A 71,391-nucleotide genomic window follows, 5' to 3' on the forward strand; every position below is an offset into this window, starting at 1 on the left:
CTCTTTTACCTTGTCATTAGAGCATTATATCCCTGTTCTACAGCGTAGATGTGTCATGTATTGTCCTATACACACTCTCCTGCAGGGTTTACACAATACATTGCTTCTTCTGTCTAAACACCCTCTGTGGCTTTCAGCCATTTATTTATAGCAGTATTTCCCAAAGCCAGTCCTCAGGGACTTCAACAGTGCAGGTTTTTCAGGTGACAAATGAAGTAATTACTACCATGTGTGGCTCTGTTACAATGTGTGAGCCAGTAATGACTGCACCTGTGCTCCAGCAGGGACAACCTGCACTGTTAGGGGAACAGGAAGAGTGAGTTTGGGAAACACAGATTGATAGTATCAGGCTTGTTTATTTCCATATGAAAGGTCTGATCTGGTGTGTGAGTTGGATATAATTGTATAAAGAGCAGCACATATGCCTAATGATATAAAGATATGGATAAAATTAACGAGGCGGCTAACAAGCAAAACACGTCCCAGTATCTCCGCAGGAAGAGAGGAGCCAGGGCGCAGCCTTGTGCAGCGATACTATAATACCATGTGTAACAATTGGAGGCTAATAATGTTTATAAAAATACTGACATAAACATCTGAAAGCAGAGTCAGACAGAGGCAGCGCGCAGTCAGACAGGGGCAGAGCGCAGTCAGACAGAGGCAGAGCGCAGTCAGACAGAGGCAGAGCGCAGTCAGACAGAGGCAGAGCGCCGTCAGACAGAGGCAGAGCGCAGTCAGACAGAGGCAGAGCGCAGTCAGACAGAGGCAGCGCGCAGTCAGACAGAGGCAGAGCGCAGTCAGACAGAGGCAGAGCGCAGTCAGACAGAGGCAGAGCGCAGTCAGACAGGGGCAGAGCGCAGTCAGACAGGGGCAGAGCGCAGTCAGACAGGGGCAGAGCGCAGTCAGACAGAGGCAGCGCGCAGTCAGACAGAGGCAGCGCGCAGTCAGACAGAGGCAGAGCGCAGTCAGACAGAGGCAGAGCGCAGTCAGACAGAGGCAGCGCGCAGTCAGACAGAGGCAGCGCGCAGTCAGACAGAGGCAGAGCGCAGTCAGACAGAGGCAGCGCGCAGTCAGACAGAGGCAGAGCGCAGTCAGACAGTGGCAGCGCGCAGTCAGACAGTGGCAGCGCGCAGTCAGACAGAGGCAGAGCGCAGACAGAAGCAGCGCGCAGTCAGACAGAGGCAGAGCGCAGTCAGACAGAGGCAGAGCGCAGTCAGACAGAGGCAGAGCGCAGTCAGACAGGGGCAGAGCACAGTCAGACAGAGGCAGCGCGCAGTCAGACAGAGGCAGCGCGCAGTCAGAGGCAGCGCGCAGTCAGAGGCAGCGCGCAGTCAGACAGAGGCAGAGCGCAGTCAGACAGAGGCAGAGCGCAGTCAGACAGAGGCAGCGCGCAGTCAGACAGAGGCAGAGCGCCGTCAGACAGAGGCAGAGCGCCGTCAGACAGAGGCAGAGCGCAGTCAGACAGGGGCAGAGCGCAGTCAGACAGAGGCAGCGCGCAGTCAGACAGAGGCAGCGCGCAGTCAGACAGAGGCAGCGCGCAGTCAGACAGAGGCAGAGCGCAGTCAGACAGAGGCAGAGCGCAGTCAGACAGAGGCAGCGCGCAGTCAGACAGAGGCAGAGCGCAGTCAGACAGAGGCAGCGCGCAGTCAGAGGCAGCGCACAGTCAGACAGACGCAGAGCGCAGTCAGACAGAGGCAGAGCGCAGTCAGACAGAGGCAGCGCGCAGTTAGACAGAGGCAGCGCGCAGTCAGACAGAGGCAGCGCGCAGTCAGACAGAGGCAGAGCGCAGTCAGACAGAGGCAGAGCGCAGTCAGACAGAGGCAGCGCGCAGTCAGAGGCAGCGCGCAGTCAGACAGACGCAGAGCGCAGTCAGACAGAGGCAGAGCGCAGTCAGACAGAGGCAGAGCGCAGTCAGACAGAGGCAGAGCGCAGTCAGACAGAGGCAGCGCGCAGTCAGACAGAGGCAGAGCGCAGTCAGACAGAGGCAGCGCGCAGTCAGACAGAGGCAGAGCGCAGTCAGACAGAGGCAGCGCGCAGTCAGACAGAGGCAGAGCGCAGTCAGACAGAGGCAGAGCGCAGACAGTGGCAGCGCGCAGTCAGACAGAGGCAGAGCGCAGTCAGAGGCAGCGCGCAGTCAGACAGAGGCAGCGCGCAGTCAGACAGAGGCAGAGCGCAGTCAGAGGCAGAGCGCAGTCAGACAGAGGCAGAGCGCAGTCAGACAGAGGCAGCGCGCAGTCAGACAGTGGCAGCGCGCAGTCAGACAGAGGCAGAGCGCAGTCAGAGGCAGAGCGCAGTCAGACAGAGGCAGAGCGCAGTCAGACAGAGGCAGAGCGCAGTCAGACAGAGGCAGAGCGCAGTCAGACAGTGGCAGCGCGCAGTCAGAGGCAGAGCGCAGTCAGACAGAGGCAGAGCGCAGTCAGACAGAGGCAGCGCGCAGTCAGACAGAGGCAGCGCGCAGTCAGACAGAGGCAGAGCGCAGTCAGAGGCAGAGCGCAGTCAGACAGTGGCAGCGCACGCAGTCAGACAGTGGCAGCGCGCAGTCAGACAGAGACAGAGCGCAGTCAGACAGAGGCAGCGTGCAGTCAGACAGAGACAGAGCGCAGTCAGACAGTGGCAGCGCGCAGTCAGACAGGGGCAGCGTGCAGTCAGACAGAGGCAGAGCGCAGTCAGACAGGGGCAGCGCGCAGTCAGACAGAGGCAGAGCGCAGTCAGACAGGTAGTGCTCAGTCAGACAGAGGCAGCGCGCAGACAGAAGCAGCGTGCAGTCAGACAGAGACAGAGCGCAGTCAGACAGGGGCAGAGCGCAGTCAGACAGGGGCAGAGCGCAGTCAGACAGGGGCAGAGCGCAGTCAGACAGAGGCAGCGTGCAGTCAGACAGAGACAGAGCGCAGTCAGACAGGGGCAGAGCGCAGTCAGACAGAGGCAGCGTGCAGTCAGACAGAGCGCAGTCAGACAGAGACAGCGTGCAGTCAGAGACAGAGCGCAGTCAGACAGGGGCAGAGCGCAGTCAGACAGGGGCAGCGCGCAGTCAGACAGAGGCAGAGCGCAGTCAGACAGGTAGTGCTCAGTCAGACAGGGGCAGCGCGCAGTCAGACCCGGGGATCCACTTCCAAATACAGAGTCAGGAAGGATGGTGGCTCATGTGGATCAGTCCAATACAATATATGAAAAGCATTTCAGAATAGCTATCTATAATATATATATATATATACATATACAGTCCCACAGAAAAGCCTTATATATTTTCTCTCAGATACATCTTACAAAAAAACAAAAGAACCACTTAGTTTTTGACCCTGTGAGCAATGGTGTTGTGCACCTCCATGTACTAGGAAGAGATTGTAGAGACCGTGTGGCAGGCTGTGGAGTCTCTATACCACCATCACCAGACATAATGGTGTAACTTATGTTCCCGGAATTTGTTTCCCTACCACATTGTATATACTGGCAGCATATATGTTACACATATTTTCCAACTTTTATTTTCTTTCACCCAATACACAATGTGTCTCTTATGCTTTATATAGCCTCAGTGTGACCTCCTATATAAGACCTTGTGAATCTGGGGTCCAGAACATACAGTAGGTTGTGCTCCATTCCTTGTCGCCCTATCGGGCACTGTGGTCGGCCCCAGGACAACCTGCTCCAGCTCAGTGTCCTTTACCCAAACGTACCAGGTCTGATGGGGTGAGCCGGACACAGACTCCAATACAAGGTGCGGGCTGCTCGTGGCACATTTATATATATGAGGATGTGGCCTCTGGGTTATCTCTGTCCCCTACTGGATACTCCAGCGCTCTGTCTATATGGTATCATGAATCAGGTCCCTATACACAGTAACAGCTCCCTACAGGCTCCTCTTCTGCCGGCTTCCATATTGTGCATGCAAATGAGTGATGCGTAAGTCATCAAACCTCCCTCCCAACCCTCCACTCTTACACACCTTCAGCCAGCGCTCCGCTCCCACTGTACTAACGTGTATGAACACAATCTGAGAAAATATAGGCAGACTTGATACAACTCAGAACCCGAATATAGACTGTTACACCATCTTTGTCCTTCTCACCAGCACATGTTGCAGTTGTTTTGGGTCTTGTTTTTTTTTCTTTACTCGTATAGTGTATAATTTAGATAATCATTGTGAAATGCTAGAAAGCCTTTAGAAAGGTATTTATCAGCAGTTAGTTCCCGTGAGGCTTCCTGTCATAATTATCCATCTTGCTGGTAATGTAGTGTATCTCCCAATGTATCAGAGAGATTCCTTCCTTACATAGCACAGGGTCTGCTATGTAAAGACTGGTCACAGCGCTGTACAGATCACTGGGACATAGAGGTGACTGTGCATCTTGTGGTCCATGCTGAGCAGCTGGAGAGATAAGACATAACAGTGACTATGTGCCTCTACCTAGTGCCCAACAAATAACATTATTATGGACTTCCAGCTCTATCACCGAAGGTTTCCCGATGTCCATAAGTCCGACACCCCGGCTGGGGCCCTGGGGGGAGGATCCAGGTCCCTCGAAGCCATAAACAGCTATATTACGTTTCACCCAGTCTTATTATACAGAGTGACTTCTGCAAATATTGACTCTTTGCATAAACTTAAAGCCTCTGACACTTCTGAAATGCTTGTAACTTTCCTTCAGTATAACAGCAACATCTGACAAAAAGGTCTAAAAACACTGAAGCAGCAAACTGTGTAAGAACCAATACTTGTGTCATTCTCAAAACTTTTGGCCATGACTGTACTAAAGATACACAATTGAATACATTTTCCACTGTCATATTTTTGAAATATCCTCCCATCCTGTTATATTACTTGGGAGGTAACTTGTTGCACTTAACAAGGTCCTGATACTTACATAATTATCATTATACGTGCACCTCCAGAACTAGGACTCTGATGCAGCAATATGACAGGAGAGCGCTTCATACAAAACTCTTCTAAGTAATGATCAGAGAAACGAGGTCGGGGGTTTATTAAAAAGTAAACATTTATATCTTTTAATTTGTGGCAAAGCTAAAATCCCCCCACCCCCATTTTCCAGACTCAGCTATCCGGTGTTGTTTTCATGCGTTTTGCCAGTAACTCTTTGGCCTCCAGCATCACATTGTCCTCGTTGTGATAAGAGTCTCCTTTTATGATTAGGTCACTATTACCCTTCGAGTTCCCCCTCTCAGGGAAGCTGCCCCCCTCCTCTAGGACCTGCCTTACAGTCATATTAATCCGGGAGGTTTGCAGATACGATTTACACACCTCCCAGTCTTCGGGGGTACACGGTTCAGTGACAGGACTGTCACCCACATCCTCACTAGACGGAGGCATGGATAAAGTGGGAGGTAAGATGCCTCCAGCGGGATGGCGGAGAATCCGTGGCACAGCGTGGTACAACAGGCGGCTGGGGCCAGACATAACCATGATGTCACCACTGTTCATCATCATAGGGGTGGGGGCCAAATCCCTGCTCAGCCCCCCAAGCAGGAAGATACTGGACTGTCCAAAGCTGAAAAAAGGGATGTAATTACAGAGAAGAAATACCATCAACAAATAGCACTATAATTGTAGAGTGGGAAGGTCGATAAAGCAGTCAGAATTCTGCTTTTTTTTCTAATATAAGAAATGACACATTTCAAGCACTGAGTGGGTTGAAAACAACTTTCTATTACAAGGTGTAACATGAAAAACTGAACATGACTCAATGCAGCAAGTGGCAATTTCCCTAATCTCCTCCATCTAGACAGCACCCTCTAGTGGCGACAATCATCTGTAACTGACAGAAACCTTATTCAGTGATTGACAGGCTACAGGACAGTGCCTAGCACAGCTAGTAAGAGGACTTATATTGTTATTGTGACCCCAGGAGATAGCATATGACTGGAGATCCTGTCTGTAGGTCGTGGTACTATAGCACTCACCTGAATGAAAGTAGAGGGCTATGGTGGTTCAGCTCAGATTCGTCAACATGGATCCCCAACGACGAGTCCATATGGTAGTAGTTAAGGATAGCAGCCTCCGCTTTGAAGATGGAGAATCCACAGGCCAGAGCCACGCTGCGGGAGAGTTCTGCCAAGTCCAATGGGAAGAGGCTGTGGTTCTCTCCGTGGTATTGCTTCAGGGGGGGGGGGGGGGAGACATTATTATAATGAGAGACCCCCTCCCCAGCGGATGCTGATAACGTGATACATCCACAGCTACATATACATTATATTATACCCATAACTGCTATAGGGTAGCCCCACCAGAGTAGTGGGCGTCTTTTACCAGCATTCTTCACACTCCAAACTCCTGATATGTCAATACAGGATACTGGGGGGTGGGTGCCCCCCACAACAACAGGGCAGAAAACCATCTTCAGCAATAATATTAAATGTATAGGCTATCACACAACACAAGTAATGCATGTACCAAACTCATCAGATTAACCCTTCGCTTACCATCTACCGTACAGAAATGGCAGCAGTGTATGAACAAAACGCCTCTAAGCATTAACTGACATTCACAGAAGTGGTCAGACTCCGTGGCATGTTACGGCGTAAATACAGAACTCCTTCGTTACACAAAGAGGCTTCATGTCCGTTACCTTTGTGTCCCAGTTGTAATGGAAGCCAAGGGTCACCCAGCGGAGTTTTTCGAGCAGACTTTTCTCGCTGCGCTTCTGTGACGATTTTGTTCTGTTTGAACAAATAAAAAAAGCACTGTTGGTTTCTGTGTGCCCCAGAGCCGCTCCGAGCTGTAGGGGCTGTGCAGGGTTTTCTTACCGGAGTTGGCTCTGGCTGCTGGACCACAGGTCGGTTGTATTGTCCAGGCTCATGTGCACGTCAAGGTTGCAAACGTTGGGTTTTCTGGGATACAGCTTCAGACACTGCCGTACCCAGCGGTGCTGCCAGCCGGGAAGGAACGGGTTCACAATGAAGAGGAAACCTAGAAAGGAATCAGCCAGTTTTACCCAGAGGTTGTGACACTAAACGCCCCAGAGTAGGAGAAGAGTCATTTCCTCTCTCCTGTAACTTGTACATGATGAGCACCACAAGTCTCTCTTAGTAATCCTAGAGGTGAAGGCACCTCTACATTAATATGTAACTATTGTTACCATCCTGGCATATTTCTGGCACCAGAATACATAGACACAGTACCTGGTGAGCCCTCCAGCTGATAGGCTTCCCAGCGATGTAATGGCTGCAAACCAACTCTGCATGCGTCCTGATCACTGAGCGCGTTCACCTTCAACTCTGCGCTCTTCACCTAGGAGAGAAAGATGGAAAGAAGGGTCAGCTCCTGGGCTCAGTCAGCTAAAAAAAAAAAAACAACAACTCATCCAGTGAGGGATCTTGGATGGTTCCATATGAACGACCAAACCAGTGCTTCCTCTTGTACTATTCCCAAATGGTGTGACCTCTCCGGAGGGACATAGGGCGTCTGTTTATGGGGTATCCAGCAGACCACCTTATACCAGCCACGATGATACTCAGCTCATGGCCATACTTCTCTTATTTCTATTAATAATCCCGAACCATCACCTGTATGGAGGAGTATGAGGAATAAGCTGCATTGTCCTGGCCAACAGCGGAGCGACTGGAGAGCGCTACAGAATATAATACGTAAGTGGACCAAGGTAACGTAACTAGAAGATGGAGATTATTTACCCCCATATTATAAACATCTTCCCATACACACTGGGGGTTATTTACTAACGCTGCAGATGCTCATACAATGAAGTTGTCCAGATACAGCCATATAGCCACCATCTCCCGATATGACTCACAAATCTGTCCGATAATAATCTGAACGATAAGATTGGCCGACATTAATGTAGATTAGCGATGCCTGGCCAGTCAGACACTATAATGGCAGCTGTGGGTGATGCCACATCTGGGGCAGACACTGACCCTGGGCTCCCCTGGGCGGAACTCGATCACCCCGGACAGGTCACACGGCGGATTCCGTCTTCTGTATAAACGAAAAATCTTCCGAAACGCATCTTCCCCCTGTACGGAGGCCGCCATCTTCCCGACCTCTCCCCGGGCGGCGCCATCTTACTTATATTCCGTACAGCGTGACGTCACTGCGGCTGAGGTCAGACAGGCAAGATGGCGGCGTCCGCTCAGCGATTGTACCAGGTGTTTGTGGCCCGTGTGCCCTGGGCCCTGTCCAACAGTGAGTGACCCCCGCATATAGGGGATGGATGGATAGAGAGAGGGGGCAGATATAGGGGAAGGAGAGAGCGAGAGAGAGGGGGCAGATATAGTGGATGGAGAGAGAGAGGGGGGGCAGATATAGGGGAGAGAGAGAGGAGGGCAGATATAGGGGATGGAGAGAGGGGGGCAGATATAGGGGAGAGAGAGAGAGAGAGAGGGGGGGCAGATATAGGGGAAGGAGAGAGTGAGAGAGAGAGGGCAGATATAGGGGATGGAGAGAGAGGGGGGCAGATATAGGGGATGGAGAGAGAGAGGGGGCAGATATAGGGGATGGAGAGAGAGAGGGGGGGCAGATATAGGGGATGGAGAGAGAGAGGGGGGGCAGATATAGGGGAGAGAGAGAGGAGGGCAGATATAGGGGATGGAGAGAGGGGGGCAGATATAGGGGATGGAGAGAGAGAGGGGGGGCAGATATAGGGGAGAGAGAGAGGGGGGGCAGATATAGGGGATGGAGAGAGGGGGGGCAGGTATAGGGGAAAGAGAAAGCGAGAGAGAGGGGGCAGATATAGTGGATGGAGAGAGAGAGAGAGGGGGCAGATATAGGGGATGGAGAGAGGGGGGGCAGATATAGGGGATGGAGAGAGGGGGGGCAGATATAGGGGATGGATGGATAGAGAGGGGGCAGATATAGGGGAAGGAGAGAGAGAGGGGGCAGATATAGGGGATGGAGAGAGGGGGGCAGATATAGGGGATGGATGGATAGAGAGAGGGGGCAGATATAGGGGAAGGAGAGAGCGAGAGAGAGGGGGGGCAGATATAGGGGATGGAGAGAGAGGGGGGGGGCAGATATAGGGGATGGAGAGAGAGGGGGGGGCAGATATAGGGGAGAGAGAGAGAGAGAGGAGGGCAGATATAGGGGAAGGAGAGAGCGAGAGAGAGGGCAGATATAGGGGATGGAGAGAGGGGGGGCAGATATAGGGGATGGAGAGAGAGAGGGGGGGCAGATATAGGGGATGGAGAGAGGGGGGGGCAGATATAGGGGAGAGAGAGAGAGAGGAGGGCAGATATAGGGGATGGAGAGAGGGGGGCAGATATAGGGGAGAGAGAGAGAGAGGGGGCAGATATAGTGGATGGAGAGAGAGAGAGGGGGCAGATATAGGGGATGGATGGATAGAGAGGGGGCAGATATAGGGGATGGAGAAAGAGAGAGGGGGGGGCAGATATAGGGGATGGAGAAAGAGAGAGGGGGGGGCAGATATAGGGGATGGAGAAAGAGAGAGGGGGCAGATATAGGAGATGGAGAAAGGAGGGCAGATATAGGGGATGGAAAAACAGGGGGGCAGATATAGGGGATGGAGAAAGAGTGGGGGCAGATATAGGGGATGGAGAAAGAGTGGGGGCAGATATAGGGGATGGAGAGAGAGAGTGGGGGCAGATATAGGGGATGGAGAAAGAGTGGGGGCAGATATAGGGGATGGAGAGAGAGAGTGGGGGCAGATATAGGGGATGGAGAGAGAGAGGGGGGGCAGATGTAGGGGATGGAGAGAGAGAGGGGGGGGCAGATGTAGGGGATGGAGAGAGAGAGGGGGGGGCAGATATAGGGGATGGATAGAGAGAGAGAGGGGCAGATATAGGGGATGGAGAGAGAGGGGGGACAGATATAGGGAATTGATACACCAATGGTCCGTGGGTTACCTCCCACACTCCAAAAACATACTAGTAGGTTAATTGTCTGCTATCAAATTGCCCTTAGTCTCTCTCAGTCTGTGTGTATGTTAAAGAATTTAGACTGTAAGCTCCAATGGGGCAGGGACTGATGTCAGTGAGTTCTCTGTACAGCGCTGCGGAATTAGTGGCGCTATATAAATAGCTGATGAGGATGGGATTACCATCATAGGTGATGTTAATATATGGAGTTTCCCTAATATTTCAGATGAAACTTCTTTATAATTCCTTATTTTCATAGGTTGAAGATCTTTGTAAGAGTAAGAAAGGAGTCTCCATATTATTACTTATCATAGTGTATAAATGATTTTTAGGGACAGCAAGTCTTACATGTCGTAGCAGATATTTGAAATGCAAACTCTTTGCCTGTGCAGACACTGCAGTGTATCCAAGTCTAAGACTTGTGCAAGGGAAATTGGTGTAGTATAAGGAATAATGTATTATTGGTAGTCAGCTGGGAGACCTGTGACCTATATACAAGCTTTCTCTTACTGTATACACGCTGTGTGGGTGATGCCGTGTAGAGTTTTGCTGTGTTATAAGACGGATATAACAGGGACAAATAAAGGTTTGTGTTTTCTGCCAACAGAAGAGCTGAAGAACTACTTCACACAGTTTGGAAAAGTTACAAGATGTGAGCTGATATATGTGAGTATATAAGAACGATCTCTTTAATAACACTCATTGTATGGAAGGCTGTGTAATAGAATGATGTCTCTGAGCGATGCCATATTTCTGTGTTAGTCCATCCCTCATCACTGTGTACGTTACCTGATTACTTATGAAGCCTGTACAGGTGCAGACAGTCCGAGTGGACTTAGTACGTATATTGTTCACCGAGGGCTCATTTAAACGTTCGCAGTGTCCTTATAATATTGTGTAATGGACGGCACTGACCCGTGGTAAGAGCTATACACCGGGAGCCATGGTGATGGTTCCTGTTCGGCCCACCGGTGACATCCACCATTACAGGACCCAGAAACCCATATGTTAGAATAACACGCGTGTGCTCAGTCAGACTGGTGCTGCTACATGCACTGTAATACACCGGACAGATCACTGTGTATTTCATGTGTAGAACAAGAAGACTGGCTTCCACAAGGGGTACGGATGGGTGACGTTTTCTTCTGAGGACGGCATACAGAACACGCTGCAAAAAGACCCCCACATCCTGGAAGGAATTAAGGTAATTCTGATCTATCCTGTGTCCTCCGGGGCCTCCGCTTACTGGCGGGAAGTAAAGTGGATAAAGGAGTCAAAAACAATTTTCTTATTGATCTACATATAGATCAGTATTCATAGTAATTATTATAGGGGAGATTACACTACAGTGTCCTTGTGAACAGTCCCATCAGTCCGTTTACTTTATATATACGTATAACTAAAGCTGCCCAGTTATTCTGTGACAGCTGCTGATTGGCTGTCTCTGCACTCGTCCAATCAGAAGTCAGCCGTCCTATCGGATCACTCCCTCCTCCAGCCCAGGCAGCATTACCACAACTGACCAGTAGAGGTCCTCACAGAATCCTACTGGAGAGAAATCCGCAAATTCCCAGTATCCTGCAGGAGAGGACGATATTCCTAGGGGAACTCTGGGGCTAATTTAATTCTCTTTCCTCCCCCCGTGAGCTACATGGAGGGCTTACAAAATAGTGTATTTATTATAGGAAAATGTATTAGAAAAAATCTCAAGCTCTGCTTTTTGGAAATTAAATCTGTTTAGTTCTAATTGTATCATCTCACGTAACCTGCCTAGAAGTCAGTGCACACTCAGTGGGCCCGATTTTGAGTTAGAAGCAAAGAGGAGCAACTTTGCACCTTGACAAACCTTGTTACAACACAAGGGAGGTACAGATTGATCTATTTTCTTGCACATAAGGAAAATACTGGCTGTTTTTTCATCTAGCACACAAATACTTGATAGCTTCATATTTACACTGAAATGAAAGTTGGTCTATGACATGCTGTACCCCAACTATAATTCTGTCGCCACATTTTAAATTTACCTCCAATGCAACATGGTTTTGACAAGATTCAAATCTGCTCCTAACTCAAAATCAGGTCCAATGTGTCAGCGACTTGTGTAACGTCTGCACAGAAACTACCTTAATGTCACAGTCCAGTAAACATATCTGGGATCATTGGAGACGGTGACAGCAGATCCCTAAGCTGTGCTTTATCTTCTGCACACCCTCGTTGTGCTGGGTGTGATCTGGGCACAGGGTCTATAGATGGCCCGTGGGATCTGCTCATACGCCTATAGCTGGGGCTTAGTCCAGGTTTAGTGAAGGATATTATAAATTGCTCTTTTATTGATGCAACCTTGTGTTTTATTTGCAGCTGGATATAAAGCCCATGAGGAACAGGGAATAATACCGGACAACGCAGTGACTGAATATCTTTTTTTTATTATTGTACAGATTAAAAAAAAAAAATTAAATAAACAAAATAAAACATTCCAAATTCATCTTTTCTGAATAAAAGTCTATAGGATGGACGTGGGGTGATAGACAGACAGACACGACCTGAACCAGTGTGTCCTGGTCCCATTATCCCCCCTTCCCCTATATGTATCACACATTCCCTCCCCGGCTACAACGCTCAGACTATATTTACATGACCCAATCCCCAGACTGAGGCCATCACATATATACATTATAGTTTTACTAGTGGAGACGACAGAATAGTCTCCGGGCAGCGAGTCGTCACATCCGCTGACAGATAAAAGGGACCAGTCTACTGAATGTACCAAGCTGCGGTGGGGGCAGCCCTCACTCCTTCCTGCGCTTCTTCCCATCATGGTCGTGCTCTTTGGCGCGGCCACCATCCGATGGCCGCTTCGCACCTCCGTGCTGCTTGGCCTCTTCCAAGAACTTGTCCAAACCGAAAGGATCTTCCTCAAACTGTACCGGCCCCTCGCGCCGCTGCTTGCGGTCCGAGCCGGAGAAATCCTTATCTGGAACAAATCTGTGGGGAAAATGTGTGAGAGAGAAAAGATAATTGTCCCACTAACTGCCCAAACCAGGCTGCTGCCTCCCTCTACTACATCTATACTCTGTATTCTCATGACCTCACATGGCAGCTGTTAAACGTAGAATAAGATGTCTGCACATTGTTACGGACTCTAATGCGGACTAAGCATATATTACACCATCTTCTACATAACATGCTAGCGGTCTATCTGCACATGCCGCCCCCCCCCACAGAGCAACTATTCTCACCTATTGGTTTTCATCAGGGTCTCGATATCTGGACCATACATATCAGATTCTGTGTTCTTGGGCCGGTAAATGTTCTGCGCCAGTTCCTTGTTGCTCCTCCAGGGCTGGTCGTACACGTTGTAAACCTCGTCCTCTCCACCTGCAAAGCCGCTGTCCATACCCTGTAATGAGACAAGATCTCAGCATCGCACACAGACGGCTACTTCCTCCATTTCCAGCCTTGCAGTGCGGAGAACTTACCCTGCTCTGGTTGAACAGTCGCTGATCGTACTGGATCTCGCTGGAGGGTCTCTGGCTGGGGATTCCTAGAGCAATCTGCTCACTAATGTCTCTCTCTTCGTTCCTCTGCAGCTTGGACCTGGCGGACAGCAAGGAATTAATGACACACTAACCGTATAATCAGGATACAGAAATCGCCTGCTTTCATCAGGTTTAAAAACAAACCCCTTACCCCTCAAATTTCATCCGCACCACTGCCCCATACCAAAGTGGGAGTAGATACTCATATTAGACTGGGGGAGATGGGGGACCACTTGCTTATTGTGTACAATGATCAGTCTCATGTTATTGCTTTATCCAAAGATAGAACATAAACAATATTTTCACATTTACTTCCCTGGACTCAGCAAGTAGGGTCCCAGCCCATTGGGAGTAGTACCCTGGTTCTTGTGTCTTTCTAGATAAGACCTCGTCTAGTAAATGTGTTTGCCAAGCACTCGCCCCCACCCCCTCCCCCTCCCCACCAGAGGTAGAACAACACTTGTGTACAAAGGAGGAGGAGGAATTTCAGGCCTCACCGTTTGTCGGGAGCTGCCCTGGACAGGTTCCGCTCATGCTGACGCTCTTTCCGCCTGGTGTCCCGGATTTCATCCCTCTCTCTGGCTTCCCCTTCCTCTGAATAAGACACAATGTGATCAGTCTGAGGATTAGCAAATCTTTATCAGCCCGCCCCCCTCCCCAACACTGACCCAGGATCTCACCCTTCTCCGCATGAGACTTTATTCCTGCTCTGCGCTCTCTGGCAATCTGTGCCAACTCTCGCAGCTTCTCCTCTTTTTTCTCTTTCTCCTTCTGCGCCATCTTCCTCTCCACCTGGGCTCTCATCTCTACGGCTTCACGGGCCTGGAGAAAAACATACCAGAGTCATGTATGACCAGAGAGACACTTTGGTCACAGGTCTAGGTCCTGTGTGGAAGAACTCACCTTTCTGTCGGCAATGTATAACGCTTCAGCCAGTTTGGCAAAGTTCTCATTAATGTGGACGGTCTGGAGACCGCGTCCGTCCGCAGCCAGACGCTTGTCCAGGGGGATCGTATAACCCTGTGGAGAACAGCACAAACTTCAGGACATAGTAACTTGCACTATGGACCAAGTCAAGATCCAGTAACTCCCTGTACCAGTATAATAACAGGTGCACACACACCCTGCAGTTCTGATGGCCAAATAGGCAACATAGCTGTCAATGCCAATCAAGATCTATCAGTCCACATTAATTGTGCCCTAAAGGATCCAGTGTGTGACCACACGTACGTGCAGCTTATGTACTAGAACAGACACAAGCGTATTATCACTGGTGGTGTCTCAGCCCTCTGCACTGACAAATACTCAGTAGTGGTAGAACAAGGAAACTTCACAGCTTCTCACGCACTCAGAGCTGAGCCAGCTGCCCCAGGAGAGGTGGATTCAACAGATAAGATCCCGCATATAAGGAATCCTGCCCCGTACATATCTATCTACTCGCCAAATCCATGTACCAGGGAGTGACAGCAGAGGCGAGGGGCAACAAGGGGTTTTAAGAGGGGAAAGCTCCTTACCCGGCTGTTTCCTGCTCAGCTGCAGAGTCCTATACTGAAATAAATCATTTTCTCTCTTTTGAGCATGTAACCCAATAATGTCACACACGTGTAGGAGCAAACCTTCTCCAACATATAAACAGCAACCAGGAACACATGTGTTTAATTAGCTGCCGGCAATAGGAAATCATTACACATCGAGCCAGTCAGGTGCTGTGTGAGCAGCCTGCAGGTGTCAGTTTATTTCACAGGTCGTTGTTTAACTTAATCATAAAAGCTGAATAAATGCATTTAAATTAATTTATGCAGATATTGTCATGTGTTAAAGGCATCAAACTATGATAAATGGATTTAAAAGACTTTTTACTGGATTGTACTAGATGTTCAGTTAGGAGACGGCCATGATACTTATAAAACGTCACATTGCCGGAGGAAGTGTCACCAATGTCCTCTCGTATGAAGAGCTCAGACATCACCGACGTGGGACCGCATGTCCCCCGCCATTAGACTAGTCTCTATGGTCGTTACCTTGGCGTTCTTCCAGTTGGAGATACAGGGGGGGATTTTCCATTCTTGCTGTTCCTTGACGGTCATCTGTGATGGAAATATAAAGTATGAGAAGAGAGGTTATTACAGGGTCAGTAAGAGGTTGTACTTCACCGGAGGGGCCTCATTCCTATACACTGTTGTATCACTGTGTGTTACATCTACGGTCTGCTAAACAGAACCGTGGCAATGTGATGTCACTATCTCCGAATATTAAAGTAATATTTATCACATGTAACCACAGCAGGCTGGTTTCTACCGAGTCCCCATTTACACTGATAGATCGTTAGTGGGGTTCATTGAATGTCTAACGCCACAATAAGACACCTACCTTCCTACTGGGTGAATGCATAACAGGAGCAGGAGGAGACGGGGGTCCACGGGGAATCTTCTTGTTAATTCTGGTGGAAGGTTAAAAGAAAACATCACATTGGCCCGTGGCTTAGCATGTGACTACATAAACCATTAATACAACATGCAATGTACAAACCGCAAAGACGCAGCAAATACTCACTTGAAGCGCGGGGGTTCCATGGGATCTTTCTGCATTTCCACCATCCGAATAACCCTCTGCTTGGCTCCGGAGTTAAAAGCCACCCCCTGCTGAGATGGTGTGTACCTGGTGAGAGACAGGGGGTACAGTCACTACACTTCATCTCTATATTGTATCTATGATCACACTCCCATAACACACGTACCTGATGTACTGTGCAGGCGCCAGCTTGTCTGCTGCCCGGACTGGCATAGCTGCAGCTATCTTCTGCGACACCGCTTTATCCAGAGCTTGGCGGGTCTTCTCGGTGAGCTGGGGTGGAGGCAGACGTTCAGTTCCCGCATTATTACACACCCGCCACTCCCCTGCCCAGTGCAGCATTTACCTCTTTAACACTCTCTTCATCGGGTCTCTGAAGATCAGGGTCATCTTCATCCATCACCTCCTTAGGTATCAGATCTGTGTATTTGCTGAATACAACCTACAGAACCAACAGTGATATCATCAACTCATATGTCTGACTATTCAACACGTATGTGAGTCATGTCTTCATTATATATATATATATATATATATAATATGTACTTAGAGGACTGGAAGCATTGTTGTATTTAGTATGTGGATTCCTATATCTGGAATATAGTGACTTATCTGTCAAGCAAAATCCAATTTTCTTTTTACAAACTAGTGTCTGACATATGACATACACAGCAGAACACTGACAATCAGCTCTAAGGGAACATGGCATTCAATGTCACTCAATCCACTAAGAATATATTCAGCCAGCAGACATTTCAAGCCGGTTCATACTGAGCTACCTCCAAGCACCTTGCACCCCTTCCACCCAGAACACAACAACTCGCCCTTTCAGCCCAGAACATGCAGCATCCCAAACTTAAATATATATATTAGAAAACAAAAAAACAATACTTGGTACATCATCTAACATGCATAAATCATCAGCTTAGTCCCTAGAAACACCATCTCCACATCTCAGAACCACCATTGTTTGCTAACAATCATTGTTTCAGCATATAATACACAGACCATTAGAGTCCAATTATAATCTGACAAAATATTAATGGTCTGCAGAGGCTGTGAAGTCACTCTCTGAACTGTCAGTCTAATCGCTCAGCTACACTGTCATAGAGGGTTCAAGTTACATGTGAATATTGAGAAAACAGCATTATTGCACATCAGTGAATAAAATTATCAATAAGATAAAAGAACATTATATATATTATGCGTCAAGTTCGCTCACCTTATCCTTGGATTGGCCCTGGCGTGCGATGGCGTCATACTTAATCTTTCCTTCTGCATCAACTTGCACAGCCAGCGCATTCGACGTTCGCTTCTTTCTGCCCATGTCCAGAGGGAACTGGGCCACGTGGATCTCTGGGAATGCCCCACCATCTCCAAAATCCTGCACAGGTCACAAGACAACTATTTAAGCTCCAGAGAGAAGAGACGGCAGGAAAATAATCATTCATCTAGAACCTATGAATGTAATATCCAATCCCAGCAACATCATAAGGATGGACAACTCCAGGACAGAGTTTAAGATCCATCTTAATATATTAATTATAACAGCCAAATAATACATTTTTACCAATTTTCCAATCCCTGCTAAGTCATCTTCTCTATTTACATGTTGGTCGTCAAAAACACTGCTGGCCTAATTGGCTTCTGAGGAAACGGGCCACAGAGTGGGATTATAGACCATAAGCCCCACTGGGGTAAGACCAATGTGAATGATAAACATTCCTTGTGAAATATTGTGTAATATTATACTGCAATATAATACTCATTCTTCTAACAAGGACACGTCCACAGCACAAACCTCCAAAGAGCGGGGCACCCAGCCCTTGCGGTGCCCATACGGGGGCGGCTCTCGCCGTGACGCCACCAACGCTGTCTGACGGGATTTCTGAGCTCTCAGCTTCTCCTCAGCCTCCAGCTGGTCCTGGGACAGCTGGGTGGGGACGGGCAGGAAGCTGGGAGGGAAAACACATTAATTCCAGAGTGAGAAGAAGCAGAAATGGGTCCAGGTCCAACCACCCTCAATGTACCCGACTCTGGGACCTTCTAAGAGCCATTATTACTGATCATCACCTCTCCCAACATTTATACTTTATTACAGGTAATGTTCTTGTATATCCGCATAGAGTGTGATGTATATAACTATATAACACACAGTACAGACTATATCTACCTCACAGAGCACGGGTCACTACCCCCTCTCCTGCCGCCCCTTACACCCAGCCATCCTCCACCCACCCCGGCCTCACAGACCCCGGACCCGTCGCTCTCACCTCACTAGCGCCATTTTGCACTACCGTCCTCCGCACCGGAAGCTTGCCTGTGACATACCGGAAGCTGAAGCAGCCACGTGACTTGTCTACCGCTAGAGAAAGGATATACCTATTACAATCAGAATTCTGTGTGATGCGACGCCATTTTGTCGGAGCTCATCTCACTGTTAATCAGAGGAGGGACACAGGAATAATGGCGTCCTCACCTGGAGACATCGGGCGCTCGAGGTTGAGAGCCGTCTCATTCTCTCCGTGCGCTACACCCCTGTTCCCTGTGTCAGATGGTTTCTCCTGACCCCGCCCCCTGTATGCCGTAGCGCCACATTCTAATGCACAGTGCGAGCTGAGAACCACAACTCCCAGAAGGCACCGCGCAAATTGGACTGTGCCAAGCGCCGTGGTAGGGGGGTTAGTGAGCGGATAGTGCTGGCAGTGCAGCTGAAGGGGGCGGTAAGTTACACAGTGAGAACCCCAGGCCCTCATCTCGGGGTCACAGGTGACAGACCCCCCTTAATATTCATTGCGTCACACATAGTATGGAATAAGCATCTCTGCCTGTATATAACCACCTGGGGGAGGGGTCTCTGCATGTATATAACCACTTAGGGGAGGGGTCTCAGCCTGCGTATAACCACCAGGGGGAGGGGTCTCTGCCTGCGTATAACCACCAGGGGGAGGGGTCTCTGCCTGTATATAACTACCAGGGGGAGGGGTCTCTGCCTGCGTATAACCACCTGGGGGAGGGGTCTCTGCCTGTGTAAAACCACTAAGGGGAGGGGTCTCTGCCTGCGTATAACCACCAGGGGGAGGGGTCTCTGCCTGCGTATAACCACCAGGGGAAGGGGTCTCTGCCTGTATATAACTACCAGGGGGAGGGGTCTCTGCCTGCGTATAACCACCAGGGGGAGGGGTCTCTGCCTGCGTATAACCACCAGGGGAAGGGGTCTCTGCCTGTATATAACCACCAGGGGGAGGGGTCTCTGCCTGCGTATAACCACCAGGGGGAGGGGTCTCTGCCTGCGTATAACCACCAGGGGAAGGGGTCTCTGCCTGCGTATAACCACCAGGGGGGGGTGCTCTATAGCCCTCCTGTTTAATATGCTGTAATTTGCAGTATTTGCCATTAGCCATATACCATATAATATAGCTCATTACATTATATATGGGAGACAGGTGAGCTGTATAGAAACTTTGGTCTACAGACCCATCAGGCGGGAGCTGAGCCCCGTGTACAAGACAGGAACAGCGACAGTCATATTTATCTCACCTGGAAGGCTGATAATCCAGGCCTGACTTCTGGGGGTCGCCGCGATATACATGACATTTGATATATGAAATAAAGAGGTTATACTCTGGCAGTCAGCGTGAACACAACCCTGGGTGTCTCCCTGGCTTTGGGTGGATTGTCTCTGGTAGGCTCCAATGTGCGGGTGTGTGGTAGTGAATTAGATTGTAAGCTCCTCTGGGGCAGGGACGCTGCAGAACATGATGCCGCTATATGACAGAGGATGATTTGTTTCTCCAGGCTGATGGGAATGGGGAGGAGCTCTGTAAGAATCGCATCTCTGATCTGCGCTGCTCTCGGCACCTCGGGGGTCTTGGTGTACGGAACACAGTACTGGGACCCCAATGATTTTGGGGTTGTGCGTATTGGAAGAGCTGTGGTGACGGTGAGTAACGCTCAGGACGTAGAAACGTTGTCTTTAGCGCAGTGTGTACAGTGTCACAATGCTGGAAGGAAACAGAACTTCTTTATCGATCAATGTGACGCCCCAGTACGGCGGAAGTGTTAGAATAACGTAGTATTGCATAATATATTATATATTTAACAGTAATGTCAAGAATACGCTCCCAGCTGCCGTGACTTAGGGGTGTTCGCTGTATGAGGTCACACACGATTCCAGCCCACAGTCTCTTTCTACCTATCACACAGGTTATAGACCTACGGAATCGCCCCCCAACACAGCGCTCTCACACCCCAGGTTTGCCACCACCTATTGAATACGGGCAATAGGACCCCAATACACTGTCCCACACTGGCACGCAGGCTTCTAGCTATTCACAGACTAGCAAGACCCACACCAGCACACGCAGGGTTAACTCTTTACACCTCCAGACTGTTACACAAATGTAAATACAAGCTTGTTAATCAAATATATCAACAAATCACACACTGGCATTCCAAGGGTTAACTTGGTCGAGCAATCTCTTCTAAACAGGCAATGAATTTGTTTAGAGCAATAAGGACAGAACTATTAAATTTTAGATTTAATATACAAAAAGTACAATGCTTACAGATAATAAAAACAATTAGATAAAGATTTAACATACAATTAAAAAATTGCAAACCATTATAAAAAGCAAAAGGGATAACAGTACAGAGCATAAATTACTTATAATCTGTATGCCTGGGGGTAGGCAGAAAAGATGGACAGTCCTTCAATTAGATTGATTCCCCAAGAAACTGACGCTTGCCCCTTCCCAACACAGGTTTTTTAAGCAAAATTAAATGGGATGGTCTTCACAGGGGCAGTGTTTAATGCTAATAGGGGGCAGGGATGTCCCCTGGGTGTCACCTAAGGCCTGTTCAAAACTATTCCTAAGTGTTGACCTGTCTTAGCTTTTTTACAGATATATCCCAGCGACATAACTCCACCTTTAATAAACAGGTCATAATCTCCCGTACATTTCAATACCAAACATGATGGAATTATGACAATGTGACTCACCTTTTCCAAAGATATGTGTTTTAGCTGTTCAAGGATACCACCCGTACTTGTCATTCACAACCCTGATATCTCATCCTCAGTATGTAGTGGCACCCAGATTCCCCAAAATATGAACTATGAAGGAAATTTCATATTTCTATATACCTGTATAGGCTTTCACATGCTGCCTACCAGGATCTCCAGCTGTGCTCAGCCCCACAAAGTCTAGTCAAGTGTCTAAGACTAACAGTAAGAGATCTTTGAAGCTGCTAGAAGTGACATGGTGCCAGCAAACACATTTACATCAGACTCTCTGTCTTTAAATTTTATACTTTAAATTTATCAATGGATTCATTTGATATAACCTATTTACACTGCAGTTATGAATTATCCCTTATAAATTACTGCAAGTTCTCTATGTTCACGACAAGTAATAAGAACATCATCAGGTATAAGACAATCCAACACCAAAACCATCAAAAATAAAATGTTTACATTGTAATTCCTAAGGAGCCAGCCAGGGGGCAGCAGATGCGCTTCAGAGTAAACATTCCTGCGTGGATCATTAAGCTGGGTACACACTGGGTCTGGTTTATAATTGTGCGTATCGTACGCAAAGTCACTGCGCGTGCCCAGAACTGGGAGATAGCTCCGTGAACGCAGCCCTGACCGCACTTACTTCAGCCTACGATATCAGGGAGTGAATGGAGCAGGGAAGGGGCATTTTGCCACTTTATTAATATATACAAATTTATATTCTACATAGGTGTTGGACGCATCATGCAGCGTCTTGTGTAGTAGAGTGCAGTAGACTTGCACCCAAATTCAACAGCGCACGTGTCTTTAGATCCGTGCCTTGATGAATTTATAAGTGCACAAAGACAATGTATGTCCGTATAATCCCAAACGCAGGTTGCACTCAGTATGTGCCTCAATGAATCGGGCCCAACAGGTTTTTCGACTGATTATCGTGTCAGTCACACAATAAACGACTGATAGGTCCAATATCTCATTAGTGTGTACGCTCCCACAATCATATTGTATCGTACCAAAGCACATCGTATTGTTTGATTTGGTTTTGTAAACTTCCTAAATATCACGATGGAACGATGACGGACAGATGTGGCAGTGTGCACGCACTAACGACCAGCAGTGTAGGCAGATATCTGTACAGTGTACAGAGTCAGGATCTTTTCAGCAGATGGTTATGAGAGATGAAGATCACAGATCTGAAGGTAAATCGTGTAGGTGTGTACACAGGAATCTGCATGGTCTTCAGGACTTTCAGTCGTTGGTGAAATAGTTACAGAAATCACATCTGTAGTAATTTCCTGTAGTATGTACCCAGCTGTGCAGTGGTCCGGAGCTCCCTGCACCTTCCCAGATATTATAGTACATGAGAGTCGTGTTATAAGAAGAGACTGACGCTTGGCTTACGATTGGTCTCCCAATGCTGCGCGTTTCACCCTCGTGTCATGAACCTCCTGACAGTTATGTTTCACGTGACATTTGTTGCGCAGTCTCCATCAGAAGGGACACATTGGATGTGCGCTCAGTCTGGTGTAGAATCTATATCACCTACTGACACATCTCATCTGTTACAGACAGCAGCCATTACCTGTGATTACCTCATACACCTCCACAACGTCCCCCCAGCAACACAGGAATATGATGTCATCAAATCACAGGTACAGGAAACAGGGCTCACACAATGTGTGTGTTAGTACTGTGTGTACGTGAGTGTTAGTGTGATGTGTGTGTTAGTGATGTGTGTGTGTGCAGTGTGTCTTAGTGGTGTGTGTTAGTATGTGGTGTGTGTCTGTGTTAGTGCAGTGTGTGTCTGTGTGTTAGTGCAGTGTGTGTTAGTGCGGTGTGTCTGTGTGTTAGTGCAGTGTGTGTCTGTGTGTTAGTGCGGTGTGTGTCTGTGTGTTAGTGCAGTGTGTGTATCTGTGTCAGTGCAGTGTGTGTCTGTGTGTTAGTGCGGTGTGTGTCTGTGTGTTAGTGCAGTGTGTGTATCTGTGTGTCAGTGCAGTGTGTGTCTGTGTGTTAGTGCGGTGTGTGTCTGTGTGTAAGTGCAGTGTGTGTCTGTGTGTTAGTGCGGTGTGTGTCTGTGTGTAAGTGGAGTGTGTGTGTCTGTGTGTTAGTGCGGTGTGTGTTTTAGTGTTTAGTATGTGTGTGGGCTATATATATGTGTGTGTTAGTGCTGTATATGTGTGTGTTAGTGTGCAGTGTGTGTGGTGTGTGTATGTATGTGTAAGTGCGGTGTGTATATGTGTGTATTAGTGCGATGTGTATATGTGTGTGTTAGTGCAATGTGTATGTGTGTGTCTGTGTGTTAGTGAGAGGCGCGTGCAGTCACGTGTCAAACTTCCCACAGGTTCACACTCGCTCTGCGCAACGGCTGTTGGACCTCTGCTGCGCCAATCGGGGCACATTCATCAAGGTGGGGCAGCACCTGGGCGCACTGGAATATCTGCTGCCCCTGGAATATACCCGTACCCTGAGTGTGTTACACAGCCGGGCGCCATCCTCGCCCCTCGCCGACGTCCTGCGTGTCGTCCGAGAGGAGCTGGGCGCAGAGGTGACAACGTGTCTCATATTAATCACCGGGGGGGGAGGGGGGGGGGCACTGACTGATCCTATCGTCTTATTATGAGACATAATTAATCAGCCGCCCGCAGATCTGATGGGGGCATCAGGATGGGGTCACAGTGTGGTAATAACTCCCCCTCCCCTAATAACAACGCATCAGCCGAGATTTATGGCTTCTGTTATTGCAGTCTGGAGAGATGAGCTCAGTGTGGAGGAATCTCCTCAGCTGCTGGAGACGCCGAGGGTGGGAGACCAGCGAAACCAGGAGGCATTAGTTATATGGAGGGGGTATTTGTTATATAGAGGGTATTAGTTATTCCTGGGAGCATTAGTTATCTAGAGTGTATTAGTTATATAGAGGGGTATTATACAGAGGAACTATTAGATATACAGAGGGGGTATTAGTTATACGGAGGGGGTATAAGGTATACGGAGAGGGTATTAGTTATATGGAGGGGGTATTGGGTATACAGAGGGGGTATTAGATATTCCTGGGGGTATTAATTATATAGAGGGGGTATTCGTTATACAGGGGGTATTGGGTATATGGAGGGGGTATTAGTAATACGGAGGAGGTATTAGTTATACAGGGGGTATTAGGTATACGGAGGGGGTATTAGGTATACGGTGGGGGTATTAGGTATACGGAGGGGGTATTAGGTATACGGTGGGGGTATTAGGTATACGGAGGGGGTATTAGGTATACGGTGGGGGTATTAGGTATACGGAGGGGGTATTAGGTATACGGAGGGGGTATTAGGTATACGGTGGGGGTATTAGGTATACGGAGGGGGTATTAGGTATACGTTGGGGGTATTAGGTATACGGAGGGGGTATTAGGTATACGGAGGAGGTATTAGGTATACTGAGGGGGTATTAGTTATACAGGGGGTATTAGGCATACGGAGGGGGTATTAGTAATACGGAGGAGGTATTAGGTATACGGAGGGGGTATTAGGTATACAGATGGGGTATTAGATATATGGAGTGGGTATTAGTAATACGGAGGGGGTATTGGTTATACAGGGGGTATTAGGTATACGGAGGAGGTATTAGGTATACGGAGGGGGTATTAGGTATACGGAGGAGGTATTAGGTATACGGAGGGGGTATTAGGTATACAGGGGGTATTAGATAGACGGAGTGGGTATTAGTAATACAAAGGGGGTATTGGTTATATCGGGTCAGTACTAGGTCACTAATGCTATATATGATGTGTAGGTCCCCAGGGTGACTCGCTGTATAACCCCGGCTCAGTGTATTTAAGCTGCCGTCTTCCCTCAGACGTCTGAAGTGTTCGCTCAGTTTGAGGAGACTCCACTTGGTGCTGCCTCATTAGCCCAGGTCCACCGGGCCGTTCTGAAAGATGGTCGGATGGTGGCTGTGAAGGTTCAGCACCCAAAGGTGCAGACACAGAGTTCCCTGGACATTTGCATCATGGAGGTGAGTGATGTCTATTGGTGGTAGCGCAGCGCTCTGCGCTCTGTAACGCTCTGCGCTCTGTAACGCCCCCCCGCCCGTCTCCTCCAGGTACTCCTGCGCGTGGTGAAGAAAGTCTTCCCGCAGTTTGAGTTCATGTGGCTGGTGGAAGAGGCCAAGAAGAATCTTCCCCGAGAGCTGGACTTCCTGAACGAGGGACGCAACGCTGAGAGAATGGCCGACATGGTCCGCCAATTCCCCTTCCTCAGGGTGAGTCACTGCGGCAGAGATCGGCGCACCTCTATGTCTCGCTGAAATCTCACAAATTACTACATATAGACTGTAATAAGGTTATAACGACACCAAGAGCATAAAGGTATTATCATGAATGGGGCGATCTGCCATGTATACTGCGTCCAGGTGTGTAGTACCTTCTTCTCTCCAGCAGGTGTCACTATAGCAATGTCTGCAGAGCATGAACCAGAGACACATATTGTGATGTACTAATGCTCTTAATCCATCTTTAATCAATAATACAGGTAGATGTTCATATTGTGTATCACACAGAATCATGTAACATCCACGGTGTAGTGTATAATAAATGCTGTATCCAGACGTTTCCTAGATTTTAGACACCACTGTCTTGCTCATACTTTTTCTTTATGCCATTTTCAGATACCCAGAATCCACTGGGACTTGAGCAGGAAGCGGGTTTTAGTGATGGAGTATGTGGACGGAGGACAGGTCAATGACAGACAATACATGGAGCAGAATAATATTGATGTGGATCAGGTATGACTGAGCCCTATACGCTGATCTTTGTTGCTGTGTTTATGGGTTAACACGTCTCTGTTGTGCTTGACAGAAGCGGAGCCTCCTCGTGTCACCAGGACACCCCCCTGCAGCGTCTGTTTCCCTAGAGCTGTAATTAGTACTGTGATATCCTTAATGCATGGTTTTACAAGTGCTGGAACAAAGCTGAGCTGCCCGTCTGACTGGCAGGGAGACTTCCCCTGTTCATTTGTCACTGCAGAGAACTTTAACCATCCCACCGCCGGCTAATTCTTCACATCTCTACCGCCAGGCGTTACATCTTACACAACAACCAATCAGATCTATGTGATTCGCACAAACACCACTCAGTGCTCCTCACACATATGTGGCTTCTAAATTATCAGTAATGTCTGACACATTATAACAGCCCTATACACCACAGGGGATAAGTGGTTTCATCTGGTCCCTACTATGGAGGTAACTCAGGGCAGCGGCCGACTGCCGGTGTATAGTCACGGAGAGCATTGTTCAAACATATTATTATTGTTGTTGGTATTGTGTAGTTTTACTGCTATAAACCATTTTCTAACTTAACCAACACATTTTGATTGGATTCTCAGTGATGTCACTGGATCCTAGTGACTGGATAGGCTGCTCTCTCAGTGATGTCACTGGCTCCTAGTGACTGGATAGGCTGCACACTCAGTGATGTCACAGGTTCCTAGTGACCGGATAGGATGCTCTCTCAGTGATGTCACTGGTTCCTTGTGACTGGATAGGCTGCACTCTCAGTGATGTCACTGGCTCCTAGTGACAGGATAGGCTGCACTCTCAGTGATGTCACTGGTTCCTAGTGACTGGATAGGCTGCATTCTCAGTGATGTCACTGGTTCCTTGTGACTGGATAGGCTGCACTCTCAGTGATGTCACTGGTTTCTAATGACTGGATAGGCTGCATTCTCAGTGATGTCACTGGCTCCTAGTGACTGGATAGGCTGCACTCTGTGATGTCACTGGTTCCTAGTGACTGGATAGGCTGCACTCTCAGTGATGTCACTGGTTCCTAGTGACTGGATAGGCTGCACTCTCAGTGATGTCACTGGTTCCTAGTGACTGGATAGGCTGCATTCTCAGTGATGTCACTGGTTCCTAGTGGCTGGATAGGCTGCATTCTCAGTGATGTCACTGGTTCCTAGTGACTGGATAGGCTGCACTCTCAGTGATGTCACTGGTTCCTAGTGACTGGATAGGCTGCACTCTCAGTGATGTCACTGGTTTCTAGTGACTGGATAGGCTGCATTCTCAGTGATGTCACTGGCTCCTAGTGACTGGATAGGCTGCACAGTAAGGTCATGTTACCACATGATTGAGGTGCGCAGGAGTATGGACGGGATGGTTCTGTGACAGGGTGATGAGTGTAATAACATCCTCTTCTCTCACCATCAGGTTTCCAGAGCTCTGGGGATGTTATATAGTGAGATGATTTTTGTCCACGGATTTGTGCACTGTGATCCCCACCCTGGAAATGTTCTGGTCCGACAGAATTCAGACAATAAAGGACCTGAAATCATCCTTCTGGACCATGGACTGTACCAGGTGCCAGAATATGGAGACATTATGAATAATAACTTTCCCAGTTTTACTGCAACTCCCACAATAATTCTGACTCTTCTGCAGGAACTGAGTGACAGCTTCCGCCTGAATTACTGCCGCCTGTGGCAGGCGCTGCTGGCTGCTGACGTGAACGGGGTGCGCAGATACAGCCAGCGCCTGGGGGCAGGGGAGTTATACCCCCTGTTTGCCTGTATGCTGACTGCCCGCTCCTGGGACTCCGTAAACCGCGGGATTGACCGCAGTCCCGTCAGTAGGGAAGAGGTGAGTGTTACATAGGATCCGAAAGACCCGGTAGGTGAAGGTTGTCTGACTGATTGTCCTGAGCAGGCTGAGGAGAGTCATAGATGCTGGGGTAACATTTGGGGTCACTGAGTGGAATGTGGGGCTGTCCTCCAGGATATTGGAGAGGCCTCTGCTCCGGTCACATCTGAGACGTCTCAGCCACAACACTGCCGACTAAATATGTAACGCTGTGCTAGGAATCATTATAAACATCCTGCTCAGCAGTTATATACATGGAGCGGATCTGCCGAACATGTGTCTGATTACTCCCCAAACGTGAGCTGACACCCGTATTACTGTATCGCAGATGAGTCCACATTAATCCTGGTTGGTACAATATACAACACACTGACACACCCTTTTATATAATATACAACACACTGTCACACCCTTATATATATATCATCATCATCACCATTTATTTATATAGCACCACTGATTCCGCAGCGCTGTACAGAGAACTCATTCACATCAGTCCCTGCCCCATTGGAGCTTACAGTCTAAATTCCCTAATACACACACACACACAGACAGACAGAGAGAGAGACTAGGGTCAATATAGTAGCAGCCAATTAACCTACCAGTATGTTTTTTGGAGTGTGGGAGGAAACCGGAGCACCAGGAGGAAACCCACGCAAACATGGGAAGAACATACAAACTCCACACAGATAAGGCCATGGTCGGGAATTGAACTCATGACCTCAGTGCTGTGAGGCAATATACAACACACTGTCACACCCTTATATATAATATATAACACACTGTCACACCCTTTTATATAATATACAACACACTGTCACACTCATACACACACTCACACTCTCTATGACACGTCCTCTCTCCGCTCTCTGTCACACACGTTGTTGTCTACAGCTGGCTCAGACCAGTCTGCCTGTGATAACATGTAATTAGTTGTGTCTGTAATTAGCGCCTTGTTCTGTGTGGGACATGCGTGTTTAACCAGGAGCTCAGGAAATGTAACCCTTTTATACTCCTAGACTTCCCAAAACATATATATGTGTATGTAAATCTATGTATGTCAGTCTGTATGTGTCATTGTACATGTGTGTATATGTGTATGAAGGCCGAGGACCTGATTCAGAGTTTGATGCAAAATAAACGTAAGTTCTCATTAAATATAAATCGTGTGCAGCTATGTTGTATCTCCAGCCGTATTCAGGGCTGACCGTATCTTAGGACGCAGTCACCTGTAAGTACTGATTGAGACGCACGTAGCGATAGGTACAAATGCACCACTTTTACATAATGACAGTAAAGAACGCACATGAAAATGCTTAATATGGGAAATAATTCTGCTATGCTCTTTATAATTGTCCCGAACAAATAACCAGTTTTCTAATAGTTGAATAAATCAAGATTTTTTTTTTTTAGAAAGTTTGCAAAATTCTATTTATTTTATTCTTATTTTCTATTCTATTTGCGGTGTAATTAGCAAGTAATAGCCAATGGCGGACATTCACTTTGTTTGCAAGCTACACGCATGTGTGTTTCTCTGTACACAACTTAAACCTTGTAATGTTGTCTTGGTCATCACTATCCTCCGGGATTTACACCTTCCCCGTAGCAGGTGCACAAGATACCTATGGAAACAAGTGTCCTTACGTCCAGGTCACCCCGGTTCCCTCTCCCGCTCGTAGGGGGTCGTAAGTGTCAGATGTGTTGAATTGTGCGCAATTGCGTTTTGTGAGCATCAACGTGCAATTTCATGTAAGATATACTGCGCAAACTAGCGTACAACTCTGAATCAGGCCCGAAGTGTATTTATAAACCAGATTTGTAATTCACATCTTCTAGTATCTGCTCTACCCGAGCCTCTTTCCTCTCTCCTCCGCCTGTCCCACAGTATATACTATTTTCCTCTCTCCTCCGCCTGTCGCACAGTATATACTCTTCCTCCCTCCTCCGCCTGTCGCACAGTATATACTCTTCCTCTCTCCTCCGCCTGTCCCACAGTATATACTCTTCCTCCCTCCTCCGCCTGTCCCACAGTATATACTCTTCCTCCCTCCTCCGCCTGTCCCACAGTATATACTCTTCCTCCCTCCTCCGCCTGTCCCACAGTATATACTCTTCCTCCCTCCTCCGCCTGTCCCGCAGTATATACTCTTTTCCTCTCTCCTCCGCCTGTCCCACAGTATATACTCTTTTCCTCTCTCCTCCGCCTGTCCCACAGTATATACTCTTTTCCTCTCTCCTCCGCCTGTCCCACAGTATATACTCTTTTCCTCTCTCCTCCACCTGTCCCACAGTATATACTCTTCCTCCCTCCTCCGCCTGTCCCACAGTATATACTCTTTTCCTCCCTCCTCCGCCTGTCCCACAGTATATACTCTTTTCCTCTCTCCTCCGCCTGTCCCACAGTATATACTCTTTTCCTCTCTCCTCCGCCTGTCCCACAGTATATACTCTTTTCCTCTCTCCTCCGCCTGTCCCGCAGTATATACTCTTTTCCTCTCTCCTCCGCCTGTCCCACAGTATATACTCTTTTCCTCTCTCCTCCGCCTGTCCCGCAGTATATACTCTTTTCCTCTCTCCTCCACCTGTCCCACAGTATATACTCTTCCTCCCTCCTCCGCCTGTCCCACAGTATATACTCTTTTCCTCTCTCCTCCGCCTGTCCCGCAGTATATACTCTTTTCCTCCCTACTCCGCCTGTCCCGCAGTATATACTCTTTTCCTCTCTCCTCCGCCTGTCCCACAGTATATACTCTTTTCCTCTCTCCTCCGCCTGTCCCGCAGTATATACTCTTTTCCTCTCTCCTCCGCCTGTCCCGCAGTATATACTCTTTTCCTCCCTACTCCGCCTGTCCCGCAGTATATACTCTTTTCCTCTCTCCTCCGCCTGTCCCACAGTATATACTCTTTTCCTCTCTCCTCCGCCTGTCCCGCAGTATATACTCTTTTCCTCTCTCCTCCGCCTGTCCCACAGTATATACTCTTTTCCTCTCTCCTCCACCTGTCCCACAGTATATACTCTTCCTCCCTCCTCCGCCTGTCCCACAGTATATACTCTTTTCCTCTCTCCTCCGCCTGTCCCGCAGTATATACTCTTTTCCTCCCTACTCCGCCTGTCCCGCAGTATATACTCTTTTCCTCTCTCCTCCGCCTGTCCCACAGTATATACTCTTTTCCTCTCTCCTCCGCCTGTCCCGCAGTATATACTCTTTTCCTCTCTCCTCCGCCTGTCCCACAGTATATACTCTTTTCCTCTCTCCTCCGCCTGTCCCACAGTATATACTCTTTTCCTCTCTCCTCCGCCTGTCCCGCAGTATATACTCTTTTCCTCCCTACTCCGCCTGTCCCGCAGTATATACTCTTTTCCTCTCTCCTCCGCCTGTCCCACAGTATATACTCTTTTCCTCTCTCCTCCACCTGTCCCGCAGTATATACTCTTTTCCTCTCTCCTCCGCCTGTCCCGCAGTATATACTCTTTTCCTCCCTACTCCGCCTGTCCCGCAGTATATACTCTTTTCCTCTCTCCTCCGCCTGTCCCACAGTATATACTCTTTTCCTCTCTCCTCCGCCTGTCCCACAGTATATACTCTTTTCCTCTCTCCTCCGCCTGTCCCGCAGTATATACTCTTTTCCTCTCTCCTCCACCTGTCCCACAGTATATACTCTTTTCCTCTCTCCTCCGCCTGTCCCACAGTATATACTCTTTTCCTCTCTCCTCCACCTGTCCCGCAGTATATACTCTTTTCCTCTCTCCTCCGCCTGTCCCGCAGTATATACTCTTTTCCTCTCTCCTCCGCCTGTCCCACAGTATATACTCTTTTCCTCTCTCCTCCACCTGTCCCGCAGTATATACTCTTTTCCTCCCTACTCCGCCTGTCCCGCAGTATATACTCTTTTCCTCTCTCCTCCGCCTGTCCCACAGTATATACTCTTTTCCTCTCTCCTCCACCTGTCCCACAGTATATACTCTTTCCCTCTCTCCTCCGCCTGTCCCACAGTATATACTCTTTTCCTCTCTCCTCCGCCTGTCCCACAGTATATACTCTTTTCCTCTCTCCTCCGCCTGTCCCACAGTATATACTCTTTTCCTCTCTCCTCCACCTGTCCCGCAGTATATACTCTTTTCCTCCCTACTCCGCCTGTCCCGCAGTATATACTCTTTTCCTCTCTCCTCCGCCTGTCCCGCAGTATATACTCTTTTCCTCTCTCCTCCGCCTGTCCCACAGTATATACTCTTTCCCTCTCTCCTCCGCCTGTCCCACAGTATATACTCTTTTCCTCTCTCCTCCACCTGTCCCGCAGTATATACTCTTTTCCTCCCTACTCCGCCTGTCCCGCAGTATATACTCTTTTCCTCTCTCCTCCGCCTGTCCCGCAGTATATACTCTTTTCCTCTCTCCTCCACCTGTCCCACAGTATATACTCTTTCCCTCTCTCCTCCGCCTGTCCCACAGTATATACTCTTTTCCTCTCTCCTCCGCCTGTCCCACAGTATATACTCTTTTCCTCTCTCCTCCGCCTGTCCCGCAGTATATACTCTTTCCCTCTCTCCTCCGCCTGTCCCACAGTATATACTCTTTTCCTCTCTCCTCCACCTGTCCCACAGTATATACTCTTTTCCTCTCTCCTCCGCCTGTCCCGCAGTATATACTCTTTTCCTCTCTCCTCCGCCTGTCCCACAGTATATACTCTTTTCCTCTCTCCTCCGCCTGTCCCACAGTATATACTCTTTTCCTCCCTACTCCGCCTGTCCCGCAGTATATACTCTTTTCCTCCCTACTCCGCCTGTCCCGCAGTATATACTCTTTTCCTCCCTCCTCCGCCTGTCCCGCAGTATATACTCTTTTCCTCTCTCCTCCGCCTGTCCCACAGTATATACTCTTTTCCTCCCTCCTCCGCCTGTCCCGCAGTATATACTCTTTTCCTCCCTACTCCGCCTGTCCCACAGTATATACTCTTTTCCTCCCTACTCCGCCTGTCCCGCAGTATATACTCTTTTCCTCCCTCCTCCGCCTGTCCCGCAGTATATACTCTTTTCCTCTCTCCTCCGCCTGTCCCACAGTATATACTCTTTTCCTCCCTCCTCCGCCTGTCCCACAGTATATACTCTTTTCCTCTCTCCTCCGCCTGTCCCACAGTATATACTCTTCCTCTCTCCTCCGCCTGTCCCACAGTATATACTCTTTTCCTCTCTCCTCCGCCTGTCCCACAGTATATACTCTTTTCCTCTCTCCTCCGCCTGTCCCGCAGTATATACTCTTTTCCTCTCTCCTCCGCCTGTCCCACAGTATATACTCTTTTCCTCTCTCCTCCGCCTGTCCCACAGTATATACTCTTCCTCTCTACACCTGTCTCTCAGTTTAATGTCCTTCCCTTATATCTGTTCCATGTTTTGTTTCTTTGGCCATCTCTCCAGGCTCAGGAGATCCGCAGCAACGCAGCCGCATACCTTCCTCAGATCAGCCAGCTTCTCGCCAGTGTCCCACGTCAGATGCTTCTGCTCCTGAAGACCAATGACCTTCTACGTGGTATTGAGACCACTCTCTGCAGTACGGCCAGTGCTAGCTCGTTCCTCTGTATGTCTCGCTGCTGTGTCCGAGCACTCGCCAGGTGAGTATCTGCACCTTACTCCTGTATAACCTTTACAGCCCTCTGATTAGCTCAGTCTTACCCTAGATGTGCTGACCCTCCCAGGCACCTACTAACCCTCCTCTTAAAGGAACACTGTTGATGATATTAGTCAATGTATAGGAGGAATAGCAGCTTTGTGAGATATTGCTTGAATACAATTTATCTGTAATTCAGTAGTTTTATCTGAGCCACCTGTGCTGAAAAGGAGATACGCTGAATCTGGTCTTTCTGGCCACCAAGCCCCGGGGAAGAGAACCAGCGACAGCAGCGGACAATAGAGGTCCTAATCACAGCATGTATTCATTCAGTAATGGCTCAGTCACATGATCAGTAATCACTACATCGTTTGCTAATCTCTGTACCAAGTGCAGGCTGTTTTCTCTTTCTAATTACTGGGTACAGTCTGTATTTCCACTAATCACTCTCTACAGTTTATATTCTAATGAGACTTAGGAAAATATCTCCACCGATAGGCAGTCAGTTCTGAGGTGGCGGCCATTTCCATGGAGACCAGGATTCATTAGGCTGTATGGTTACTCTTACCAAATCCATGATATGATGTGTGCCCTATGGACATGATGCTGCGCTCATCCATTCAGGCAGCCATACTGGACACTGGTTTGCTGCTTTAGAGACAAAACACTAATACAGTCTTATCTCTCTAGCATTTACTGCTGAGAGTTATTCTCTTCTTAATCATTAGCGGCAGTTTGTATTCGCTCAGCGCTCGCTAAGTACAGCGTTTGTCTTGTTAGTAGGTAAGTAATGTCTTCCTTGGTAATTAATACTGTAAGCACAATCTTTATTCACCATGCAATCAGGCCACACGCTGCTCATTTACTAATGTCAGTCTCTTCTGACCTGGATTAGAATAATATGGGTTTCATTCTACTCTTCACAGAGCCTCCTGCACCGGTCATACCGGCGGAGCCCCCTGCCCCGGTCATACCGGCGGAGCCCCCTGCCCCGGTCATACCGGCGGAGCCCCCTGCCCCGGTCATACCGGCGGAGCCCCCTGCCCCGGTCATACCGGCGGAGCCCCCTGCCCCGGTCATACCGGCGGAGCCCCCTGCCCCGGTCATACCGGCGGAGCCCCCTGCCCCGCTTATACCGGCGGAGCCCCCTGCCCCGCTTATACCAGCGGAGCCCCCTGCACTGATTATACCGGCGGAGCCCCCTGCCCCGCTTATACCAGCGGAGCCCTCCTGCCCCGGTTATACCCTCGGAGCCCCCTGCACTGATTATACCGGCAGTGTGTAACATTATCTAACCGACTTGGCACGCGTGCCCTGCGTGCACCTGTATGACCTGTACCCTTAGCGCAGCCATGTCTTCCTCTATAGTTCCCACGTTCTAGTGTATGTGTTGTCAGTACACAATGATGTCATGCGTTAACATCTGCAATTATCGCTTTGAGAATTGTTTTTGTAATTGGCCCAGGATTATGAATTAACCCCTCACTAGTGCCTAGACCTGCGTTCTTCTCCAGTAAGACACCTAATCTCACTCCACAACTATTGGGCCTTAGCTGTGAGGACTTCTCTGCCTGTGGGTACTGTGAGCACAAGCCCTGGAGCATCCGCTGTGTGGGAGAAAGGTTCACCCCGAGTCAACAGTTATTTCTATGTTACATCAAGTCTTCGGCCGGCTGGTCCAATGAGGCCTTAGTGGAAGAAGAAGAAGATATCTGCCCGGCCCTCACACCTTCCCCTATGAAGGAACCGCTCCTGCTAGGAGGAACCGCTCCTGCTAGGAGGAACCGCTCCTGCTAGGAGGAACCGCTCCAGCTAGTAGGAACCGCTCCAGCTAGTAGGAACCGCTCCAGCTAGGAGGAACCGCTCCAGCTAGGAGGAACCGCTCCAGCTAGTAGGAACCGCTCCAGCTAGGAGGAACCGCTCCAGCTAGGAGGAACCGCTCCCACTAGGAGGAACCGCTCCAGCTAGGAGGAACCGCTCCCGCTAGGAGGAACCGCTCCAGCTAGGAGGAACCGCTCCAGCTAGGAGGAACCGCTCCCGCTAGTAGGAACCGCTCCAGCTAGGAGGAACCGCTCCAGCTAGTAGGAACCGCTCCAGCTAGTAGGAACCGCTCCAGCTAGGAGGAACCGCTCCTGCTAGGAGGAACCGCTCCTGCTAGGAGGAACCGCTCCTGCTAGGAGGAACCGCTCCAGCTAGTAGGAACCGCTCCAGCTAGTAGGAACCGCTCCAGCTAGGAGGAACCGCTCCTGCTAGGAGGAACCGCTCCCGCTAGGAGGAACCGCTCCAGCTAGGAGGAACCGCTCCTGCTAGGAGGAACCGCTCCAGCTAGTAGGAACCGCTCCAGCTAGTAGGAACCGCTCCAGCTAGGAGGAACCGCTCCCGCTAGGAGGAACCGCTCCCGCTAGGAGGAACCGCTCCAGCTAGGAGGAACCGCTCCCGCTAGGAGGAACCGCTCCAGCTAGGAGGAACCGCTCCAGCTAGTAGGAACCGCTCCAGCTAGTAGGAACCGCTCCAGCTAGGAGGAACCGCTCCCGCTAGGAGGAACCGCTCCCGCTAGTAGGAACCGCTCCAGCTAGGAGGAACCGCTCCAGCTAGGAGGAACCGCTCCCGCTAGGAGGAACCGCTCCAGCTAGGAGGAACCGCTCCCGCTAGGAGGAACCGCTCCAGCTAGGAGGAACCGCTCCAGCTAGGAGGAACCGCTCCCGCTAGTAGGAACCGCTCCAGCTAGGAGGAACCGCTCCAGCTAGGAGGAACCGCTCCAGCTAGTAGGAACCGCTCCCACTAGGAGGAACCGCTCCAGCTAGGAGGAACCGCTCCAGCTAGGAGGAACCGCTCCCACTAGGAGGAACCGCTCCCGCTAGGAGGAACCGCTCCAGCTAGGAGGAACCGCTCCCGCTAGGAGGAACCGCTCCAGCTAGTAGGAACCGCTCCAGCTAGGAGGAACCGCTCCCGCTAGGAGGAACCGCTCCAGCTAGGAGGAACCGCTCCAGCTAGAAGGAACCGCTCCAGCTAGTAGGAACCGCTCCAGCTAGGAGGAACCGCTCCCGCTAGGAGGAACCGCTCCAGCTAGGAGGAACCGCTCCAGCTAGAAGGAACCGCTCCAGCTAGGAGGAACCGCTCCCACTAGGAGGAACCGCTCCAGCTAGGAGGAACCGCTCCAGCTAGGAGGAACCGCTCCAGCTAGTAGGAACCGCTCCAGCTAGTAGGAACCGCTCCAGCTAGGAGGAACCGCTCCAGCTAGGAGGAACCGCTCCAGCTAGAAGGAACCGCTCCAGCTAGGAGGAACCGCTCCAGCTAGGAGGAACCGCTCCAGCTAGTAGGAACCGCTCCCGCTAGTAGGAACCGCTCCAGCTAGGAGGAACCGCTCCAGCTAGGAGGAACCGCTCCCGCTAGGAGGAACCGCTCCAGCTAGGAGGAACCGCTCCAGCTAGGAGGAACCGCTCCAGCTAGTAGGAACCGCTCCAGCTAGAAGGAACCGCTTCAGCTAGTAGGAACCGCTCCAGCTAGAAGGAACCGCTCCAGCTAGGAGGAACCGCTCCCACTAGGAGGAACCGCTCCAGCTAGGAGGAACCGCTCCAGCTAGGAGGAACCGCTCCAGCTAGTAGGAACCGCTCCAGCTAGGAGGAACCGCTCCAGCTAGGAGGAACCGCTCCAGCTAGAAGGAACCGCTCCAGCTAGGAGGAACCGCTCCAGCTAGTAGGAACCGCTCCCGCTAGTAGGAACCGCTCCAGCTAGGAGGAACCGCTCCAGCTAGGAGGAACCGCTCCAGCTAGGAGGAACCGCTCCAGCTAGTAGGAACCGCTCCAGCTAGAAGGAACCGCTCCAGCTAGGAGGAACCGCTCCAGCTAGTAGGAACCGCTCCCGCTAGTAGGAACCGCTCCAGCTAGGAGGAACCGCTCCAGCTAGGAGGAACCGCTCCAGCTAGTAGGAACCGCTCCCGCTAGTAGGAACCGCTCCAGCTAGTAGGAACCGCTCCAGCTAGTAGGAACCGCTCCAGCTAGGAGGAACGCACCTTTTTAACAAATAAATTGCAAACTCTATCTTTGAGCTTTCTGATGCTGTGGGATAAAGGGCCATCTCATCTAATGTTCACCTGCCCTGTCCCAACGAAGATCTTCCTGTAGGCACCCCATATTATTCTATAGTATGCATAGATCTGGTCTTTGTCTTCTCCTTCCTGTTACCCTGCTGGGGTGTTTCTCCTATCAACACTTTGACCTTTGTGAATTCCGGAGCTGTGGGGAAATATATGGACTTATCTTTCACCACTAAACATAATAATCCTCTATCCTGGTTCCATTGATCACATCTAGAACACGTCCTCTGCAGATGAAAGTAGGAGAACGTCATAAGGAGCTGATGTCCTTTAATGTCAGCGTCTCCATAATGTACCTATGGCCCATTATCAAGGGTCAGATTCTGGAAGAAATATTGCAGAAGATCCCAGACCTGTCACTTCCCGCTTTATTCTCCCTTCTCACTATTTGGCCTACTCTGATCATTTGACAAACAACAAGCAGACATTCTAACACCTCACAGAAATGGAGATATCCCTCCTGTGTCTCTCTCAAGATAGTTCTTCCTGTCAGAGTCTTCTTCTGTGGACGTTGGACCTATTATTCCATAAACCCATATTCTGTTGCTTTGATTCATTCAAATTATGGACACAGATTTCTGAAGTTTAAACTCCTGTTCCATCTGCTTCTGAGGGAAAATGTTTGTTCCTCCATTGTTAATCCCAAAATACTGCAGTGGGCTCATGATGCCAAATTGGCAATTAGACCTTATATAGAAAACTTTCCTGTATCCCAATTTAATAAAACAATGTAAAGGACTTTGTAGCCACTTACAACATTTGTACTAGAAGGATAATACCGTTCCCCTTTTACTGTGGCACATTAAGATGGAGGCTCCCCCTAGTGGTAGGACTATCATCTGTATCCCCACTCTACCAAGCCCTTCACTGGCTCCCCTTCCCCTACAGAATCCTTTTCAAGCTCCTCACTCTGACTTACAAGGCCCTCGGCAACTCCACTGCTCCCTACATCTCTAACCTTATCTCTATTCACACTCCCTCCCGCTCACTGCGATCGTCCAACGATCGTCGCCTCTCTTCCCCTCTGATTACCTCCTCTCACGCACGTATCCAAGACTTCTCCCGCGCCACTCCCCTCCATTGGAACAAGCTCCCCCGCTCCATCAGAACTTCCCCTAATCTGTCCTCTTTCAAACGAACATTAAAAACCCACCTTTTCCTTAAAGCGTTCCAGTCTCATGCCTAAACTCCCACCGGTCGGCTACCTCTCTTTCTCATCCCTTCTTCCCTTCTCCCCCTTCCTCTCGTCTCTCCGTCTCATCCATGTGTCTGTCTGTCTTCCCCTCCCTTTAGATTGTAAGCTCCTTTGAGCAGGGCTCTCCTACCTTCTGTTTCCATCACTTTTAACTGCGCTCTCCAGCTACTCATCTCACCGCCTCTCAGTCCCTCTGCCCTCGGTCTCCTCTCGCTTCTCTCCGCTCCCCTCAGTGACTCTCAACCTGTCATCCGTGCCCACCCTCTTGGGCCATAGTTACCTGCCTGTACTCACTTTTCCCCTCCCTCCCTCTCTTTCATGCTGTGCCTGAGCCCCCAGAGTTATAGTGCTTACTGTTACTTGTACTGTGCTGTTTCACCTTGTACTGTGCCATTGTTTGTCCTTGTACGGCGCTACGGATACTTTGTGGCGCCCTATAAATAAAAATTAATAATAATAATAATAATAATAATCATCCTCCTCGAAATTATTCTCTTTTCATTGGTTGCCGTTGACCATGGTCCTGGGCTTATGACAGAGTTATCGCCCTCACTGACTACTTTCCATTATTGTATCTGATAGAGGCTCCCAATTCGTCTAGAAATAGATACCGGTATCTTAATTTTTCCACCAACAGAACAATGATCTAATAGAGTGGACTATACAAACCCCAGCACAGTTGTTGATGACCCTTTCTTCTTACAACCGGGACAACTAGACATATCTGCTTCTATTTACTGAATGCGGCTAATGAGACGGGAGCCTTCCGGACCTCTCAAAGACAACTGTCTGTTGGGCTCTGTGCTGACAAGAGACACAAGCTGTCTTCAATACGTTCTTCAGGAGCCTGGTCTCTGCCAAGCTACATCCTAAATACATTGTCCCTACTAGGTCCTGGAGACACGATGCCTGGGACACTCCCTCCATCCAGTCTTCATTGTGGTTCTTCATAAGCCACACATTACTGATGAAAGGTGCTCAATGGGCATCATTATAAAGGTTCAACTTGCCCGGGACACCCATTCCTGGCTAAAGGGTAGAAGAATCCAAACCTTGGGCACGTGGGGGCAATCCTGGGAGTTTTCCCACTGGACGGAGGTGCTGGAAACAATTGCAGTTTCCTGGATTCTAGAATCTCTAGGAGAGAACTTCAGCATCTGGTGCACAGGAATGTGATGTCCTAGAAGACGTGTTGAGTTCATCTTCATGTTCCCAAGTTGACAAGAACTCTCCATCACAAAATAATACTCAGCCATCTAGAAGGGTGTAGGGTGATGTAACAATATCTAAATTTCCAGACCCGGATTCTCAGTTTGCCTGGTCACACCCTTTACACATCATTGTTGCTGGTCCCGGCATTATGTTCAAGTGCTCCCATAATGATTATACCACCAGGTATTACCTTCTATATAGTAATTAGTTCTGGTGCTGGGAAACCCCTCCCACTCCAAAAATAGCCCAGCTTAGTGGTTCTCAGGTAGCAATACTGCCCTATGGTATGAGGTCAAGTTGTAATATCGCCTGGTATGTAAACATTAGGGAATTTGCTGGCAATATATAAATAATGTTGATGATGATCAGCCTGTAGTCGCTCGGTAATCGGCGGCTGCAGCCTGTAGTCGCTCAGTAATCGGCAGCTGCAGTCTGTAGTCGCTCAGTAATCGGCAGCTGCAGTCTGTAGTCGCTCAGTAATCGGCAGCTGCAGTCTGTAGTCGCTCAGTAATCGGCGGCTGCAGCCTGTAGTCGCTCAGTAATCGGCGGCTGCAGTCTGTAGTCGCTCAGTAATCGGCAGCTGCAGTCTGTAGTCGCTCAGTAATCGGCGGCTGCAGCCTGTAGTCGCTCAGTAATCGGCGGCTTCAGCCTGTAGTCGCTCAGTAATCGGCGGCTGCAGCCTGTAGTCGCTCAGTAATCAGCAGGTGCAGTCTGTAGTCGCTCAGTAATCGGCGGCTTCAGCCTGTAGTCGCTCAGTAATCAGCAGGTGCAGCCTGTAGTCGCTCAGTAATCGGCAGGTGCAGTCTGTAGTCGCTCAGTAATCGGCGGCTTCAGCCTGTAGTCGCTCAGTAATCAGCAGGTGCAGCCTGTAGTCGCTCAGTAATCGGCAGGTGCAGTCTGTAGTCGCTCAGTAATCGGCGGCTGCAGCCTGTAGTCGCTCAGTAATCGGCGGCTGCAGCCTGTAGTCGCTCAGTAATCAGCAGGTGCAGTCTGTAGTCGCTCAGTAATCGGCGGCTGCAGCCTGTAGTCGCTCAGTAATCGGCGGCTTCAGCCTGTAGTCGCTCAGTAATCAGCAGGTGCAGCCTGTAGTCGCTCAGTAATCGGCAGGTGCAGTCTGTAGTTGCTCAGTAATCGGCGGCTTCAGCCTGTGGTCGCTCAGTAATCAGCAGGTGCAGCCTGTGGTCGCTCAGTAATCAGCAGGTGCAGTCTGTAGTCGCTCGGTAATCGGCAGCTGCAGTCTGTAGTCGCTCGGTAATCGGCAGCTGCAGTCTGTAGTCGCTCGGTAATCGGCAGCTGCAGTCTGTAGTCGCTCGGTAATCGGCAGCTGCAGTCTGTAGTCGCTCGGTAATCGGCAGCTGCAGTCTGTAGTCGCTCGGTAATCGGCAGCTGCAGTCTGTCTATGGTGCATTATGGAAGGGTTGGAATTTGGAGTCATTCAGTAGTGCCCTTGGAATGCATTTGAGGGTTACGTGTTATTAACATTAAAGTGTTATTTCACTGGCATCTTCCAGTTCCACCTTGTGTGTTCATGTGATGTCTCCTCTCTTGTCTCTCCTCTGAAGGCATCGGAAGGAGACGTCCTCTTCAGTCTGGGCCTACGCTCACATCTCTGTCTCAGAGTCCCTACGTCTGGGACAACTTCAGCTCTATGAGATCTTCCTCTGGACTCAGGCTTCCCCTATGGGCCGCTGGCTGCATCGTGTCCTGCACTGGATATCGCAGTATCTCTCGTGACTCCCGGGCCCAGGATAGACACAAAAAGCAGCTGCAATGATTTCACCCCTTAATGGAGGAAACCGTAACGTACAGATTCTGGAGTGTCAGAGACCATATATTTCTCTAGAACCCACCATGTGTATAGAAATTAGAGGAATACACGGGATCTAGAACTGAACATATGTACAGAAAGTAGAGAACACACGTAATATATAGAACCCGTCACATGTACATGTATTAGATATAATGGGATCTGGAACCCACAAAAGACATTAGAAAACATCCATGGTATGTAGATTTCACCACAGAGATGAAAGGAACACATGGGATCTAGATCCCCCACCACATGTACTAAAACAAGAGGATACAGACATTAGAGGTCACACAAGAGTTGTCTGTATTATTTTAGGGTGAGTTGCTGCATTGGTATCAAAACACCATAATAAGTGTAATATAGACTGATGTGGGGGGTTCTATGAAGGCCTTTCTCTTCTTCCAGCTATGGTGGAACTGCAAGTTCCAGCATACCCTGACACTAGAAGGTTGAAAGTACATGCTGGGTCTTACAGTCCTACAACAGCTGGAGAGATGCAGGTTCCAGGTGATATACAGCAAATGAGATGGGACAGAAGTAAATTATATTTATTATAAAGCGCCAGCAGTATTCATAGAGCTGTACAATACGAAGGAACCAGTTGTTTCTAATAACATTAGAATATAATTATTGTTGTTTGTAAGACCGAGATAAAACAGTTAGTGGCTGTAGGTCAGAGTCATTGTTCTGTCATCTCACAAATGTGTTTCATTTCATACTAAGATGTTTCCAGCCTAAAACCTAAAGTTGCCACAAATTTATGGGATGATTACAGAGAACAGAAATTCTGGTAAAAAAAACCATAATCACGACGTCAGTTTGCATTCCTTTTCTGAAGTAAAAACAAGTTGGATGTATGCACTTTTTTTCATATAGACATTAGTTTGACAACATTAATGTGACAGCAGCCTCACATCACTACTCTGTGCTGCTGGAGACCCTGCTCCTTCCACTATATAACTCTCAGTCTGTGGCTTCCTGTATCAGTGTGACAGCAGCCTCACATCACTACTCTGTGCTGCTGGGGACTCTGCTCCTTCCACTATATAACTCTCAGTCTGTGGCTTCCTGTATCAGTGTGACAGCAGCCTCATATCACTACTCTGTGCTGCTGGGGACCCTGCTCCTTTAACTATATAACTCTCAGTCTGTGGCTTCCTGCATCAGTGTGACAGCAGCCTCACATCCCTACTCTGTGCTGCTGGGGACCCTGCTCCATCCACTATATAACTCTCAGTCTGTGGCTTCCTGTATCAGTGTGACAGCAACCTCACATCACTACTCTGTGCTGCTGGGGACCCTGCTCCTTCCACTATGTAACTCACAGTCTGTGACTTCCTGTATCAGTGTGACAGCAGCCTCACATCACTACTCTGTGATGCTGGGGACCCTGCTCCTTCCACTATATAACTCTCAGTCTGTGGCTTCCTGTATCAGTGTGACAGCAGCCTCATATCACTACTCTGTGCTGCTGGGGACCCTGCTCCTTTAACTATATAACTCTCAGTCTGTGGCTTCCTGCATCAGTGTGACAGCAGCCTCACATCCCTACTCTGTGCTGCTGGGGACCCTGCTCCTTCCACTATATAACTCTCAGTCTGTGACTTTCTGTATCAGTGTGACAGCAGCCTCATATCACTACTCTGTGCTGCTGGGGACCCTGCTCCTTCCACTATGTAACTCACAGTCTGTGACTTTCTGTATCAGTGTGACAGCAGCCTCATATCACTACTCTGTGCTGCTGAGGACCCTGCTCCTTCCACTATATAACTCTCAGTCTGTGGCTTCCTGCTGCCTCCATTCCCCTCTTCACATCATGTCACTGCCTCTGTCTTCCCTAACTCTATCACACAGTGCACAGATCACTGCTTATCAAAGAAGAATAAAATGTACTTTCAGGGTTATACAGGGAGGGCCTAAATCATTACTAAACACAAAACAAACGTGTACTTTTTAAAAAACTCGCCTATACTGGGCATACGCAGGTCCGTATCCAACAAGGAGCGGATGTGAAGCTACATCTGTTAATGAAAACGGGTCTAGAACCGCTCTGAATGATTTGGACGTTGTTGTCTTCACTGGCAGGTCTGAGCATGGACAGAGTGATTTTACAATGCAGCAGGTACCAGTGTTTATGCTTCCTTAATTAATCGGGCTCGGAGCGCACAAAGCTCACAGATTTCACTTCATGTGGAGATTGGCTGCAGATATTTTGTTTAACCTGAAGGTGGCGCCAGAAGCACGAGCCCTCGTGGCGATTGTGTTAGTAGAGAGTTTATCTGTATGTAGTTTGGGTGCTATGCCCTCCACTCACATTACACATAGCTAGTAATCCTAACATTCATAGCTTTCACTTGTCCCTGCGGATTGTAAGCTCTTCTGAGTAGAAACTCCTGAGCCGCTTGTTCCAGTTTTGTACAGCGCTGTGGAATATGTATGTGCTACAGAAATGATGCAATGTAATTATAACATCACGCTGTCTAGCATTGGCCTCATCATTCCTGTGTGATTAATAATGTAACACTAGTTGTGTAACTGCATCGCATGATCATATCCGGCTTCTGCTTGTCCTTGTTCCCCAAATGCAATAACTGGCTGAATAACAGGAGATAATTGGAATTAAAGGCTTTCTTTAAGCAGTTGACTAATTGAGCATAGGATGTTACCCTGGGTATCTGGGAAAAGCAGAAAGAGTATTATCACAGTGTGAATATTAACTTGATATGTATGATTTATGTATATTTCATGCACACGTGTAATTCATACCTGGCACATGGTCTTAGTAAAACAGGTAAGACTGAAGCGTGGTCTGTAGAGGACACAATGAGAGCGTGGAATAGATCGCTAACCACGGATAAGGAGAGTTCCAGAGAGTGAGAGGCAGCGCTTCTGGTGTCACCGCTGAGAACTGCTGTATAACTGTCCGTATTTATATGGTACTCTTTTATTCTTCCTGATTGTGCTGCTTTATAACACAGTAATTAAACTATTTGTAAGATGAGGTGTCTGGACAGAGCAGTGTTCATCTGTGGTCATCACAGACCGCAGTTACTGAGCCCATCAAGGTCTTTAAATGTGTTTCCTTTTCTAGTATTTTTATTGTCAAATGTTAAATAATCTGTTTAAATGTGAGAGTGGATTGTGTATATTTCCTGTATATATTCTGCAGGAGTAAGGTATTGCTGTCATAAATGTGTGACTGACTGCTAGCTCTTGGGACAAGAATGATCCTGCCAGAAACTACCTCACTCCAGTACACCGCTCTGTGTGGTGGCTCTTATTGGGTGCTGTGTAATAAACGCTATAATCAGATTGTGTGTTAATGTAACAATTCTTCACTACAGCCAAGGATGAGGTACTGGGGGCTGCGTGATAGTGGGGATAGTGTGGGGTTCCCACTCGTTACTCTGTAGCCAATACTCAGCCAATGGTAGCTGCTGCTAGGCTGCTGGTGGTCAGATAACGAACCTGCAGAACTAATAGGTCTTCACCTATAGCAGCCGCCTTTCCCGTAGCGCTAGACGCGCTCACAGGTACTGAGACGCCCCCAGGACTTAACTCCAAGTAGTGTAGGTTCGTTATACTAAACCGCAGCCACAGACCAGGAGACAGTAGAGATGGTACGGGATGGTCAGACGAAAGCCAAGGTCAGGGGTCACTAGCAGGAAGAGTAGTCAGGAAACACGCCAAAGGTCAAGGTCAGAGGCAGAACAGCAAAATCAGAGGAACAGGCCAAGGGGTCAGGATCACAAGCAGACAGGCAGAGTCCAATAAACAGGCAGAGGGTCACAACAAATAATCAGCAATCCAAGGGTCTAAAAGCAGGTCAGCACAGTACAACAACTGGGACGCTATAACCAGCCCTCCCTGCCCTAAGTACTAAAGGTAGCCAATCAGAGCCTAGCTCTGCAAAGATCCCTAGCCCAGCATAATAATTAATTAATTCAACTATATAGCCCGCAGGCTGGTGTGGAGGCTTGCGCAGGCTTCCTTTCGTTGCCGGGACGCGGCGCTGAACCACAAGCGTCCGACGTTTGCCAAGGCAATGGTCGGGTCACGCCCGGAAGTGACATCACGGGACGCAGGGGAGCAGAGGAAGTGAGTCGCGGCGGTACTCGTAACAGCTACATACTATTGGGCATTCTCTTCAAGCAGAAACCTTGGCCCATTGAATATCCCTGAAATTTCGGGAGAGATTACCTGTTGTAGGGCATGGAGGGTGATACTGAGTGCACTGAATAAAAGAGAGGGAGCAGAGTGAGTAGTATTAAAGAGTAATGGGGCAGAGTGAGTAGTATTAGAGAGTAACGGGGCAGAGTGCGCAGTATTAGAGAGTTAGGGTGAGTAGTATTAAAGAGTAACGGGGCAGAGTGAGCAGTAGTAGAGAGTAACGGGGCAGAGTGAGCAGTAATAGAGAGTAACGGGGCAGAGTGAGTAGTATTAGAGAGTAGCGGGGCAGAATGAGCAGTATTAGAGAGTAACAGGGCAGAGTGAGCAGTAGTAGAGAGTAACGAGGCAGAGTGAGTAGTATTAGAGAGTAACGGGGCAGAGTGAGTAGTATTAGAGAGTAACGGGGCAGGGTGAGTAGAATTACAGAGTAACGGGGCAGTGAGCATTATTAGAGAGTAACGGGGCAGAGTGAGCGGTATTAGAGAGTAACGGGGCAGAGTGAGTAGTATTAGAGAGTAACGGGGCAGAGTGCGCAGTATTAGAGAGTTAGGGTGAGTAGTATTAAAGAGAAACGGGGCAGAGTGAGCAGTAGTAGAGAGTAACGGGGCAGAGTGAGCAGTAATAGAGAGTAAGGGGGCAGAGTGAGTAGTATTAGAGAGTAGCGGGGCAGAATGAGCAGTATTAGAGAGTAACAGGGCAGAGTGAGCAGTAGTAGAGAGTAACGAGGCAGAGTGAGTAGTATTAGAGAGTAACGGGGCAGGGTGAGTAGAATTACAGAGTAACGGGGCAGTGAGCATTATTAGAGAGTAACGGGGCAGAGTGAGCGGTATTAGAGAGTAACGGGGCAGAGTGAGTAGAATTACAGAGTAACGGGGCAGTGAGCATTATTAGAGAGTAACGGGGCAGAGTGAGCAGTATTACAGAGTAACGGGGCAGAGTGAGCAGTATTACAGAGTAACGGGGCATAGTGAGCGGTATTAGAGAGTAACGGGGCAGAGTGAGCATTATTAGAGAGTAACGGGGCAGAGTGAGCAGTATTAGAGAGTAACGGGGCAGAGTGAGCGGTATTAGAGAGTAACGGGGCAGAGTGAGCATTATTAGAGAGTAACGGGGCAGAGTGAGCAGAATTACGGGGCAGAGTGAGCAGAATTACGGGGCAGAGTGAGCAGAATTACAGAGTAACGGGGCAGAGAGTAGAATTACAGAGTAACGGGGCAGAGTGAGTAGAATTACAGAGTAACGGGGCAGAGTGAGCAGTATTAGAGAGTAACGGGGCATAGTTAGCAGTATTAGAGAGTAACGGGGCAGAGTGAGCAGTATTAGAGAGTAACGGGGCAGAGTGAGCAGTATTAGAGAGTAACGGGGCAGAGTGAGCAGTATTACAGAGTAACGGGGCAGAGTGAGCAGTATTACAGAGTAACGGGGCAGAGTGAGCAGTATTACAGAGTAACGGGGCAGAGTGAGCAGTATTACAGAGTAACGGGGCAGAGTAAGTAGGATTACAGAGTAACGGGGCAGAGTGAGTAGTATTAGTGAGTAATGATATGCTGAGAGGGGGATCGCCTGCACTATATTAGATTTTACAAGATAATTGGACAAATTGTTGAGTTGACTTGGGGTGAAAGATTACACAGCAATTAGATCACTTAATAAGCCCTCTGTTTTCCAGTGTAAGTTTAATTTGTCTTGGTGTTCAGTATAATTTAACCCCTGTATCCATTTATTACTACATTATGTTTGGAGAACATCTGCCCAATTGCCCCATGTACCTGTAATGTATATAATGGTGAAGCTCCCGCTATATAGATATTAGTATCACATGTGTCCTATATCAGCTCATGAGCTGTGTCAATGTACAATATCACACCCAGGAAGGGGCACACATGAAACATATCTATATAACGGCACCGCTACATGTGTTCCTTCATGGGACATGTACGTATTGTGATGAATAGTACAATCCCAGGGATTAGAGTTCTGTCCTTGGGAATGGTTCAGTAATTGGTCTCTGTATAGAACAAGTACTTTCGGGTGATGCAGATTTGTTGGCAAAATGGGCGTAAATTACTCTAAAAATAGATCACATACAGCAACATCAGCAGCATCTGCGCCTGGGTTACAAATCTTCATCATCGGCCAACGTCTCACCCTCCAGACACGAGCTGGGGTAAGTGCCAGCATCGCCCAGTCTACGTAGGCGCATATTCTGCACCCACTTTCTGGGTATGCGCAGAGCGATTTCACAGATGCGCAAAATGGCGGATGTGCCGCTCCAGATTCATTGGTGCACGTTTCTGGCTGACACATAAAAAGCTGGAGGAAAAGGGTTTTACAATGAATATAAATCAATACTTATGGGCTGATTATCAGCATACAAATATTTATGATAATATAATATATACACATTATGAAAAACACACTGAAAGCTCAAAATGGGAGGACACGGAAATAAACGTTCCCTTATTCTTATACGGATCTTCCTCCGTCTGGCCCTGGTTCCTGGGGATGTCTCCTGGTGAGCCTGACCTAAATCTGGGGGTCAGTGAGCAGGTTACCCCTGGGGGCCTCTCTTTCTGAGATCTGGAGGAGAAGCGGAGCCTGGGGCACAGAATGGGCAGAAATCTGCTGCGTGTGCAAACATTATTATTAGTAACAAAACAGGAAAACATTTCCTAAAAAACGCGCTGAGGTTTAACAAATAAATATTCGGTGATCTCTCTATTAATTAAAAACCACAACTTGACATTAAAAAAGTACATGAATAAAATGGTCCCTGCGTATTTTCACATTGAAATCAACAATGAGAATCTGTTCCTGGACGTCCCATATATCAGTATTGTCCTATATCACGTCTGCCAGAAAATCAGGATGTAACCAGATGAAACATTAGTTACAGTATTACTATCAGTGGGAGGGGTCAATACACAATCAGCCACTCAGAAGCAACTATTCTCTGGGTCATTATAATACTATGGGGTCTATGCATTAAAGTGCGATGAGCCATTACTACAGCAGATATCACCATAGATTAATACAGGGACTGAAAAGTTCTGCAACACATGAAGCTTTACAATGCGCAGAGAGGTAACGCTATCTCAGGATCTGGGTTATAATAATACTATGTCAGAGTAATAAGACACTCAGGATCAGGGTTATAATAATACTATGTCAGAGTAATAAGACATTCAGGATCAGGGTTATAATAATACTATATCTGAGTAATAAGACACTCAGGATCTGGGTTATAATAATACTATATCTGAGTAATAAGACACTCAGGATCTGGGTTATAATAATACTATGTCAGAGTAATAAGACACTCAGGATCTGGGTTATAATAATACTATATCTTAGTAATAAGACACTCAGGATCTGGTTTATAATAATACTATGTCAGAGTAATAAGACACTCAGGATCAGGGTTATAATAATACTATATCTGAGTAATAAGACACTCAGGATCTGGGTTATAATAATACTATGTCAGAGTAATAAGACACTCAGGATCAGGGTTATAATAATACTATATCTGAGTAATAAGACACTCAGGATCTGGGTTATAATAATACTATGTCAGAGTAATAAGACACTCAGGATCTGGGTTATAATAATACTATATCTGAGTAATAAGACACTCAGGATCTGCGTTATAATAATACTATATTAGAGTAATAAGACACTCAGGATCAGGGTTATAATAATACTATATCTGAGTAATAAGACACTCAGGATCTGCGTTATAATAATACTATGTCAGAGTAATAAGACACTCAGGATCTGCGTTATAATAATACTATATCAGAGTAATAAGACACTCAGGATCAGGGTTATAATAATACTATGTCAGAGTAATAAGACACTCAGGATCTGCGTTATAATAATACTATATCTGAGTAATAAGACACTCAGGATCTGCGTTATAATAATACTATATCTGAGTAATAAGACACTCAGGATCTGGGTTATAATAATACTATGTCAGAGTAATAAGACACTCAGGATCAGGGTTATAATAATACTATATCTGAGTAATAAGACACTCAGGATCTGGGTTATAATAATACTATATCTGAGTAATAAGACACTCAGGATCTGGGTTATAATAATACTATGTCAGAGTAATAAGACACTCAGGATCTGGGTTATAATAATACTATATCTGAGTAATAAGACACTCAGGATCTGGGTTATAATAATATTATGTCAGAGTAATAAGACACTCAGGATCAGGGTTATAATAATACTATATCTGAGTAATAAGACACTCAGGATCTGGGTTATAATAATACTATATCTGAGTAATAAGACACTCAGGATCAGGGTTATAATAATACTATATCTGAGTAATAAGACACTCAGGATCTGGGTTATAATAATACTATGTCAGAGTAATAAGACACTCAGGATCTGCGTTATAATAATACTATGTCAGAGTAATAAGACACTCAGGATCTGCGTTATAATAATACTATATCAGAGTAATAAGACACTCAGGATCAGGGTTATAATAATACTATGTCAGAGTAATAAGACACTCAGGATCTGCGTTATAATAATACTATATCAGAGTAATAAGACACTCAGGATCTGGGTTATAATAATACTATATCTGAGTAAGAAGGCACTCAGGATCTGGGTTATAATAATACTATATCTGAGTAAGAAGGCACTCAGGATCTGGGTTATAATAATACTATATCTGAGTAATAAGACACTCAGGATCTGGGTTATAATAATACTATGTCAGAGTAATAAGACACTCAGGATCAGGGTTATAATAATACTATGTCAGAGTAATAAGACACTCTGGATCTGGGTTATAATAATACTATATCTGAGTAATAAGACACTCAGGATCTGGGTTATAATAATACTATGTCAGAGTAATAAGACACTCAGGATCAGGGTTATAATAATACTATGTCAGAGTAATAAGACACTCTGGATCTGGGTTATAATAATACTATATCTGAGTAATAAGACACTCAGGATCTGGGTTATAATAATACTATATCTGAGTAATAAGACACTCAGGATCTGGGTTATAATAATACTATGTCAGAGTAATAAGACACTCAGGATCAGGGTTATAATAATACTATATCTGAGTAATAAGACACTCAGGATCTGGGTTATAATAATACTATGTCAGAGTAATAAGACACTCAGGATCAGGGTTATAATAATACTATGTCAGAGTAATAAGACACTCTGGATCTGGGTTATAATAATACTATATCTGAGTAATAAGACACTCAGGATCTGGGTTATAATAATACTATATCTGAGTAAGAAGGCACTCAGGATCTGGGTTATAATAATACTATGTCAGAGTAATAAGACACTCAGGATCTGGGTTATAATAATACTATGTCAGAGTAATAAGACACTCAGGATCAGGGTTATAATAATACTATATCTGAGTAATAAGACACTCAGGATCTGGGTTATAATAATACTATATCTGAGTAATAAGACACTCAGGATCTGGGTTATAATAATACTATGTCAGAGTAATAAGACACTCAGGATCTGGGTTATAATAATACTATGTCAGAGTAATAAGACACTCAGGATCAGGGTTATAATAATACTATATCTGAGTAATAAGACACTCAGGATCTGGGTTATAATAATACTATATCTGAGTAATAAGACACTCTGGATCTGGGTTATAATAATACTATATCAGAGTAATAAGACACTCAGGATCTGGGTTATAATAATACTATATCTGAGTAATAAGACACTCAGGATCTGGGTTATAATAATACTATATCTGAGTAATAAGACACTCAGGATCTGGGTTATAATAATACTATTTCAGAGTAATAAGACACTCAGGATCAGGGTTATAATAATACTATATCTGAGTAATAAGACACTCAGGATCTGGGTTATAATAATACTATATCTGAGTAATAAGACACTCTGGATCTGGGTTATAATAATACTATATCAGAGTAATAAGACACTCAGGATCTGGGTTATAATAATACTATATCTGAGTAATAAGACACTCAGGATCTGGGTTATAATAATACTATGTCAGAGTAATAAGACACTCAGGATCAGGGTTATAATAATACTATGTCAGAGTAATAAGACACTCTGGATCTGGGTTATAATAATACTATATCTGAGTAATAAGACACTCAGGATCTGGGTTATAATAATACTATATCTGAGTAAGAAGGCACTCAGGATCTGGGTTATAATAATACTATATCAGAGTAATAAGACACTCAGGATCTGGGTTATAATAATACTATATCTGAGTAATAAGACACTCAGGATCTGGGTTATAATAATACTATATCTGAGTAATAAGACACTCAGGATCTGCGTTATAATAATACTATGTCAGAGTAATAAGACACTCAGGATCTGGGTTATAGTAATACTATGTCAGAGTAATAAGACACTCTGGATCTGGGTTATTATAATACTGTGTCAGAGTAATAAGACACTCTGGATATGGGTTATTATAATACTATGTCAGAGTAATAAGACACTCAGGATCTGGGTTATAATAATACTATGTCAGAGTAATAAGACACTCTGGATCTGGGTTATAATAATACTATATCAGAGTAATAAAACACTCAGGACTTAGGTTATAATAATACTATGTCAGAGTAATAAGACACTCAGGACTTAGGTTATAATAATACTATATCAGAGTCTAATAAGAACAATACCCTATTCACCAATAATCAATTATAATCAATAATCAATTATCGTTTCCCTGACTTGGAATGTAATCCGAATTGTAATTGAATGTCGTGTTGGGTGCAGCAGTTTGTCATAGATCATATTTGCAAGTTTTTGTAGAAATGCAGTGGATGTAATGCCTGATGTACAGATTTAATACATGATAATGGGGGGGGGGTCTGGTGGTGTTTGGACTCTTCATCTACATACATGAATCACTGTTGTGTGGAGAAGGAACGGTGAGGATGGGGTATTTGGGGGCGTTCTCTGGTTAATGCACGAGCACCACAGTACCTGTTACCTGTCCTCGGAGAGGGGTCTATATGTCCTATATGTCCAATGGTTCCTTGTGTATGTCATGTGTTACAGACAGTCCCAACGTTCAGTCCGCTGATGATTATGTCATAACTTAGGTGATGCTCAGCAGTATTATAGTAATGAATGCCCAGTATTACGGGCTTCCACCTGGGTATAAGGTGGGCAGATATCTATAATGACCTTGCTGAGCTCTTGTATGAACCCTGTGTAGATGCTGTCTGAGCATATAGCAGTGAGGAGACCAGACAAGAGAGAAGGGTCTGTCTCTATGGGCTCTGTAGGTGATATCTGATGACCTTCCTCTGTCCCTGTACTCTGGCTGAGGATGACACCGGCTGCTCTCATGTATATTAGTATCAGCCCTGTCCCACCCCCAGTGCCCCAAGAAGGCTTCGTTATCTCCTGCGCTCAGTGCCAGCTTATCCTGCACCCCAAGGTCCTCCATACTCCCATCCTTATCCCTCTGTAATGCAGGGATCATACAGTCCTGCAACACATGTTACCTACAAACTGATTACATTACACACTGCCTTTAGACTGATTACATGTAACATGCTACACACTGCCTGCAGACTGATTACATGTAACATGCTACACACTGCCTGCAGACTGTTCGCATGTGCTACATGCTATTCCTAGAATGATTACATGGAACAAGTAAGGAACACACACATGTGAGATATCTGGAGGAGGTCACTGAGATCACACATAGATTCAGGACCATGGACAGTGGCTAAGCACTATGTAGCTGGTGTCAGACATCTGTTCCCAGTCTGTTCTAGGCAGAGTCCCAGCTCCCAGGGAATTACATGTGCAGTTATGGCCAAAAGTTTTGAGAATGACACAAGTATTTGTTTTCACAAAGTCTGCTGTCTCAGTTTTTATGATGACAATTTGCATATACTCCCGAATGTCATCAAGAGTGATCAGATGAATTGCACTTAATTTCAAAGTTGCCATGACAATGAACATTAGGTCAGTGATTCTTTTGTTAATACAGGTGAGAGTGTTGACGAGGACAAGGCTGGAGATCACTGGAGATCTCTCTGTCATCCTGATTGAGTTAGAATAACAGACTGGAAGCTTTAAAAGGAGGGTGGTGCTTGAAATCATTGTTCTTCTCTGTTAACCATGATTACCTGCAAGTAAACATGTGCAGTCATCATTGCTTTGCACAAAAAGGGCTTCACAGGCAAAGATATTGCTGCTAGTAAGATTGCACCTAAATCAACCATTTATTGGATCATTAAGAACTACAAGGAGAGAGGTTCAATAGTTGTGAAGAAGACTTCAGGATGCCAAAGAATGTCCAGCAAGCACCAGGACCATCTGCAAAAGTTGATTCAGCTGCGGGATCAGGGCACCACCAGTGCAGAGCTTGCTCAGGAATGGCAGCAGTCAGGTGTGAGTACATCTGCACGCACAGTGAGGTGAAGACTTTTGGAGGATGGCCTGGTGTCAAGAAGGCCAGCAAAGAAGCCAGGAAAAAACATTAGGGATAGACTGATATTCTGCAAAAGGTACAGGGATTAGACTGCTGAGGACTGGGGAAATGTCATTTTCTCTGATGAATCCCCTTTCAGATTGTTTAGGGCATCTGCAAAAACATTTGTCCAGAGAAGGAAAGGTGAGTGCTACCATCAGTCCTGTGTCATCCCAATAGTAAAGCATCCTGAGACCATTCATGTGTGGGGCTGCTTCTCAGCCAAGTGAGTGGGCTCACTCACAATTTTGCCTAAGAACACAGCCATGAAGAATGGTACCAAGACATCCTCTAAGAGCAACTTCTCCCAACCATCCAAGAACAGTTTGGTGATGAACAATGCCTTTTCCAGCATGATGGAGCACCTTGCCATAAGGCAAAAGTGATAACTAAGTGGTTTGGGGATCAAAACATCGACATTTTGGGTCCATGGCCAGGAAACTCCCCAGAACTTAATCACATTGAGAACTTGTGGTCAATCCTCAAGAGGCGGGTGGACAAACAAAAACCCACAAATTCTGACACTCTCCAAGCATTGATTAGACAAGAATGGGCGACCATCAGTCAGTATGTGGCCCAGAAGCTGATTGACAGCTGTCAGGGCGAATTGCTGAGGTCTTCAAAAAGGGTCAACACTGCAAATATTGACTCTTTGCATAAACTTAATGTAATTGTTAATAAAAGCCTTTGACACTTATATAATGCTTGTAATTTTCCTTCAGTATAACAGCAATATCTGACAAAAAGGTCTAAAAACACTGAAGCAGCAAACTGTGTGACAACTAATACTTGTGGCCATGACTGTATGTGACATCTGTTATTTCCCCTGTGCGCTCCCTTTTCTCTCTATACATCCCATGACTGCAACTGAGAGACACTAGCGACTTCTCAATCACAGCATATGCACATTCTACAGAGATATATTATATGTAATATACACAGAAAAACATGTTATAACACACAGGAGGATCCTATGACAGGTTTGGGAGCTAGACAAGAGGTGTTTATCCATATAGATATACAGAGAGACGGGGAGAGGTGGAGACAGAGAGTTACTTAGTGATTTTTGGAAATAAATACAATTATATACAACTCATGAAGGTGGGCAGATGATTCACACCCCATCGAACTTCAAAGATCCACTTTTATTAAGCAACCAAAACAATATGCTAAAAACTTTCAGATAATTATTAAGAGTTGATTCTCGTCTTATCTAGGTACCTGCAGAACATTGCTCTGTTCCATCTACCCCCTGACAGATACATAGTGATATATTCTGCAGATTATAACATTACTGACCTCTCTAGAGATCTGCAGAACATTGCTTTGTTCTATCTACCCCCTGACAGATACATAGTGATATATTCTGCAGACTATTACTTACTGATCTCACTAGAGATCTGCAGAACATTGCTCTGTCCCATCTACCTCCTAAAAGATACATAGTGATATATTCTGCAGACTATTATCTTACTGACCTCTCTAGAGACCAGCAGAACATTGCTCTGTTCCATCTACCCCCTGACAGATACATAGTGATATATTCTGCAGTTATTACATTACTGACCTCTCTAGAGATCTGCAGAACATTGCTCTGTGCCATCTACCCCCTGACAGATACATAGTGATATATTCTGCAGATTATTACATTACTGACCTCTATCTGTGAGTATATACTCACCTATATCCCAGAGTCATCTCCTTACCTCTACTCACCTGTATCACAGAGTCATCTCCTTACCTCTACTCACCTATATCACAGAGTCATCTCCTTACTTCTACTCACCTATATCACAGAGTCATCTCCTTACATCTATCTGTGATATAGGTGAGTAGAAGTAAGGAGATGACTCTGTGATATAGGTGAGTAGAAGTAAGGAGATGACTCTGTGATATAGGTGAGTAGAAGTAAGGAAATGACTCTGTGATATAGGTGAGTAGAGGTAAGGAGATGACTCTGTGATACAGGTGAGTAGAGGTAAGGAGATGACTCTGGGATACAGGTGAGTAGAGGTAAGGAGATGACTCTGTGATACAGGTGAGTAGAGGTAAGGAGATGACTCTGGGATATAGGTGAGTAGAGGTAAGGAGATGACTCTGTGATACAGGTGAGTAGAGGTAAGGAGATGACTCTGTGATATAGGTGAGTAGAGGTAAGGAGATGACTCTGTGATATAGGTGAGTAGATGTAAGGAGATGACTCTGTGATACAGGTGAGTAGAGGTAAGGAGATGACTCTGTGATACAGGTGAGTAGAAGTAAGGAGATGACTCTGTGATATAGGTGAGTAGAAGTAAGGAGAAGACTCTGTGATACAGGTGAGTAGAAGTAAGGAGATGACTCTGTGATACAGGTGAGTAGAAGTAAGGAGATAACTCTGTGATACAGGTGAGTAGAAGTAAGGAGATGACTCTGTGATATAGGTGAGTAGAGGTAAGGAGATGACTCTGTGATATAGGTGAGTAGATGTAAGGAGATGACTCTGTGATACAGGTGAGTAGAAGTAAGGAGATGCCTCTGTGATACAGGTGAGTAGAAGTAAGGAGATGACTCTGTGATACAGGTGAGTAGAAGTAAGGAGATGACTCTGTGATACAGGTGAGTAGAGGTAAGGAGATGACTCTGGGATACAGGTGAGTAGAGGTAAGGAGATGACTCTGTGATACAGGTGAGTAGAGGTAAGGAGATGACTCTGTGATATAGGTGAGTAGAGGTAAGGAGATGACTCTGTGATATAGGTGAGTAGATGTAAGGAGATGACTCTGTGATACAGGTGAGTAGAGGTAAGGAGATGACTCTGTGATACAGGTGAGTAGAAGTAAGGAGATGACTCTGTGATATAGGTGAGTAGAAGTAAGGAGATGACTCTGTGATACAGGTGAGTAGAAGTAAGGAGATGACTCTGTGATACAGGTGAGTAGAAGTAAGGAGATGACTCTGTGATACAGGTGAGTAGAAGTAAGGAGATGACTCTGTGATATAGGTGAGTAGAGGTGAGGTAAGGAGATGACTCTGTGATACAGGTGAGTAGAAGTAAGGAGATGACTCTGTGATATAGGTGAGTAGAGGTAAGGAGATGACTCTGTGATACAGGTGAGTAGAGGTAAGGAGATGACTCTGTGATATAGGTGAGTAGAAGTAAGGAGATGACTCTGTGATATAGGTGAGTAGAGGTAAGGAGATGACTCTGTGATACAGGTGGGTAGAGGTAAGGAGATGACTCTGTGATACAGGTGAGTAGAGGTAAGGAGATGACTGTGATACAGGTGAGTAGAGGTAAGGAGATGACTCTGTGATATAGGTGAGTAGAGGTAAGGAGATGACTCTGTGATACAGGTGAGTAGAGGTAAGGAGATGACTCTGTGATATAGGTGAGTAGAGGTAAGGAGATGACTCTGTGATACAGGTGAGTAGAGGTAAGGAGATGACTCTGTGATATAGGTGAGTAGAAGTAAGGAGATGACTCTGTGATATAGGTGAGTAGAGGTAAGGAGATGACTCTGTGATACAGGTGAGTAGAGGTAAGGAGATGACTCTGGGAAATAGGTGAGTAGAGGTAAGGAGATGACTCTGTGATACAGGTGAGTAGAGGTAAGGAGATGACTCTGTGATACAGGTGAGTAGAGGTAAGGAGATAAGGAGATGACTCTGTGATACAGGTGAGTAGAGGTAAGGAGATGACTCTGTGATATAGGTGAGTAGAAGGAGATGACTCTGTGATATAGGTGAGTAGAAGTAAGGAGATGACTCTGTTATATAGGTGAGTAGAAGTAAGGAAATGACTCTGTGATATAGGTGAGTAGAGGTAAGGAGATGACTCTGTGATACAGGTGAGTAGAGGTAAGGAGATGACTCTGGGATACAGGTGAGTAGAGGTAAGGAGATGACTCTGTGATACAGGTGAGTAGAGGTAAGGAGATGACTCTGGGATACAGGTGAGTAGAAGTAAGGAGATAACTCTGTGATACAGGTGAGTAGAAGTAAGGAGATGACTCTGTGATATAGGTGAGTAGAGGTAAGGAGATGACTCTGTGATATAGGTGAGTAGATGTAAGGAGATGACTCTGTGATACAGGTGAGTAGAAGTAAGGAGATGCCTCTGTGATACAGGTGAGTAGAAGTAAGGAGATGACTCTGTGATACAGGTGAGTAGAAGTAAGGAGATGACTCTGTGATACAGGTGAGTAGAGGTAAGGAGATGACTCTGGGATACAGGTGAGTAGAGGTAAGGAGATGACTCTGTGATACAGGTGAGTAGAGGTAAGGAGATGACTCTGTGATATAGGTGAGTAGAGGTAAGGAGATGACTCTGTGATATAGGTGAGTAGATGTAAGGAGATGACTCTGTGATACAGGTGAGTAGAGGTAAGGAGATGACTCTGTGATACAGGTGAGTAGAAGTAAGGAGATGACTCTGTGATATAGGTGAGTAGAAGTAAGGAGATGACTCTGTGATACAGGTGAGTAGAAGTAAGGAGATGACTCTGTGATACAGGTGAGTAGAAGTAAGGAGATGACTCTGTGATACAGGTGAGTAGAAGTAAGGAGATGACTCTGTGATATAGGTGAGTAGAGGTGAGGTAAGGAGATGACTCTGTGATACAGGTGAGTAGAAGTAAGGAGATGACTCTGTGATATAGGTGAGTAGAGGTAAGGAGATGACTCTGTGATACAGGTGAGTAGAGGTAGGGAGATGACTCTGTGATATAGGTGAGTAGAAGTAAGGAGATGACTCTGTGATATAGGTGAGTAGAGGTAAGGAGATGACTCTGTGATACAGGTGGGTAGAGGTAAGGAGATGACTCTGTGATACAGGTGAGTAGAGGTAAGGAGATGACTGTGATACAGGTGAGTAGAGGTAAGGAGATGACTCTGTGATATAGGTGAGTAGAGGTAAGGAGATGACTCTGTGATACAGGTGAGTAGAGGTAAGGAGATGACTCTGTGATATAGGTGAGTAGAGGTAAGGAGATGACTCTGTGATACAGGTGAGTAGAGGTAAGGAGATGACTCTGTGATATAGGTGAGTAGACGTAAGGAGATGACTCTGTGATATAGGTGAGTAGAGGTAAGGAGATGACTCTGTGATACAGGTGAGTAGAGGTAAGGAGATGACTCTGGGAAATAGGTGAGTAGAGGTAAGGAGATGACTCTGTGATACAGGTGAGTAGAGGTAAGGAGATGACTCTGTGATACAGGTGAGTAGAGGTAAGGAGATGACTCTGTGATACAGGTGAGTAGAGGTAAGGAGATGACTCTGTGATATAGGTGAGTAGAAGGAGATGACTCTGTGATATAGGTGAGTAGAAGTAAGGAGATGACTCTGTTATATAGGTGAGTAGAAGTAAGGAAATGACTCTGTGATATAGGTGAGTAGAGGTAAGGAGATGACTCTGTGATACAGGTGAGTAGAGGTAAGGAGATGACTCTGGGATACAGGTGAGTAGAGGTAAGGAGATGACTCTGTGATACAGGTGAGTAGAGGTAAGGAGATGACTCTGGGATATAGGTGAGTAGAGGTAAGGAGATGACTCTGTGATACAGGTGAGTAGAGGTAAGGAGATGACTCTGTGATATAGGTGAGTAGAGGTAAGGAGATGACTCTGTGATATAGGTGAGTAGATGTAAGGAGATGACTCTGTGATACAGGTGAGTAGAGGTAAGGAGATGACTCTGTGATATAGGTGAGTAGAAGTAAGGAGAAGACTCTGTGATACAGGTGAGTAGAAGTAAGGAGATGACTCTGTGATACAGGTGAGTAGAAGTAAGGAGATAACTCTGTGATACAGGTGAGTAGAAGTAAGGAGATGACTCTGTGATATAGGTGAGTGGAGGTAAGGAGATGACTCTGTGATATAGGTGAGTAGATGTAAGGAGATGACTCTGTGATACAGGTGAGTAGAAGTAAGGAGATGACTCTGTGATACAGGTGAGTAGAAGTAAGGAGATGACTCTGTGATACAGGTGAGTAGAAGTAAGGAGATGACTCTGTGATACAGGTGAGTAGAGGTAAGGAGATGACTCTGGGATATAGGTGAGTAGAGGTAAGGAGATGACTCTGTGATACAGGTGAGTAGAGGTAAGGAGATGACTCTGTGATATAGGTGAGTAGAGGTAAGGAGATGACTCTGTGATATAGGTGAGTAGATGTAAGGAGATGACTCTGTGATACAGGTGAGTAGAGGTAAGGAGATGACTCTGTGATACAGGTGAGTAGAAGTAAGGAGATGACTCTGTGATATAGGTGAGTAGAAGTAAGGAGATGACTCTGTGATACAGGTGAGTAGAAGTAAGGAGATGACTCTGTGATACAGGTGAGTAGAAGTAAGGAGATGACTCTGTGATACAGGTGAGTAGAAGTAAGGAGATGACTCTGTGATATAGGTGAGTAGAGGTGAGGTAAGGAGATGACTCTGTGATACAGGTGAGTAGAAGTAAGGAGATGACTCTGTGATATAGGTGAGTAGAGGTAAGGAGATGACTCTGTGATACAGGTGAGTAGAGGTAAGGAGATGACTCTGTGATATAGGTGAGTAGAAGTAAGGAGATGACTCTGTGATATAGGTGAGTAGAGGTAAGGAGATGACTCTGTGATACAGGTGAGTAGAGGTAAGGAGATGACTCTGTGATACAGGTGAGTAGAGGTAAGGAGATGACTGTGATACAGGTGAGTAGAGGTAAGGAGATGACTCTGTGATATAGGTGAGTAGAGGTAAGGAGATGACTCTGTGATACAGGTGAGTAGAGGTAAGGAGATGACTCTGTGATATAGGTGAGTAGAGGTAAGGAGATGACTCTGTGATACAGGTGAGTAGAGGTAAGGAGATGACTCTGTGATACAGGTGAGTAGAGGTAAGGAGATGACTCTGTGATACAGGTGAGTAGAGGTAAGGAGATGACTCTGTGATACAGGTGAGTAGATGTAAGGAGATGACTCTGTGATACAGGTAAGGAGATGACTCTGGGATACAGGTGAGTAGATGACACTGGGATACAGGTAAGCAGAAGTAAGGTGATGACACTGGGATACAGGTGAGTAGAGGTAAGGAAAAGACTGGGATACAGCTAAGGAGATGACTCTGGGATACAGGTGAGTAGAGGTAAGGAGGGGACTCTGGGATACAGGTGAGTAGATGACTCTGGGATACAGGTAAGGAGATGACACTATGATACAGGTGAGGAGATAACACTATGATACAGGTGAGGAGATAACACTATGACACAGGTGAGTAGATAACACTATGATAAAGGTGAGTAGATATGACACAGGTGAGTAGATAACACTGGGATACAGGTGAGTAGATGACACGGGGATACAGGTGAGTAGATAACACTATGACACAGGTGAGTAGATAACACAGGGATACAGGTGAGTAGATGACACTGGGATACAGGTGAGTAGATGACACTGGGATGCAGGTGAGTAGATAACACTATGACACAGGTGAGTAGATAACACTATGACACAGGTGAGTAGATATGACACAGGTGAGTAGATATGACACAGGTGAGTAGATAACACTGGGATACAGGTGAGGAGATAACACTATGATACAGGTGAGTAGATAACACTATGACACAGGTGAGTAGATAACACTATGATAAAGGTGAGTAGATATGACACAGGTGAGTAGATAACACTGGGATACAGGTGAGTAGATAACACTGGGATACAGGTGAGTAGATGACACCAGGATACAGGTGAGTAGATAACACTATGACACAGGTGAGTAGATAACACTATGATACAGGTGAGTAGATAACACTGGGATACAGGTGAGTAGATGACACTGGGATGCAGGTGAGTAGATGACACTGGGATGCAGGTGAGTAGATGACACTGGGATACAGGTGAGGAGATAACACTATGATACAAGTGATTAGATAACACTATGATACAGGTGAGTAGATGATACCAGGACACAGGTGAGTAGATGATACTATGATACAGGTGAGAAGATGACACCAGGACACAGGTGAGTAGATGACACTGGGATACAGGTGAGTAGATGACACCAGGATACAGGTGAGGAGATAACACTATGACGCAGGTGAGTAGATAACACTATGATACAGGTGAGTAGATGACACCAGGACACAGGTGAGGAGATGACACCAGGACACAGGTGAGTAGATGACACCAGGACACAGGTGAGGAGATAACACCAGGACACAGGTGAGGAGATAACACCAGGATACAGGTGAGGAGATAACACTATGACACAGGGACACAGATGAAGAGATAACACTAGGACACGGGTGAGAAGATGACACCAGGACACAGGTGAGGAGATGACACTATGATACAGGTGAGATGACACCAGGATTGTCACGGGCACTAGGAGTTTTACCCAGAATTCACCAGGTGTAGCTACACTTGGGTAGTGTGGTGAATCAGTGGAACCATACAGTAGAATAGAGGAAAGGAATGTTAATAGTATAAATGCTGAGTCTTGGCACCGTGGAACTGTGATAGTACAGCAGTTTAGTAAACAGGATAAAATGAGGAAAGAGTCCAAGTGCCTTAGCACGCAGGTAGCATATAGCAGGCCAGTACTTGATAACTGGATAACGTTAGGCAAAGACCAATCAACAATATAGTAGAAGAGTCAGCGACTTGCAGCTACAATACAGAGGCACTTGTAGACTTTAGTGCAGCTAATAGGTACCATACAGAGTAGTAGCTATATCACAAGGAAACATGAATGGTCTACAGCTGGTAAGTTTCACCACGGATATGTAGAGAAGACTTGTCCAGCGCAGGTGTGTAACAGAATAGCGTGAGTGGTCTGCAATTGGCAAGTTGTACCACTGATGTGAAGGGAGGACTTGTCCAGGCGCAGGCATGGAACGGAGTAACGTGAGTGGTCTGCAATAGGCAAGTTTTACCACTGATGTGTAGAGAAGACTAGTCCAGGCGCAGGCATGTAACGGAGTAACGTGAGTGGTCTGCAATAGGCAAGTTGTACCACTGATGTGAAGGGAAGACTTGTCCAGGAGCAGGCAGGTAACGGAGGTAGCGAGAGTAGTCTGCAGCGGGTAAGTTCTACTACCGATGTGGAGAGAAGACTTGTTCAGAAGCAGGCAGGTAACGGAGGTAGTGAGAGTAGTCTGCAGCGGGTAAGTTCTACTGATGTGGAGAGGAGACTTGTCCAGGTGCAGGCAGGTAACAGAGGTAGTGAGAGTAGTCTGCAGTGGGTAAGTTCTACTACCGATGTGGAGAGGAGACTTGTCCAGGAGCAGGCAGGTAACGGAGGTAGTGAGAGTAGTCTGCAGCGGGTAAGTTCTACTACCGATGTGGAGAGGAGACTTGTCCAGGCGCAGGCAGGTAACGGCGGTAGCGAGAGTAGTCTGCAGCGGGTAAGTTCTACTACCGATGTGGAGAGAAGACTTGTTCAGAAGCAGGCAGGTAACGGAGGTAGTGAGAGTAGTCTGCAGCGGGTAAGTTCTACTGATGTGGAGAGGAGACTTGTCCAGGTGCAGGCAGGTAACAGAGGTAGTGAGAGTAGTCTGCAGCGGGTAAGTTCTACTACCGATGTGGAGAGAAGACTTGTTCAGAAGCAGGCAGGTAACGGAGGTAGTGAGAGTAGTCTGCAGCGGGTAAGTTCTACTGATGTGGAGAGGAGACTTGTCCAGGTGCAGGCAGGTAACGGAGATAGTGAGAGTAGTCTGCAGTGGGTAAGTTCTACTACCGATGTGGAGAGGAGACTTGTCCAGGAGCAGGCAGGTAACGGAGGTAGTGAGAGTAGTCTGCAGCGGGTAAGTTCTACTACCGATGTGGAGAGGAGACTTGTCCAGGAGCAGGCAGGTAACGGAGGTAGTGAGAGTAGTCTGCAGCGGGTAAGTTCTACTACCGATGTGGAGAGGAGACTTGTCCAGGCGCAGGCAGGTAACGGCGGTAGCGAGAGTAGTCTGCAGCGGGTAAGTTCTACTACCGATGTGGAGAGGAGACTTGTCCAGGAGCAGGCAGGTAACGGAGGTAGTGAGAGTAGTCTGCAGCGGGTAAGTTCTACTACCGATGTGGAGAGGAGACTTGTCCAGGAGCAGGCAGGTAACGGAGGTAGTGAGAGTAGTCTGCAGCGGGTAAGTTCTACTACCGATGTGGAGAGGAGACTTGTCCAGGAGCAGGCAGGTAACGGAGGTAGTGAGAGTAGTCTGCAGCGGGTAAGTTCTACTACCGATGTGGAGAGGAGACTTGTCCAGGCGCAGGCAGGTAACGGCGGTAGCGAGAGTAGTCTGCAGCGGGTAAGTTCTACTACCGATGTGGAGAGGAGACTTGTCCAGGAGCAGGCAGGTAACGGAGGTAGTGAGAGTAGTCTGCAGCGGGTAAGTTCTACTACCGATGTGGAGAGGAGACTTGTCCAGGCGCAGGCAGGTAACGGCGGTAGCGAGAGTAGTCTGCAGCGGGTAAGTTCTACTACCGATATGGAGAGAAGACTTGTCCAGAAGCAGGCAGGTAACGGAGGTAGCGAGAGTAGTCTGCAGCGGGTAAGTTCTACTACCGATGTGGAGAGGAGACTTGTCCAGGCGCAGGCAAGTAACGGCGGTAGCGAGAGTAGTCTGCAGCTGGTAAGTTCTACTACCGATGTGGAGAGAAGACTTGTCCAGAAGCAGGCAGGTAACGGAGGTAGCGAGAGTAGTCTGCAGCGGGTAAGTTCTACTACCGATGTGGAGAGAAGACTTGTCCAGAAGCAGGCAGGTAACGGAGGTAGCGAGAGTAGTCTGCAGCGGGTAAGTTCTACTACCAATGTGGAGAAGAGACTTGTCCAGAAGCAGGCAGGTAACGGAGGTAGCGAGAGTAGTCTGCAGCGGGGAAGTTCTACTACCGATGTGGAGAAGAGACTTGTCCAGAAGTAGGCAAGTAACGGAGGTAGTGAGAGTAGTCTGCAGCGGGGAAGTTCTACTACCGATGTGGAGAAGAGACTTGTCCAGGTGCAGGCATGTAACGGAGGTAGCGAGAGTAGTCTGCAGCGGGGAAGTTCTACTACTGATGTGGAGAGGAGACTTGTCCAGGAGCAGACAGGTAACGGAGTAGTGAGAGTAGTCTGCAGCGAGTAAGTTCTACTACCGATGTGGAGAAGAGACTTGTCCAGGAGCAGTCAGGTAACACGAGCAGAAACAGGAAACACCTCAGAGTCTCAAGGAATGAGAACCAAGAACAGGCAAAGGTAATAGGGCTTGGAAGCACTCCTATCCACATTGAAAGGGTAACTCAATAATTACCACTAAATAGTTACGGGCAAAAGCCTTTATTAGTAATAGAAAACATATCCATCTGGATGATGGTATATAACCTCATTGGTAAAAAAGTGAAATATTAAAAAAAAGGATATAGAATATGGTGAAAAGAAAATAGAGCAAAGTGTATTTAAAATTAAGGATAGTGGAGCCAGGTAGTATGATAATACAATAAGACGATCAATTACCAAAACAGTGGTCACCTAAGAGGCCACAAGTAGATACTATATTTATGGGCATGTGAGAGAACTAATTTTGGTATATGTGATGTTGAATTAAATCACATAACTAGGAGCATATATAGCATATATAAATTGATGGGGATAGATGCAAATATTAATAAATCAGAGTGCCAATATAGTGATATTTATTGGTCAAGATCACCAAAACAGAATAGTTTGGATAAAATAATACCCCAAACAATTATGTGCCATAATGTTTCTCTTGATGTCCATATCTGATAGTAGGACAGGGTTAATCGTATGTAATAATCTGGTATAGGCGCCCCAAATGACTGTTGCAAATGCCATAGATTACCTGGCTAAGATATGTATAAAGCGCTCTTGCTAAGGATATCCTAAAATGTCAGCCCAATAATAGGTGATAATTATTAATGGAGATTGGCAAAAGAAGCATAGGTAAAAGAATATCCCAGATCAGTATGTGCCATAATGTTTATATTAGAAGTCCATGACTAGTAACAGCATTGATAGAATGGACATGTATAGTACCATAAATGTAAGTGCACTAAACTGCTATAACATACGCCATTGATTCCCTAGCTAAATATGTATCAAGCGCTTAGTGAATTCTAAAACAATAACCACTCAGTCAGTAGTATCAGAGCGCTAGCGGCACCACCGCTCGCTGGCTCCACTTCCGGGTATGACGTCAATGTTGCTTGGCAACGGGGCGCTCAGGAGGAAACAGTAGCCCGTCCCTGCCCAAGGAGGAGGTGTAGGGACGGCGTCTGACAATGATACAGGTAAGTAGATGACACCAGGACACAGGTGAGGAGATGACACCAGGATACAGGTGAGGAGATGACACCAGGATACAGGTGAGGAGATGACACCAGGATACAGGTGAGGAGATGACACCAGGATACAGGTGAGGAGATGACACCAGGATACAGGTGAGGAGATAACACTATGATACAGGTGAGGAGATAACACTATGATACAGGTGAGTAGATAACACTATGATACAGGTGAGGATATGACACCAGGATACAGGTGAGGAGATGACACCAGGATACAGGTGAGGAGATGACACCAGGACACAGGTGAGGAGATAACACTATGATACAGGTGAGGAGATAACACTATGATACAGGTGAGGAGATAACACTATGATACAGGTGAGTAGATAACACTATGATACAGGTGAGGATATGACACCAGGATACAGGTGAGGAGATGACACCAGGATACAGGTGAGGAGATGACACCAGGACACAGGTGAGGAGATGACACCAGGACACAGGTGAGGAGATGACACCAGGACACAGGTGAGGAGATGACACCAGGACACAGGTGAGTAGATAACACTAAGATACAGGTGAGGAGATGACACTATGATACAGGTGAGGAGATGACACTATGATACAGGTGAGTAGATAACACTATGATACAGGTGAGGAGATAACACTATGATACAGGTGAGGAGATAACACTATGATACAGGTGAGGAGATAACACTATGACACAGGTGAGGAGATGACACTATGATACAGGTGAGGAGATAACACTATGATACAGGTGAGGAGATGACACCAGGACACAGGTGAGGAGATAACACTATGATACAGGTGAGGAGATGACACCAGGACACAGGTGAGGAGATGACACCAGGATACAGGTGAGGAGATGACACCAGGATACAGGTGAGGAGATGACACCAGGATACAGGTGAGGAGATGACACTATGATACAGGTGAGGAGATAACACTATGATACAGGGGAGGAGATAACACTATGATACAGGTGAGGAGATAACACTATGATACAGGTGAGGAGATAACACTATGATACAGGTGAGAAGATGACACTATGATACAGGTGAGGAGATAACACTATGATACAGGTGAGGAGATAACACTATGATACAGGTGAGGAGATGACACTATGACACAGGTAAGTAGATGACACAGGGTTACAGGTAAGTAGATGACACAGGTAAGTAGATGACACAGGGATACAGGACACAGGTAAGTAGATGACACTATGATACAGGTAAGTAGATGACACTATGATACAGGTAAGTAGATGACACAGGGATACAGGACACAGGTAAGTAGATGACACTATGATACAGGTAAGTGGATAACACTATGACACAGGTAAGTAGATGACACAGGGATACAGGACACAGGTGAGGAGATAACACTATGATACAGGTGAGGAGATAACACTATGACACAGGTGAGGAGATAACACTATGATACAGGATACAGGTGAGGAGATAACACCAGGACACAGGTGAGGAGATAACACTATGATATAGGTGAGTAGATAACACTATGATACAGGTGAGAAGATAACACTATGATACAGGTGAGGAGATAACACTAGGACACAGGTAAGTAGATGACACAGGGATACAGGACACAGGTAAGTAGATGACACTATGACACAGGTAAGTAGATGACACTATGACACAGGTAAGTAGATGACACTATGATACAGGTAAGTAGATAACACTATGATACAGGTAAGTAGATGACACAGGGATACAGGACACAGGTAAGTAGATGACACTATGACACAGGTAAGTAGATGACACAGGGATACAGGACACAGGTAAGTAGATGACACTATGACACAGGTAAGTAGATGACACAGGGATACAGGACACAGGTAAGTAGATGACACTATGACACAGGTAAGTAGATGACACAGGGATACAGGACACAGGTAAGTAGATGACACAGGGATACAGGACACAGGTAAGTAGATGACACAGGGATACAGGACACAGGTAAGTAGATGACACTATGACACAGGTAAGTAGATGACACAGGGATACAGGACACAGGTAAGTAGATGACACAGGGATACAGGACACAGGTAAGTAGATGACACAGGGATACAGGACACAGGTAAGTAGATGACACTATGACACAGGTAAGTAGATGACACAGGGATACAGGACACAGGTAAGTAGATGACACAGGGATACAGGACACAGGTAAGTAGATAACACTATGACACAGGTAAGTAGATAACACAGGGATACAGGACACAGGTAAGTAGATGACACAGGGATACAGGACACAGGTAAGTAGATGACACGGATACAGGACACAGGTAAGTAGATGACACAGGGATACAGGACACAGGTAAGTAGATGACACAGGGATACAGAACACAGGTAAGTAGATAACACTATGACACAGGTAAGTAGATAACACAGGGATACAGGACACAGGTAAGTAGATGACACAGGGATACAGGACACAGGTAAGTAGATGACACGGATACAGGACACAGGTAAGTAGATGACACAGGGATACAGGACACAGGTAAGTAGATGACACAGGGATACAGGACACAGGTAAGTAGATGACACAGGGATACAGGACACAGGTAAGTAGATGACACAGGGATACAGGACACAGGTAAGTAGATGACACAGGGATACAGGACACAGGTAAGTAGATGACACAGGGATACAGGACACAGGTAAGTAGATGACACAGGGATACAGGACACAGGTAAGTAGATGACACAGGGATACAGGACACAGGTAAGTAGATAACACAGGGATACAGGACACAGGTAAGTAGATGACACAGGGATACAGGACACAGGTAAGTAGATGACACAGGGATACAGGACACAGGTAAGTAGATGACACTATGACATAGGTAAGTAGATGACACAGGGATACAGGACACAGGTAAGTAGATGACACAGGGATACAGGACACAGGTAAGTAGATGACACAGGGATACAGGACACAGGTAAGTAGATAACACTATGACACAGGTAAGTAGATAACACAGGGATACAGGACACAGGTAAGTAGATGACACAGGGATACAGGACACAGGTAAGTAGATGACACAGGGATACAGGACACAGGTAAGTAGATGACACAGGGATACAGGACACAGGTAAGTAGATGACACAGGGATACAGGACACAGGTAAGTAGATGACACAGGTAAGTAGATGACACAGGGATACAGGACACAGGTAAGTAGATGACACAGGGATACAGGACACAGGTAAGTAGATGACACAGGGATACAGGACACAGGTAAGTAGATGACACAGGGATACAGGACACAGGTAAGTAGATGACACAGGGATACAGGACACAGGTAAGTAGATGACACAGGGATACAGGACACAGGTAAGTAGATGACACAGGGATACAGGACACAGGTAAGTAGATGACACAGGGATACAGGACACAGGTAAGTAGATGACACAGGGATACAGGACACAGGTAAATAGATGACACAGGGATACAGGACACAGGTAAGTAGATGACACAGGGATACAGGACACAGGTAAGTAGATGACACAGGGATACAGGACACAGGTAAGTAGATGACACAGGGATACAGGACACAGGTAAGTAGATAACACTATGATACAGGTAAGTAGATGACACTATGATACAGCTAAGTAGATAACACTATGATGCAGGTAAGTAGATGACACAGGGATACAGGACACAGGTAAGTAGATGACACAGGGATACAGGACACAGGTAAGTAGATGACACAGGGATACAGGACACAGGTAAGTAGATGACACAGGGATACAGGACACAGGTAAGTAGATAACACTATGATACAGGTAAGTAGATGACACTATGATACAGCTAAGTAGATAACACTATGATGCAGGTAAGTAGATGACACAGGGATACAGGACACAGGTAAGTAGATGACACAGGGATACAGGACACAGGTAAGTAGATGACACAGGGATACAGGACACAGGTAAGTAGATGACACAGGGATACAGGACACAGGTAAGTAGATAACACTATGATACAGGTAAGTAGATGACACTATGATACAGCTAAGTAGATAACACTATGATGCAGGTAAGTAGATGACACAGGGATACAGGACACAGGTAAGTAGATGACACAGGGATACAGGACACAGGTAAGTAGATGACACAGGGATACAGGACACAGGTAAGTAGATGACACAGGGATACAGGACACAGGTAAGTAGATGACACAGGGATACAGGACACAGGTAAGTAGATGACACAGGGATACAGGACACAGGTAAGTAGATGACACAGGGATACAGGACACAGGTAAGTAGATGACACAGGGATACAGGACACAGGTAAGTAGATGACACAGGGATACAGGACACAGGTAAGTAGATGACACAGGGATACAGGACACAGGTAAGTAGATAACACTATGATACAGGTAAGTAGATGACACTATGATACAGCTAAGTAGATAACACTATGATGCAGGTAAGTAGATGACACAGGGATACAGGACACAGGTAAGTAGATAACACTATGATACAGGTAAGTAGATGACACTATGATACAGCTAAGTAGATAACACTATGATGCAGGTAAGTAGATGACACAGGGATACAGGACACAGGTAAGTAGATGACACAGGGATACAGGACACAGGTAAGTAGATGACACAGGGATACAGGACACAGGTAAGTAGATGACACAGGGATACAGGACACAGGTAAGTAGATGACACAGGGATACAGGACACAGGTAAGTAGATGACACAGGGATACAGGACACAGGTAAGTAGATGACACAGGGATACAGGACACAGGTAAATAGATGACACAGGGATACAGGACACAGGTAAGTAGATGACACAGGGATACAGGACACAGGTAAGTAGATGACACAGGGATACAGGACACAGGTAAGTAGATGACACAGGGATACAGGACACAGGTAAGTAGATAACACTATGATACAGGTAAGTAGATGACACT

The 71,391-nt window shown here is 46.8% G+C and overlaps 4 protein-coding genes across 7 annotated transcripts; 2 read left to right on the forward strand and 2 right to left on the reverse strand.

Moving 5' to 3' along the window:
- Positions 1 to 4,949: 4,949 nt before the first annotated feature.
- On the reverse strand, positions 4,950 to 8,049 carry ALKBH1 (alkB homolog 1, histone H2A dioxygenase). 2 transcript variants are annotated; one of them, XM_075193497.1, is made up of 6 exons: positions 7,888 to 8,049; positions 7,135 to 7,243; positions 6,760 to 6,922; positions 6,582 to 6,672; positions 5,917 to 6,110; positions 4,950 to 5,504 (listed from the first exon to the last, which is right to left on the reverse strand). In XM_075193497.1, the coding sequence occupies exons 1-6, from the start codon at positions 8,002 to 8,004 to the stop codon at positions 5,051 to 5,053; spliced, it is 1,128 nt and encodes a 375-aa protein (XP_075049598.1). In that variant the 5' UTR covers positions 8,005 to 8,049; the 3' UTR covers positions 4,950 to 5,050. The 2 variants fall into 2 exon arrangements, with proteins under 2 accessions (XP_075049598.1, XP_075049597.1); XM_075193496.1 differs by lacking the exon at positions 7,888 to 8,049 and adding an exon at positions 7,519 to 7,876.
- Position 8,050: 1 nt separating this feature from the next.
- On the forward strand, positions 8,051 to 12,328 carry SLIRP (SRA stem-loop interacting RNA binding protein). The gene is made up of 4 exons (XM_075193498.1): positions 8,051 to 8,155; positions 10,451 to 10,509; positions 10,940 to 11,047; positions 12,202 to 12,328. The coding sequence occupies exons 1-4, from the start codon at positions 8,089 to 8,091 to the stop codon at positions 12,232 to 12,234; spliced, it is 267 nt and encodes an 88-aa protein (XP_075049599.1). The 5' UTR covers positions 8,051 to 8,088; the 3' UTR covers positions 12,235 to 12,328.
- A 175-nt stretch (positions 12,329 to 12,503) lies between these two features.
- Positions 12,504 to 18,331, reverse strand: SNW1 (SNW domain containing 1). Its single transcript, XM_075193491.1, has 14 exons — positions 18,227 to 18,331; positions 17,755 to 17,908; positions 17,176 to 17,337; positions 16,300 to 16,395; positions 16,120 to 16,226; positions 15,936 to 16,040; positions 15,753 to 15,822; positions 15,404 to 15,469; positions 14,286 to 14,402; positions 14,063 to 14,204; positions 13,880 to 13,976; positions 13,323 to 13,440; positions 13,083 to 13,243; positions 12,504 to 12,828 (listed from the first exon to the last, which is right to left on the reverse strand). Exons 1-14 carry the CDS (start codon positions 18,238 to 18,240, stop codon positions 12,633 to 12,635), a joined length of 1,605 nt encoding a protein of 534 aa, XP_075049592.1. The 5' UTR covers positions 18,241 to 18,331; the 3' UTR covers positions 12,504 to 12,632.
- Positions 18,332 to 18,517: 186 nt separating this feature from the next.
- On the forward strand, positions 18,518 to 44,822 carry ADCK1 (aarF domain containing kinase 1). 3 transcript variants are annotated; one of them, XM_075193492.1, is made up of 11 exons: positions 18,518 to 18,676; positions 19,752 to 19,896; positions 22,539 to 22,622; positions 23,312 to 23,515; positions 24,811 to 24,969; positions 25,057 to 25,215; positions 25,621 to 25,737; positions 27,166 to 27,315; positions 27,397 to 27,594; positions 33,008 to 33,201; positions 41,263 to 44,822. In XM_075193492.1, exons 2-11 carry the CDS (start codon positions 19,756 to 19,758, stop codon positions 41,432 to 41,434), a joined length of 1,578 nt encoding a protein of 525 aa, XP_075049593.1. In that variant the 5' UTR covers positions 18,518 to 18,676; positions 19,752 to 19,755; the 3' UTR covers positions 41,435 to 44,822. The 3 variants fall into 3 exon arrangements, with proteins under 3 accessions (XP_075049593.1, XP_075049596.1, XP_075049595.1); XM_075193495.1 differs by lacking the exon at positions 18,518 to 18,676 and adding an exon at positions 18,701 to 18,722; XM_075193494.1 differs by lacking the exon at positions 18,518 to 18,676 and adding an exon at positions 19,268 to 19,638.
- Positions 44,823 to 71,391: the final 26,569 nt, after the last annotated feature.

The sequence above is a fragment of the Mixophyes fleayi genome, chromosome 12 (genome assembly GCF_038048845.1).
Source record: "Mixophyes fleayi isolate aMixFle1 chromosome 12, aMixFle1.hap1, whole genome shotgun sequence".
NCBI lineage: Eukaryota > Metazoa > Chordata > Amphibia > Anura > Limnodynastidae > Mixophyes > Mixophyes fleayi.

Coding starts and splice junctions, on each gene's coding strand:
- ALKBH1 (XM_075193496.1), bottom strand. CDS start 7,650: ATGGGGGTAAATAATCTCCATCTTCTAGTTACGTTACCTTGGTCCACT. Junction 7,244..7,518: donor CCTCATACTCCTCCATACAG/GTGATGGTTCGG, acceptor TTTCTCTCCTAG/GTGAAGAGCGCAGAGTTGAA. Junction 5,505..5,916: donor AGCCCTCTACTTTCATTCAG/GTGAGTGCTATA, acceptor CCCTTTTTTCAG/CTTTGGACAGTCCAGTATCT.
- SLIRP (XM_075193498.1), top strand. CDS start 8,089: ATGGCGGCGTCCGCTCAGCGATTGTACCAGGTGTTTGTGGCCCGTGTG. Junction 8,156..10,450: donor GCCCTGGGCCCTGTCCAACA/GTGAGTGACCCC, acceptor TTCTGCCAACAG/AAGAGCTGAAGAACTACTTC. Junction 11,048..12,201: donor ACATCCTGGAAGGAATTAAG/GTAATTCTGATC, acceptor TTTTATTTGCAG/CTGGATATAAAGCCCATGAG.
- SNW1 (XM_075193491.1), bottom strand. Junction 14,403..15,403: donor CCAACTGGAAGAACGCCAAG/GTAACGACCATA, acceptor TGTTCTCCACAG/GGTTATACGATCCCCCTGGA. Junction 14,205..14,285: donor TATACATTGCCGACAGAAAG/GTGAGTTCTTCC, acceptor GTTTTTCTCCAG/GCCCGTGAAGCCGTAGAGAT.
- ADCK1 (XM_075193492.1), top strand. CDS start 19,756: ATGGGAATGGGGAGGAGCTCTGTAAGAATCGCATCTCTGATCTGCGCT. Junction 22,623..23,311: donor ATGATGTCATCAAATCACAG/GTACAGGAAACA, acceptor AACTTCCCACAG/GTTCACACTCGCTCTGCGCA. Junction 24,970..25,056: donor TGGACATTTGCATCATGGAG/GTGAGTGATGTC, acceptor CGTCTCCTCCAG/GTACTCCTGCGCGTGGTGAA.